We start from the raw sequence: 72,089 nt of genomic DNA on the forward strand, positions 1-72,089 counted from the left end.
ATCGAACCTGGGACCCTTCAGTTCACAGGCTGATGTTCTATTCACTGAGCCAAATCAGCTAGGGCAACATGTTCATTTATAAAGATAAGAACATAAACGAGTTTTAGTGACTTGCCCAGGGTCATTTTATAGTTTACAGTATAGACCAAAGCACAAGTCTAATCATTCTTGGCAATAAATAGAACCAGGGTATTTTGCCCCCTAAGGGACATTTGGCACTGTCTGGAGACATGTTTGTCACAGATTGAGGGTGTGGTGCTGACACCTATTTGGTAACAGTTGGTTATGCTGCTAAACATCCTATAATGCACAGGAAATCCCCCAACACCATTACACACATACATCCACACCTCAAAAATGACCCAGCCCCCCAGGTGTCAAAGTGCTGGACTCTGGATTCAGGCCGGATGAGCCTAGATCTCAGTTTGTAGGTTTTAGGGAGTTGATAATAGGGAGTTGATTTGTCCCATATACTGTACCTTTTGCAATTCCAAGGAAATAATGTCCTTGTAGATATGGAAATGGGCCACTTAGCTACATGAGGAAGTAGTAGAAAATGTTTATAGCTGTTCCCATATTCCAGGAGAAATGTGGGGAGTTATTATACTGCTTTACCTGTCCACCGATTACCGAAGTGGTTACCTTCAGACCTCTCCATAGTCCTTTCCCCTCAAAATACATCTCCTTATCTTGTCACTGCCCTCAAATTTCAAACTCCTTTAAGGTAGAGCAGCTATCTTTTTCACTTTTATATTCCCAGTTTGTCATAAACATAATGTAATGTAGGCAGTCTATAAAATTTGGTTGAAATGATGAACATGAAAGCCCAGGGCAAGCTCTGGACAAGGCTGGAGACTTCCTTTACTCCTCCTAGGAGAATGAGTGTGCAGGAATATTCTTCTGAGAATGAAAGCGGTGAGCACTTTCAGGAAAACATTTCTGTCTTTCTATGAAAGACAGAACACAAGCAGCTGCTCTTGCTCACCAAAAGGGCTGCACACTTTGAGAAGTGATGTCCATAAAGCGAGGCTGGGAAATATGAATGATAAGGCATCTGTCTTTGGAAAGCTCCTCTTTGACAGTGCCTTATGTACTGCCTGCTCAGATAAATCCATTTTCTCTTTGTGTAGAATCACCCTATCTATGAAAATACTACACCCCCCCCCCCCATTTTACCCCTGTGAAACACCACCTCTGCACATGGTTTTTGAGCTTTAGGAATAGGCTCACCTGTCCTGGATGAAACTTTATAGGTAGTTGGGGAGCTGGGCTTACAGAGTTGCCATTTGTCACACATCCTGTTAGGTAGTGCTTTGGGTTATTTTTCTGTACTTGAGACACCCTGTAGAGCAATACAATTTAGTATATTTAAATGAGATTACAATGAATTTTAAATGACATATTTAAGACTTGGAGAAATCATAGGCAACCCAAACTCTAGTGAACCTTCATGGGCCAATGGAGACGAGTCAAAGCAATTAGAAAGGGATCTAGCTTCCTTAAGAGCAGGGGCAGTCAGAAGCCATAACTGCTTTCACATGCTCCCATATCTGCAAAGCCAAACTAAATTCCCCCTCAAGCTAGATCTTGAAAATGGCAATACAATCACCATAATAAAAAAAGTGGGTAGAGTGAGCCAAATGCAGTGACCAGGTGAGCAAAAAGTGCTCCCCTATTTAATATAAACCTGCTCATGATCAAGCAGCACATCTGGCCCTTCATTGGGCTTTGTAACAGACACTCATAGTTGCTTCCCAATATGATCTCTGAATGCATAATAATCTGGCCACTCAGTGTATATTCCATATAATAAAAGGCTAATATGCAAATTGTCCCTTCGACCAGGAGTTCGACCAGCAGGCAGGCCAGCCAACCGCCCATGTCCCCTCCCCCTGGCCAGGCTGGTGAATTTATGCACCGGGCCTCTAATGCCTGTAAAATATATATATACACACTGAGTGGCCAGATTATTATGCGTTCAGAGATCATAATAATCTGGCCACTCAGTATATATTCTCTCTTTCTTCCTTGTTAATAGATTTTTGATTAAATTCAGAGAGACAGGTTTCCTGGGTAAGCAGTCATTTTCCCAACCTCCCTTGCTTGTAGCAGTGCCCATGAAACAATCCTACCAATGAGACAAATGTGTAAGATTATAGTGTTTTACTACAAAAGGTTTTGATCTCTTGATAAAGGGGTATTTACACATACAGCTTTCATACCTCCTATCTTCAAACAAGCTCCTCTGACCAACCCCCTTTCCCTGAAGATAATACATAGTCTGTCCAACTCCTTTCTAAATAATCTGCTCAGTAATTATTTATATTTCTTTTTCCAATTTCTTTACTCTCACAGTATTTTAAACACATTCCAATCAATCTTTCACTCTGCCATTCTACCAAAACCCTTCTCACAATCACTAATGCTCTCCATTTGCCAGTACAATGATTACTTCTCAGCCCTCTTAGTCTGGATCACATCATCCTTCTTTAAAAACATCTTTAATTTTCTTCTTTTGGGACACCACTTTCTCTTCAGTTGTCCTACACATTTTCTCTTATTTTGTTCTCTGCACTGGATCCTCCTCATATTTCTGAACTCTCTAAGTTAGAGTTGCTGAGAACTAGGGCCTTGGAACTCCTCTCTCTTCACACAGCCCTTCATCTCCAGCACCAGTCTTTAACTCACTGTCTGTTCACTCCCAAAGTTTCACCTTTGGCCCAGATTACTTCACTGAGATCCAAATTCGAAAACTCTTGATATTTCCATTTAAATCTCAAGTGCTCATCTAACAAGTTCAAATCCAAACTGATAGTTTCCCTTAATCCTGCTACTTCTCTGTCTTAGGCAACTCCCTAGTTTTATTTGTTCATGCCAAAATCTTCAACATCATGCTTTATAATTCTCTTTTACTCACACCCTACATTGCCCAGTCACTGAATCCTGTCAGTTCTACAAGCAGACTGGATGCAGAATTTGACCACACTGGTTCAAGCCACCATCATCTCTTACCAAGTTATTGTAGTACTTTTTTACATGCTTTTCTGTTTTCACTCTTGCCCTCCTTATGGTCTGCCCTCTACAGAGAAGCCAGGGTAACATTTCACAATGTAAGTCTTGTCACATCATTTCTCTGTTGAAACCCTCCAAATACTATTCTTCACCTAAGATAAAAGCCCAAATCTTTACATGGTCTCTGCAGCCCTATATCACCTGCTCTTCTCCTATTCTGGCTTTCTCTTCTCCCCTCCCTATTGGCTCCCTCCATCCTACCAGCACTTCACACAAGGTGCTGCCTCAGCATTTGCAGTAACTCTTGTCCTCCTCTTTCCCTTCATACCCTGCTCCATGGCCCTGCTGCCTAACACATAGTGTATAGGCATATTTGTTTATTGTCTGTGGATCTTCAGTAAAAGATAAACTTTAAGAGAGCAGGACCATTTTTTGCTTACCTGAAGTAGTGTTTGGGACCTTGCAGAGTCTCAATGAGTACTTGTTTAGAGAACAAACAAGGGAATCGATGAAAAAATGAATAATTATGGCTGGCTTCTATGCACTAATTAGAAGAATGGGCATCCCAAAACTTGAGAAACCATGAGAAAATCCTTAATATGCTATGTTAAGATACCAAAACAGGCAAAGCACTGCTTTGAAAAAAAAGCCCCACTTTTCATAACGTATAATCACACACACACACACACACACACACACACACACACGTGGGCAAAAGTAGGCTTATAGTTGTGAGTACACAATAGTTTATTCTTATATTATTATTCATTCATTTTATATCATTTATTGTATTACAACTGTCTTTCTGAAAAAGGACCATGACTTCTGAAGCTTAGAAGAAAACTAGAATGGACCCATGTTTCACTAACCTTTCTATTTTGAGTCTTTTATTCCCAAAACACTGTTATAAGGCATTAATTCTCCCCCTCCACCACCATAAAACATGCTTTTTTCATTACCTTTTACTCCTATTGGCAAGCATTCTGCATTGATTACTCAGAAACTTCTTAATCAGAAAGTTTCTTTGAGTAATACCATTTTTTTTTTTTTTTTGCAACAGATAGTCCTTACTAGAAAATAAATTTGGGAGTGAGGAAGGAGATATAGTTTGAAGACAATGAAGAAAGATTTCAAGTACAGAAAACTAATACATTTTAACATAGGTAAACACATATATGTTTGAACATCAGGTATCTTCAGGCCTTTTCAAAATTTATCTAAGATATTTTTATACTCTTAAGGTTTACGTTAGTATGTGTATTTTATTACTGTTATTTTATAAATGGCTATCTATGTAAAGTAATTTTCTAAATAATTAGCTTTTCAATATGTAAGAAATTTGAAAGAAAATAGCAGCTTTTTATGGTAATCAGATAAAATTTGCTTTAAAATCCATTAAGGGCACACTGCTCTCTTGAGCCAGAGTATACATCACAGTACTGATTTGGAGTCTTGAACCAATAAGTGACACATAAGAAGGTCTTAGTTATAATTTCTCTTTGATTTGGAGGGTCATATTTATTTTCATTATATTTGAGGGAACTTTCATTTACAGAGTATCTATGCTCACTGTACTCATTTCTTTTAAGTAAACAAAACCCCATTCAAATTGTTGACATAGTTTCCTCTTATTTGCAGAATTTCTGCCTTAAAATCCATTTTTTAGTGAGGAAAGTATTAGCTTTTCTGATCATAAGGTACTGTAGAAGTTGTTAAGTCCATTTTCATTCAAGCTTGTGGAGAGGTAAGCTATGGCAGAAGCTCCAGACATAACAGCTGAAGTCTTGCGTTCATAGTCTACTCCACTAGATTCCAGTTGGAAAGTCTCGTTTCAAGGTCTTGATCTCAGTGTTCTAATAATTAGGGCCATAATACTACTACTTCATAAGATTAAGAGAATTAAATAAAGTTACATATAAGAAAGTAGTCAACACAGGGTCTGGAACTTTGCAGAGTCTCCACAAATACTATCATTTTTCTTCCAACAGAGATGAAAGTTATCGTGTTTATTAAAATGTTATTACTTTTAAATGAGCAAACAAAGGCTTAATTTGTACCATATGTAGGCTACTTACAAGACTAATACCAATAGTCAAGTCAATTTAATAATTTAGAATGGGGTTACATATATATGTATATATACATATATATACATATATACATACACACATACACATATGACAATTACATTCATACTAAACACTTTCACTTTAAGTTTTTCACCCAAAGATTTTCAGCAATTTGTTTGATGTTCTGTAATTTTATTCTCTTTAAGAGGTTCAGAAACTGAAACAATATATTTACTTCTCTGAGAATACTTATAATAAGTGATAAACTCAATGATATAATCCAAGGCTAAAACATACTTAGATTTATGTAAGGTCACATGTTATTTCGGTAAACTGATGAAAGAAGATATATTTTCCCTCTGAAATATGGCTTCTTAAGATAATGCATTTAGTTCTCTACTTCAGATTTACTAGGGTGAATAAAAGGAACTTCAAGAAAATATAATTTGTCTTACAGTTATACAAGGTTATACCTGGAAAATAGCATATTTCAAAGACTTACTGAAATCTGGGTTTTTATTTTTAATCTTAGATTTTAATCAGAGTTTTATGGCATAAAATCATCAAATAAAAAGCGAATTCAGACGTGTGCAAGGAGAGACTGCTCAAAATGTGCATTACCATAGAGAGAAAAGAACAGTTACAGTACTGCGAGTGCTCTGGCCACGGCAACTGCAATCCTCTCTAAGGTCAGACAGGGAAGGGCTTGTCTCAAACAGGAGGGAGTAAACCAGGCTGCAAAGAACAGGTATCAGGCAGTGATCAGAAAATGTCTTTCTCTCTCGTCTGTGGTTTTAGGGAAGGGTGGTTAAGGAGGGGCTGCTTCTCATTCTGGTGCTGCCTATGGCTGGGTGGGTTTCTTAAGTTCAGGAGATTATGTGCAGGAGAAAAGTTTAACTAAGGTTTGGTCAAGTCCCTTTCAGCACCATTTTGTTTAGATTGGTGCAGGGACAAATAGTTTAGCTAATCCTAAACAAAGCAAAAAATTGAATTTAGAAGGTATGTGTCTGGCCTTGAGATAACAAGGGGGCTTCCAAAGACTTATCCAAGTCATGGGGGGAAGGTAGTTATTTTGTTTCTGGGAACACAAAAGGATGCGGGCGGGGGTGGGGGGTGGGGGTGGGCGTGGATTTCTTTAAACATCTCTGTTTTTCAGGATCACAGGTTAAAGTTGGACATTTTCATAATCTAGCCAAATGTCTGAATGACTAGATTCTCAGCCTTTGGTAGTCAAATAACAATAGAAAGCCAACAGTTTCTGACTCATTTGTATCAGAATTCACCCCGTTTCATGTAGAAAGCTAACATGAAAGTTTCATGGCTCTAGCCTTGCTACCAGATTCAAACAATAAACTCTTACATAAATAAGTAATAGTGGCCTCCTGCAGTTTCTGAAAGGAAGTATCTTAGCCACTTCCTTAATTAGTGTCCTTTAATATACAGAACATTGTCCAATAGATGCAGTCATTGCTATGCTGATTGAATTGCATTGACTCATATGTACTTGATTATTATTAAGAAAGGAACGTTATACTCACTACTAAATTTCTTGGTTGTACTAATATGCTATGTTGTAAATACTACCTATAATGTCCTTTTTAAATTTTACAAAAGACCTTGATGTTTAAAGTGAATACATCCTTGTTCCAAGTAGGAGCATTATAGTGTGGTAGAGAGAACATGATTTTAATTCAAACAGGTCAGAGTTCAAATTCTGCCCACCAGAAACTAACTCTGTGACCAGGAGCAAATGATATACATCATTTTGCCTCAGATTTTTTTCAGTATGGTGTTACATTGAAGAATTCTTTAGAGGATTAGAGATAGTGTATACAGTGGATCCTCATTGTATGTGGATTTTGCATTGTAAATTTGCCTACTGACTGAAATGTATTTGTAACCTCAGAATGAATACTTTGGCACTTTCGTGGTCATGCATGGGTATGCACAGATCAGCAAAAATCTGAGTCCTCCAATGTGCACCTTGGCACATTGAAGTTCAAACAAGGCTATGTTTTGCCTTCTTATTTCAGCTCTCATACTGTAAAGAGTATGGGCTATGTAGTCCCACATTTGTGGCATTTTTATGCTTTATGTTGGTGATTTTGCCTTTGAAAATGGCCCCCAAGTGGTATAGAAGTGCGGTCTAGTGTTCTTTAATGCAACTAGGCTGTGATGTGCATTATAAAGAAAATATATGTGTTAACGTAAGTTTTGTTCAGGCATGAGTTACAATGCTGTTGGCTCAGAGTTCAATATTAATAAATCAACAATAGATATTAAATAAGGCATCTTTAATCAGAACTACACATGAGACAAGGTTATGTATTGATTGGTTCACAAATGTGACTAGTGACTAATAGGAATCTAATGCTGTATTTCCCATAGGAGTGATGCCTCAGTATATTTAGTTAAATGTTCATACTGACTTTGTGAATATTCACTAATAATGAAAACTGACTCTGTATATATATTTCTGCAATAAGTTTAATGCTTGACACATTATAGCGAGAAGGAGAAAAGCACCCCCTGCCTGACATCCAGGAGCTGGCCTGGCACTGATGGCAGCTTGGTATGGATATCCTCCTGCTGAGCATTAACAATGTCACAGGACATCCACATCAGACAAGGTGACTCTGTGACCAGGTTGAATCTCATCTCTCACAGTTAATATGAATGGCCAGTGCTGCTATAACTATTTGCCTATTAACCTCCCTCTATTCTGCCCTATCCGCAGGCAACATTATTGAGATACTAGAGGCCCTGGCCTGCAGAAATCAGGCCAAAATAGGCTCTCCAACATCCCCCAAGGGGTCCCGGATTGAGAGAAGGTGCAGGCCAACCCGAGGGACCCCACTGGTGCACGAATCCGTGCACTGAGCCTCTAGTATGCATATAAGATCTTTGGTTAATCTCTTCCTACCCTCCCCACAGCAGCAACCTAACCCAAGGCCTATTCCGTGAGGAATCAGGCTCCCTCCTCCCTCCTCTCTGGGTCCAGGGTGCGGGTGAACCAGATTCAGGGCCAACAGTGCCCCAGCAGCAACCTAACCCATGGCCAATTCAGCAAGGAATTGGCTCCTTCCTCTACTGGTCGGAGCATCTGTCCCCTGGTGGTCATTGCACATCATAGCTACTGAGCGAATGGTTGAACGGTCAGATGGTCGCTTAGGCTTTTATATATATAGATACCCAATTATAGAATTTTCTTCACTTCCTGACAGCTCTCAATCCAAACAAAGCTCCCACTGTTCTAGACTCTCTCCCACATCACCCAATTAACCCAAATCTAAATCCTTCCTAATATTCTCTTACAAAGACACCCCACAGGTCCCCATGCGATGCAGTCTCCTCACTGCAATGAAATATAAACCCATCTTTTCAACTTCATGTGTGTTCCTTGGATGGAGGACATTGGCAATAGACATAACTAGCAGGTAGTACTATTGTGTTTTTTAAAATAGATATACTAGAATTTGTCAAGCTAACCCAAGCTAATTATCCCAGATGGATTAAAAAAGTAAACCAAAAAAAATAAATAAACAAACAAACCATAAAATGCAGTGTATAATGCCCTCATACACAATTACTTTCATTGTTGCAAGGGTGTTTGTTTGTTAATTATTTTGCATAGCAGTATAAAGAGTTAAAATGGAGAAAACTTAGTGTATTGGCCATGGCTTTTATTTTCTGATGCTTTGACATGTTGGGACCTTGCTGACTTTGGAGGGACTGCTTCTCCCAAGATTAGCTAATTCTTAGCAAAAAGCTCATTCATACCTTCCATATGAACGCCAATCAATCCAGAGCCCATAGTGCTGACACCTCCTCTATAATATCCTAGTCACTGTTCTCCTGTCCAGGGCCAAGCACCAGGCAACTAGAGATAGCGTCTGTGTCCCAAAACCTGCTGAAATTATTCAAACTACTCAACCCTAGGCCTGCTTCCCCAGACTTGCCTATTCTTTTCTATGGAAACCTCACTGAAAGCCCTTGCCTATATTTCCCTCTGCTCCCTCTTCCTCCTGACTGACCTGTGCTTCCCTGCTTGGTCCCCATGGCATAGCGTGCCCTCTTCTCTTGGGATGTATAACAAACTACCTTTTTAATGGCAGTCTTCTCCTAATCTGTAGGCCTTTCTATACCTAAACAATAATAAAACCTATACTTCAAAACACTTAGTCTTTGTCATAAAGATTTTTATTTAGAGTATAACATTGGAGACTGGATAATTTACACAAGAGAACAAAAAGAAAACAATCAAACATAATATGTAAGTAGTACAAATCTATGCAAACCTACTGCTAAGGCCTGTTGGCCACAAATGTGAAAGGCTTTGTGGGAGATTAAAGAAAACAATGTTTGGAGAAATGTGGTCTGCTTGTTAGATAAGAAACGGTTCAGGGTCTTTTTGGAGAAGGTTATGAATGAAGCAGTGAATTTGGAAGTAAGTGGTTCCCCTGCAAAATTAATTGACCGAGATGTAGCATTGTAGTTTTTTAGATTTAAGTTTAATACTTGATATATTTGATCAAGTAATGAATTAAAAAATTGGTCTGTATGATGCTCGTCCTAAAAAATAAGCATCTTTCTGATATTTTTTTCCAGAGGCAGAATGGAATCCAATCTTTTATTTTGATTTTTTAAAGGAAATATTTTAAAGAACATATGATTCTTATGGACATAAACATCTGTATCCAGGCAACATTGCTTTGAAAAAGGGGGTAGATTATTGACATTTTATAGCTGGGGTTTCAAAAACACCAAAAGAAAAGCCAGTTATGGAAGCAGAAATAGCCCACAGGCCAGGACTCTTAGAAAATTGGGATAATTACTGAAATCAATTCTGGCTTACAAAGAACATAAAAGCTGAACACACACTGTTAAATTGCATTCTGCTCACCTGTGGTTTACCATAATTTTTTTTCTCTTTTTATAATGCTCAGAGTTTGTAAAGGCCAAGTAGAGTTTCTAACAGACCATCAATGTAGCAATAATAGGAACACCAACTTATCACAGCTCTTAAAAATCTATAACTTATATAACTTGGAAATTCATAAAAGTGGAATAAAAACTATAAAGTCAATTCCAACAAATGACATTTATAGATAACGTGTATATGGAAGTTTAAAGCTTTTAACACTTAGATGATTCAATTTATTTATGATGTGGTTAATACTGCTTAGATTTGAGAAGTCATATGTATATGAATAATTCCATGAATCTTTGCTAATTATTCATTCATAGTGCACTCTACCCAATCTATGCATAATTCATGAATCATGTGGTTGATTTTTCAGGATCACAGATCATTGTAATCATAAGTTCTAGGGAATAAATGGTTGCCTCAGCAAGGAGAAGGAGTGATCTACAATGTGCTGTCTTCATGCCCAGGGAATAGGAGACCGTATTTATATGATACCACTGCCTGGGAGAAGGAAAAAATGCCTAAATCAAAGGAATGATATTAATAGGGCTTCAAGTCTATTTAGACCGTAGGAAATACAAGCAAATTCAGCACAACTCTGCCGAGGCCTTGTAAATGGGTTCCATAATGAATTCTTTAAGCATATTGCTAGAATGTATCAGTACTAGTGAAATTCACATTTTATTCCTCAGTTAATATAATTCATACTTACGCCAGCTGTTTGAAGAATTATAGGTAGCATATAAAGAATACGTTTTTTGAGACAGAAAGACAGATCTAGTGTTGATTCTGAATATTGCATTTTTATAAAAGAAAAACTGAACGTAAATGATTGAACCTTTTGGAGCTTTCATTTTGCTCATTTGTATAAGTACACCACCTATATGTTAAAGACATTAAAATCAGAGCAAAATGTAAAAGAACAAGGCTGGGACATAGCAGGTACTCAAATTATAGATCAGATTTCAAAGAATAAATTCCAAAACAAATTGGGATTTATTTTTTGAAGAAAAGACTTGAAGTCACCCTTGATTTTACTCAAAGCTGAGAAGTGAGTGGTTTATGTTGTCATCATCCTATTTCCCTTTCTGAACCCTTTTATTTTTGTGTGGTGGCTTAGTGCTTGTCATTATTCATGTTCAATGCCTCTTCTAAGGAGTTCTGCTATTCATTCACATTGTGCTTTAATATTAATTGAATTATCTCTGCAAAGGAGTGACATGTTTTTGAAGACTAACTATAGAATTGGAGGCTTCATCTAGTGAATGTGTATTTTTGGCCTAGATGTGGATGTGTGTTGGGGGCGGGTTGGGAGAGAAGGAGGGAGTTCAGGAATTGGGAGCACCATGGAGGTAGCTGGGATGTTGATTTGCTAAATTTACACATTACCCAGGAAAACAACTTTAATTTCTGAAGGAAAGATTTCTGCTCTTTTTTAAGGAACAATATGTTATTAATTATATTCAGAATATTTTCTAGGTACAGACTGCTATGCAAAGTGTCTTTAAGTAGTTTTTTATTCTACTGAACTTTTAAATGGTTTTCTATTCAAAAGTAATCCATACAAAAAATCAATAAGGAGAAAGTTGTATAATATACAGTTGATCCTTGAACAACATAGATACAGTTATATGAGGATTTTTCCCCAATAAAAACATGTACAGTTTTTTATCCATGGTTGGGAATCCATGGAGGGCAGACTATATGCATTAATCTAAGCCATTTTATGTGGGGCACTTGAGCATTGCCGATTTTGGTATTCTTGGGGTGTGGGGGCTTCTTAGAACCAATCCCCAAAGGATACTAAGGGACAACTAAATTTTTAGAGAGTCAAAAATATATGCAGATTTTCCATTTCATAGAGTGAAGTTTTTCAAAGGTCAACATTATTAAACAGTACAAAAACAATATTCTTATAAGACTTTAAGAAAATGGTTCTTTGCATTGTCTTTGACATTTAATTTTATTGCCTTGCTCTTACCATTTCCAGGGTAAATGTGCTTCCTTACTTTTTACTCAGTGCTGACTATAAGTATTAGAAAAACATGATTGAAACTCTGGAGCCCTAATATTGAGAGGCTAAATTACTAAATGCAGAATTAATTTTGAAATCACATATTCTGGTATTCATTTCTTCAATGCAGTATTTCTGTCATCATTCAGAGGACATTTTTATTAAGATTTCCTTTCCATTCATCAAATATTTATATCCTCTTTCCCCATTGAACAAAGGATATCAGTAATGGTACTCTCATTCAATCCTTTAGCTTGATGATAATAAAAACACATAGTTAGTTTCTTTATTGTTTTCTTTATTGTTTTCTATTATTTGCTTGGGGAACTAAGTTTCTTCAGAGATCATCTTAGCTATCATATCATCTACTCTCAGCGTGTGTGTGTGTGTGTGTGTGTGTGTGTGTGTGTGTGGTTATCTTCATGGGATTTAAAAATTATAGCACATCTCTCTGAAAGTAATCCTACCCATATTTTTGTACAAGAAGATCCAGTGCTCTCAAACTGGATTTCAAATGCAAAAAGAAGAAAATACAAACTAATTTCATTCTCTTTAAAACAAGAGATAAAAACAAAACATTAGAGGAGATAGGGATAAAAGAAATCAGGACTTCTTTATATCTTCTCTCTAAAATATCTTCTCTAGATTGAACCAGATTTTGAGAAAATCAATTTAGTCTTTCTTTCATTTTCAACTTTTATCCTAATTGACTAATTTTATCAATCAACAGCTGACAATGCTTTTTCCTAATCCAGGAATTGGATTTTACATCTTGGATAATGGGAAGGAAGTAGCTAAATATATTACTCTTGATGTGTTCATATTACCTAATTCAACTAGCAATGTTTGTAGCAACTTTAAATTTGGGATAATTAAGCCTTTGAAACACTTATTTGCTGATCATTATTCATCTTTATGTTCATTTAGACAGATGGTCTCCAGTGATCACTGTCTCTTGGTATTGATGACTTCTGTTGAGTATGGGCTTCACCTAATGGCTGGCTTCTAACAAATAATGGACTCTAGTAATGTGAAGTAACTCTAGTAATTAGGCTAGAAAAATACTGGTGTGGTTTTTTTCCCCTTGGGCTTCCATCTCTTACTTCCTGGCTCACTTGCTCTGTGAGAATACAGCTGACATATCTTGAGCTGCAGAGAGCCACACAGCAAGAAACGAATGTTACTAGCCAATAGCCAATGAAGACCTGGGGCCTGTCAGCAGATATGTGAGTGAGGTCCAGGGCAGATATATCACGGGCTGGGCTCACAGGTAAGCCTTGTGATGACTACAGCTCTGACCAAACACCTTGAATGTAGCATTGTTAGGGCACTCTAAATGAGAGGCACCCAGATAAATGCTTCAACTTATGAACCATGAAGTCTTGAAGTAATAAATGTTTGTTACTTTAAGCTGCTAAGTTTTTGGTATTTGCTACTTAGCAATAAATGATTATAGAATCAGATTCTCTGTCTTTCTGATAGATCTCTTATCAATTTCTAATTTTTTTCAAATTCTATTCTGTTCTGTCAATGACTATTTATACCCAAAAGTTTAGAGAAAAGAGCTATCATAATACTTTTTCCCCATTTATGTTCCAAGTAATATATTTCTTAAATATTATACAAGATTGAGGATTTCAAACTAGCCTTTCTTATTTTACCAAGCTAAATTTTTCTTTAGAAACACTCACTTTTCTCAATAGATAACAAGCCAGTAAGAGAATATATTTCTTTTAAGTAGATTAGTAGAGATATCTTCAAATTATATAAAATAATCAATAATGAAGTCAAACAATTTAAATCATATGGACAGCCCTAAGTTAAAAAACCACTTCAATTAAGATTTTCATTCAGTAATAACAAGGCTCTTAATAGATAAAGAAACAAGAAATTAACCTGTGTTTAAAAGAATATTGGATAAACTCTGAGTCATGCTGTGAACTTCTTTCCATAAGATAAAAAGCCTTATGGAGAAGATGTGACTATATTTTATTAGGACATACAGTTTCTAGAAGAATTTAGAAAATTGAAGATAAGCCATTTTGATTGACTCTCCAATCTTGCCCCCCATAGGATGCAATAGAAATTATTCACAACAGTGGTTATATTTTTTAAAAGATCAGGTTGTAGTATACTAAAATTAACTAGCAACATTTGATTATGTGGTGGGAAACTATCAGAAAAATATTTATCTACTTATATGTAGTGTCAAATAATTATATTTACAGTTTCTAGAGTATTTGCTTTTTTTAAAAAAAAAATCATAATATACAGACTCTTTAGTTACTATGAACTACTCTCATAAAATGGAGATCCCAGGCAAAATAAATGCCACATAACAAAGAGTTGGGTTGGCATTGTACAGAAATTAACAGCCATATTGGTCTAGAAACATTCAACACAATTTTTTCCATTTGTACAGGGTTAATGCACTGTATTAAATATGTAAGGTCTTAATGTGCATGGGTTTGATTACAGAAACTAATAAAGTATTCTCTAAAAAAAAAGTTACAGGACAAGAAGTCCCCTAAGGAACCTCAGAAAGGATCTGTTAGATGCCCTCTTGGTTCCATAGTCTCAATATAGACGTTCCCCCTATGGTTATATTCTCTGTTGTAAGACAAGAAAAGTATTTTGCTAAATGTTTCCTGGTAATCAAGAAGAGGTGAAAGAAGTTCAGAAGTAGAACTGTTATAATAAAGTATATTTTTGTCCATTCTGTCCCTCAATATTTTCCAACAAGGAGGATAACATTACTCTTCTAAAATGGGATTTAATAAAAGTTGAATACAGTTTTAAGCAAGTTTCCCATTGCAAAATATTTCTTGGTTGACAAAAGTGTTTATGTAGCTAATATTAACATGCAAATCAAGTGGGTTTGCCATTCCTGTCCTATTAAATTTGACTTTTAAAAAATTGCTGTTCTTTCTTATAAAGACATGTGGAGGAGGAAAAAATGAATTTCCTCCTACATTTCTAAATTCTTTTGGCTGGACTAATGAAATTAACATGAGACAGAGTAACAGAAGAAAATGACAAAATTTATTACGTATGTGCATATGGGCTTCCATAAAAATATGAGACCCAGGACAGATTGAGCAGCTAAGCCTTGGTTATATGGCAACTTGCACTAGGGAGATTAGGGGGATTATGCCTTGAGACTTTAAAGTAAAGGAAGGCAATTCACAGGGAGCCAGAAAAGCAAATGTTTGGTAAATAAATGTTTACTGGGCCATCTTCAACAATGGGCCACCTTTGAACAAAGGGCCCTGTGCTAGGTTCCTCCCTTTCTGCCACACACTAGTTCATATCTACACTAATAAAAGAGAAACATGCAAATTACCATCACTCCGCTACGCCCAACAGCCAATCAGAGTGAGTATGCAAATTAAACTGAAAAGATGGCGGCAGCTCTGCTCCCCAGCCACTCTGGGCCTGTGGGAGTCTGAGAAGTCAGGCGCCAGCGCCTGAGGCTGGCTGCAGCCAGGGAGACCAAGAAGCCGCCTGCCCCATGATCCCAGGCTATAGCCAGCTGGAGAAGCCACCCACCCCACGTCCTGGGGGAGACAAGAAACCGGGTGCCAGTGCCTGAGGCTGGCTGCAGCCCGGGAGATGAAGAAGCCGCCTGCCCTGTGATCCCAGGCCACAGCCAGTGGGAGAAGTTGCCCCCACTGCATCCAAGGGAAGATGGAGAAGCCTGCACCTGCAGCTGGCTACAGCCTGGTAGACGGAGAAGCCGCCCACCCCACAGTCCCGGGCACCAGTACCTGTGGCTGGCTGTGGCCCAGGAGACGGAGAAGCCGCCCACCCCGCGGTCCCGGGCACCAGCATTTGCAGCTGCAGCCCAGGCGAAGCCACCTGCCCACCATCCCCTGAGGCTGCAGCCAGCCTAGGCGTCTATGGCTGACCAGAGGGAGGGAAACCTGGATCCAGGGTGCCTGTGGTCGGCTGGAGGAGGGAGTCCTGGGTCCCGGGTGCGGGGCCGAGGCAGAGGTGGTTAGGGGCAATCAAGCCAGCAGGGAAGCAGTTAGAGACTATCAGGCTGGCAGGCAGAAGCAGTTAGGGACAATCAGGCAGGCAGGCAAGCGGTTAGGAGCCAGCAGTTCTGGATTGTAAGGGGGATGTCCGACTGCCGGTTATCCCACGAGGGGTCCCAGATTGTAGAGGGTGCAGGCTGGGCTGAGGGACACCCTCCCCGCCGTGCCCCATGCACAAATTTCGTGCACTGGGCCTCTAGTTAAACTATAATTGTCTGTCATGATGCTTCCTTCCTGGAGCAGGTCCTCTAAATTCTTTTAGGCAGGTAGGGGGAAGAGCAAAGGTTTTTCCTTAGTCTTTCATTTCTTGAAAATAACCAGCTTAAAATAATCAATATCTCACAGAGGCATATTTGGGGGTAGCAAACTCTGCTCCCTTCAGATGTTTACTGTGGGAAGTTTGGAATCATTATAGGAATAGATAGATAAGTAGATAGGTAAGAGATATACCTATATATGTATTTTTTGCTCAATCTTCGTCATTTATCTAAAAGTATTTTAATCTTAAAATATATTTATAGACCTTGTACTTATGCTGATAACAGCAATTTTATTAATCATTTTAGCATTTTTCTAAGATTTTCCAATGGATTCTTTATTGTAATAATAGATTTGATAGTATTTTCTAATGTCTGGGAAATACTCTCAAGAAATTGAATCTTGTGGAAAAGAGTTTTGTTAGAACTGTTGCAATGAAAAGTAGAATGGTAATAAATTCTTCAGAATATTCAGTGTATTAAAAAATAATATTTCCTTAAAACTTGAGACAATTTGGTTTTTCTTGGCAATGTAATATTCAAAAAGTTGCAAGGATATATATTTATTGTTATTGAAAATAAAAACAAAATGAAAAAGAATCCAAATTTTATCTGATTTACAATTACTGTAGCCTACATTACTTTTGTTGTGTGTGTTTTTTTCCCAAAAAAAATCTTGTTCCTAGTTCAATACTATTGGCAAAGTTTAATTTTTACTTGAGGTTTAAATGTCAGAATGAACTTTTCTTTAAACTTGTCTGTTTTCAATCTGAAGGCTTTTTCTTCTTCTGAATGGTTGTGATTGCAAATTCAATTGCTATAAAAAACATCTAGCAGTTATAAAACAGAAATAGGGAACAACCAAGACATTTGATAACAAATAATTTGCTATAATGTGTTTAAAGGAACAACTACTCAGTCCTTGAAGGAAAGTGCTTAATGGATAAAATGCCCCAAGAGAGACTAAAATAATCTATAAAGCTGCAGGAAAGTCTGTAGTTTTGGAAAATATGACAGAAAGAACATCACTTGAAAGGAATTATTTTTAACCTTATCCACACTGTTAGTTTTTACTTCTTCAGAGAAAAATCTTCTAATTTCAACATAGAGTTCTCACTTTATTTTGAATTACAAATTATTTATCTAGATCAGCTAATGAAAAAGTTTAAGTATTTTTTATTTTAAAAAAGGGTATAGCATTTTGAAGAAGTATTATGTTATTTCAAAACATGCTGTGTAAAGCAAATAACCTTACATAAGCTACTTAATGTTTTTGAAAATAACAGTGGAAGCAAAGTTATTCACATTCGATCATGACACCCCAAATCATTTTTAGTGATGTTAAACAGAAAATTAAATCAAACTGATATATTTATAATATTTCATTCAATGCATCTTTTGATAGACCAGGTTCATAGGAAGCTATCTCATCCTTTCCAATTCCTTACCAATATGAAATTTTGAAACAAAAAATCATATTGAAAACTTAAAAAACAGTAATAAATTGGCGCCCTGGAAGAATGTATGCCTTGGTTAAGGTCTGATAATATAGTAATTCAGGTAGAAAAAAATATAACTTCAAGAACAGGGATTAAACTAATCAAAACAGATAAATTAGAAGTTGTATAATACAGATAGAGCTGTGGTATGGACAAGTAATAGGGTTGAGAAGGAAATAGAAAAAGCATGCATCTCTGTGTCTAAATGACATGTTGAAGCATTTTATTAAGCACATTTTATAATTTTATGATAGCAATAGTAATAAAGTAGATAGCATATTCATTTTACAGTTGAGCAAACTGTGGACAAATGACATTCCTTAGCCAAAGTGACACAGTTTACCATATAAGTTTCAGATCCAGTTATTTGAAGTATCTTGGATACAAGACTTATATGAAGATTACTTGAGAAATTTAGAGAAATTTGTCATTGAACAAACTCACACGTGTGACCAAGACTTACTATACCGATAGTATTGTATGAGCAAAGCACAATGAGATGTGAAGTATCATAATGCATGTATATGGCCAATGGGGGTGTGGCGGGAGCTTGGGTTATGAGGTACTTAAGGGGCTTGTAAGCCAAAAGGCAGCTTATAATTTAACTTTCCAAGTTAAAGAAAACCGTAAGCGCCAATGTAAGAAATGTGGACTTCATTCTGCACTCAACAGAGAACCACCAAAGATTCTGACCAGATGGCAACCAAATCAAAATCGTGGTCTAGTATTTGCATTTCCTCAACTTGTTCTCGGAAGAAGAACACATTCTCTAACATAACATCATTTCTGAAAAACGTTCAACTGAAATGCATTATGCGGCAGTTATTTTAATTTAGAAGTAAGTTTAATTTAAAATTAAAATGTTATTTAATTTAGACTTAAAGTATAACATAGCTTCATAACAATTGTATTTTCATCAAATTTTGGTACCTTAATTTTCATTTAAAACTAAATTATTAAATTTCTTTTTAATGATTAAATGTAAAATCTTTCTTACAGTGAACAATTGTCAGTCCCCAAAGGAAAAATTACAAGACTATAGGTGGACAATATTTATTTAAAAAGTCAAAATTCACAGTAAAATGTATTAGAAAACATATGGGAAGTGGAAAGAAAACATGGAGTTTTTCCCAACCAAACAAATTTACAGAATGCCTTCTACAAGCCAGAAACTCTTACAGTTTTGCTCAGTATTTAGAGCCTGAGCTCGGGACTGAAGGGTCCCAGGTACGATTCCAGTCAAGGGCATGTACCTCGGTTACAGACATGTACCTCGGTTACAGATTGGGAGCCAACCAATCAACATGTCTCTCTCACATTGACATGACTTTCAGTCTCTTCCCTTCCACTCTCTCTAAAAATCAATGGAAAAATATCCTCAGATGAGGATTAAAAAAAAAAAAAAAGAAACTCTTACAGGTCCCAGGGTTACATACTAGTAAAGCAGTGAAGGTAATCCAGGCCCTCAGTGACCTTTTATTTCAGCAAGAGGGAGACATTCAATAGACAAATAAGGAAATAAAACTCTGATAAATACAATAAAATGGGCCAAGGGAAAAGAGAGTTGGGGGGTCAGTGGGGTACACTGCAAATAGAATACTTAAGTGGAGATCTGAAAAGTGTGAGGAAATGAACTTCAAGCTTATCTGCAGGTCAGCATTTCAGACAAAAGGAAGAACCGGTGCAAATGATTTAGTAAAAAAAAAATGTGCCTGCAGTATTTCAGCCTCCAAGTGTGCTTAGAGTATGTGACAGAATGGAGTTTGAGAAAATGGACAAGAAGTTACAGCAGATTAGTAGCAAGGAGGTAGCTGGGGAGGCCAGGATATTGTGAGACATTATTTGAATTTTGATATTTAATCTCAGAAGGGAATTTATTAAAGAATTTTTCTATGAGTAGGAAGCAAGGGCAAAAACAGAGATATTAGTAATAAACTACTGCAATAATCCAGATAAAAGACAATGATTTAGAGTTTGCTATAGAATTAAAATTCTCAAGTAGTGAAATTCCTGATCTATTTTGAAGCTTCAGTCAACAGATTTACTGATAGATTGGGTGTGGTATATGAAAAAAACAGAGGAAATATAGAATACTCCAAATGAGAGAGGGAGAATGAAGAAGGGAAGATGTTAGAGCTAAGGAATCAAGAAGTTAGTTTTATTTATGTTAAGTTTGAGATGCATGTTACTAGTAGATATCTACCTGTAGATGTTGACTATTTAGTTGTGCATGAAAGTCTAGAATTCAGAGGAATGGTCTGATTTAGAGATATAATATGGGTAATACTAAGAATATAAATAATATTTACTACCATAAGATTGAATGAGGTCTCTATGGAGTAAGTGTAAGTAAAGAAAAGTCTGAGACTTAAGTCCTGGGACTTTCCAAAAATTACAGGTTAGAGAGAAAAGGCAAGACCAGCAAAGGAAGTAGCAGCAATGAGGTAGCAGTAGTAGGAGTACCAAAGGAGATTGGTATATGGAAAGCCAGGTGAAGAAAGAGTTTATGATGGAATAAGTGATCAATTGTCTGGATAACTAAAACCAGTGAATTTAGCAATGTGTTGGTCACTGCTGATAATGACAGTAGCTGTTCCTTGGAGTGGTACTGGAGACGGTCTAATTATACTGGCTTAAAAAATAAATGAAGGATAACAAATGGAGGCTGTATTTTCAAGGAGTTTTATTGCATAAAAGTGAAAAGAAATTAACTTGCGCAGAATGTGGGCACAAATACATTTTTTTTCTTAAGACTTTTTATTGATTTTTGGAGAGAGAGAAAGGGAGAGGTAGAGAGAGAAAGAAACACCCATGTGAGAATGGAACATCCATCAGCTGCCTCCTGAATGCCTCCTACTATGGTTTAAGCCCACAATCCAGGCATGTGCTCTGACTGGGAATTGAACCAGCAACCTTTTGGTGCATGGGATGACGCTCAACCAACTGAGCCTCATGGCCATGGCCATAGGTACATATTTATAATGGCATGTATTAGATCAGTTTTTAATTCTAATTGAAATGATTCAGCAGAGATGAAAAATCAATAATGTAGCAGAGGGATGGGAAATTGAGTAGATGAGAAAGGATTAAATATAGTGTATATAAATATGAATATTTCCTCCATCTATTCTAATAATAGAGAAATATGCAAATTATCCATACCGGATCAGCAGGCTGCGTCCCCGCCCTCTGCTCAGGCAGCTACAAGGCCCAGGGTAGGATAGGATACGATAGGAGGGGATAAGAAAGGAGAGGGAGAGGAAGGCAGGCCTGCATGCAGACAGGCCGAGAGGAGAAACAGAAATACAGAAAGCGAACAAGAAAAAGATGCAGGAATGGAAAAGGGAAGGAAATATAGGGCTGCTCGTGGGAGGAGGTAGTGACTGCGGGGGTGGGGGAGCAGGTGCTACTGGCGAGAGCAGGAGGAGTGCGATGGCCCCTGGGCCAATGGCTGGGAGGCGCCCATGGGTTTGGGATGGAGTGGTGGACAGTCCAAGGCCTTCTGGGCAAAGGCACTCCTGCTTCGCGGCAGCAGCAGCGCCCAGGCCAAGCAGGCCTTGGCCACCCTTGCTGGGCTGGGCATCCCTGACAGGGAATGGGAGCAGGACAGCAGCGGGGAGGTTAGGGAGGGGCGCGTGGTCAACACCTGGCCGGGGCTGAGCCCTGGGCTGGGGGTTAAAGCCCCCACCACCCCAAACGGAAGCTTTAAGAAGGGAGGAAGGGAGGGAAGAACTTTATAAAGGAGTCAGTAGAGAGCAAAGTTAAAGAAGGAAAGAGGATGCATGAGTGAACTGTAGGAGCTATAATGAAAATCAAGCACACTGAGTGACCAGATTATTATGATCTCTGAACACATAATAATCTGGCCACTCATTGTGTATCCTATATAATAAAAGGCTAATATGCAAATTGTCCCCTTGACCTGGAGTTTGACCAGCAGGCAGGCTGGCCAACCGCCCATGTCCCCTCCCCCTGGCCAGGATGGCCGGACCCCACCCATGCACAGATTCATGCACCGGGCACTCTAATACTGAGTGGCCAGATTATTATGTGTTCAGAGATCATAATAATCTGGCCACTCAGTGTATAGTTGTGTACTGGGGACAGATTTTAAAAGTAGGAGTCAGAAAAGGAAAAAGATAAATGATAGTGAATAATTAGGCTGGTAGATAGATATTAAAACAGTGGAAGTAAGTAGAGAAGAATGTATGGAAAAGGTAGGATGAGAGAGAAAGAGGGAGGGAAGAAAAGTTTTAAAGGGGGAGCTGGTAGAGCTTAAAAGGAGAATGGGAAGAAGGAAGAAATGGGGGAGGGAGCAAAGCAGGTCCAAGGGTAGAAGTGAAGAAAAAAATTAAGGTGGGAAGGAAGGAAAAGGGGAGGGAAGGATGGGTAAAGATAAAGGAAAGAAGGAATGTGGGGAGGGAGGGAAGGTAGGAGAAAGATGGGAAGAAGGATGATGGAACAGAAGTAGGAAATAAGAAGGAAAGAAAAGGTTATAAATGATGAGTCAGTAGGAAAAAGTGTTACATAAAGGAGAGAGAAAAATTGTGTGAGAGGGAGAAGCCAATAAGGAAGTCAAATACAATTGTGTGTGAAGGGGATAAGATTAAAAAAAAAGTTAATAGGGGCGACCAGGCTGGCAAGGGAGGGCAGTTAGGGGGATCAGGTAGGCAAGCAGAGTGGTTAGGGCAGGCAGGCAGGTGAGCAGTTAGGAGCCAGAGGTCCCGGATTCTGAGAGGAATGTCCAGCTGCCAGTTGGACATCCCCTGAGGGCTCCTGGATTGGAGAGGGTACAGGTTGGGCTGAGAGTCCCCCCAACCCATGCATGAGTTTTGTGCACCAGGCCTCTAGTAATAATAGAGATATGGATAAGTTGGTAGGTTTGATCTTAGGAATGTCTACAAGTTTTCTTTAAATACTTTTATTTGGGTTCATATTATATCCCTGTTTTCTTTTTAAAAAGATATTGCAATCCACATTTTTATTTATTTATTTATTTTGTTGAAAACATAATGGTTTTAGATTAATGAAAAATGTTCAGGTACTTTTGCTCTGGAGTAAGTGGGTTTTTTAAAAAATATTTTAAATAATTAACAAATTAGCTTCATAAAAGGCTTGATAAATGTAAACATTATTTTAATGAATTCCTCTTTTCTGATTTGTTTTCCATTTGGTGAGTAATATCAGTAATTTTCTAATGTTCTCTTTTTATTTTCTAACTGGAGTATGCTAATTTCTTTATAAATATAGAGATTTTTGGGAAAACAAAATGGGATGTAATTTCTTGGTTGACATCACTTTATGACACTTGATACTCCAGACATCCTTTGTTTCTAGACCAGGGGTGGGCAAACTTTTTGACTCGAGGGCCACAATGGGTTCTTAAATTGGACCAGAGGGCCGGAACAAAAGCATGGATTGAGTGTTTGTGTGAACTAATATAAATTCAAAGTAAAGGAGCGGAGGGGAGAGCAAGAGAACCAGATAGAACAGCCGGATCCGGCCCGCGGGCCATAGTTTGCCCAAGGCTGTATCTAGACAAATCAACTTCAAAATTTTGTTCAATGGTAGAAAAAGTATTTTACTGCACATGAAAAATGAGAGGAGCCAACTTTATTCTTGAATAATAGTCCCCTAAAAAATGTACTCAGCCCAGCCAGCATGACTCAATGGTTGAGCTTGGACCTATGAACCAGGAGGTCACAGTTTGATTCCAGGTCAGGGCACATGCCTGGGTTGTGGGCTCAGTCCCCAGTGTGGGGTATGCAAGAGGTGGCCAATCAATAATTCTCTCTCATCATTGATGTTTCTTTTTCTCTCTCCCTCTCCCTTCCTCTCTGAAATCAATAAAAATATATTTTGAAATAACACAAAAAATGCCACAAATTCAGCAAGATAGTCACAAATGTTTATTATTGAATAATTTTATATTAATTTTCTGGTGCATTCATCTAAATGAGCCAGCAGTATCTCCAAAGACTTGGTTTATTTCCTAGTAAAATTATTTAAACTCAAATCATGATATATGCACTACTATGATGCATGGTTATTATTCCACTCTAAATCTGCTAGTTTTTGGAAGGAAACAACCAACAGAACACTTGAAATTTGCATTACATTGGAAAAATTGAGAGCACAAAATACTTTCAATAGTCAAACAAGACCTGCAGTTCCAGGTACAACTTTATGCTTTGACATCGTGTCAACTCTGAGATGCTATTTAAGTAACAGAGGGAAGTGTGAAGACCAAAACCAAAGAGGATTATATCACCAAACATTTCTAAATCACTTCAAAAGCAGAGTTATAATTTTAAAAATATTTTTCATTGACTTTTATAGAGAGACGAAGGGAGAGGGAGAGAGAGGAAGAAACATCGATGTGACATTGATTGGCTGCCTCCTGCAATCCCCCTCCTAGGGATCAAGCCTGAAACTCAGGCATGTGCCTTGACTAGGAATCGAATCAGCAACCTTTCAGTTCATGGGTCAATGCCCCACCACCAAAGCCACACCAGACAGGGCTAGACTTATAATTTAATAATTTTTGAACCTCTGTGTGTTTTGATATTTGGTAATGTTCCTTTACCTCTGGGGACCCACTGTTATCTGAGGATACTGATACATTGCCCCACTCTCTAAAATAAGATATATTCAGAAATATTGAAGATTGGAAGGAGAATCAAGATTGTAAGAAATAGCAGAAACTTTAATATCTAAATATAAATTTTAGGTGGACAAGTATTATTTACATTTCTATAATTTATTACAGAGCAAGACAATGTGATTTCACAAATATCTTGAACCATATTCAAACAAATAATTTTAAAAAATTAGAGCAGGGAAGACTACATGCATGTATTTCATTATTTTATCGCCACTTTTTAAGGACATGCTTTTAATTAGGAAGAGAATATATGGAAAACATGACAAGGATAGCAATAAGAGTTAGCATATTTTATATAATTTTAGTTCTAACCTTTTCTAGATTATAGAAAATTTGCCAGTGTAACACTGAAAGAATTTCTGTTCTTTACATTAATACTTATCAGTGAAACTTTGCTTTCATTTATCTGAAATGAATCCTGGAAGATATAATTGTGGGTACAGATACCGACATGTTTTCCATTTGTAAAAATGTAATTTAAAAGCACTTTGGGCCCTAGCCAGTTTGGCCCAGTGGATAGAGTGTCGGCCTGTGGACTGAAGGGTCCCAGGTTCGATTCTGGCCAAGGGCACATGCCTGGGTTGCGGGCTCGATCCCCAGTAGGGGACGTGCAGGAGGCAGCCAATCAATGATTCTCTCTCATCATTGATGTTTCTATCTCTCTCTCCCTCTTCCTTCCTCTCTGAAATCAATAAAGAAATATATTTTAAATAAATAAATAAATAAATAAATAAATAAATAAATAAATAAATAAATAAAAGCACTTTGGATATTTATAAATTAAACATCCATTGAAATAGAAAGGAAAATTGTTATCACTTTTTGTTACCAATTGGTTGACAACAATATTGGTAAATTCATCTGCATTCAACATGTTAGATTTTGACCTTCTAAATTTTAGATTCTAGGTATATGTCTTTAACAATCATCAATCAATAGAAAACTAAGTGAATTTATATAAGATATTTCTTATAAGTCATTTTTTAGAGTTGATAGTCTTCTAAGAAGATCACTTAAATTCGCTGATTATTTTATCATTGCCATTTTATGTTGAGATTCATAGTTTCTTCCATGATTGAAGAATAATAGAAATGCAAAAGAAAAGTATCTGTTGCCCTGACAAGTGACAGATAATATTTTTTTCTTTGGGGAAAAATAATTTTAGCCATATTTTTAAACAACTAGAAAAATAAAATTGAGCTATTAGATAAATCACCCCAGAAATAATAGCTCTAGGTTTTAATGTGTCACATTTTTTTTCATCTTTTCTGCTTTATAGAACCAAAGTATTGTATACTGAAATTATACCAAGCAAGAAAAAGTGCCAGGAAAATATTTTATTTAGTCAGATTCTTGGTTATACTTATATATACTTATTAAGGAAAGGCTATTATATTACATGTACATTTTCTCTTATATAAGAAAGGGGAGATGTAATTAAAATTGTTGGAAATAAAAGAGAATACAGCTCTAGAGAGAGGACTTAAGATGACTGACTTCTGGGAGAAAGTAGTACATTTCCTTTAGAGCAGAATTTGAAAGAATTAACATTTACTAAATGCCTTCCTCTCTATTTTGACTTCCTACCCATGGAGTATTAGAAATAGCAATGTTTTCTTCTCCCCATATGAAAAGAAGTGAACCAAAGTCCAATTTTTGTTTGTATTTATTTTAATTTCTCTATTTTACAGAATTTTAGAATGATCTCCTACAATCTTATAAGAGAATGATCTTATAAGTCCCTCTGTGGTCTTTATATAGGATGAATATAGAAAATTATGAGAAAGAAAAATACAAAAGTCTGGAAACACTGTAGTATTATACAAAATAATTTTTATCATATTCTACTGAAACTGCATTTGGTTTTAGCTGTTCTAGCATATTTACCACAGACTAGTTGATGAGTAATAAATCTGTTAATGGGCTTAGCAAACTAATAAGGATTTGGGGATGTGAGAATAGGAGTCTCCCTGACCCTTTTTCATTCCCATAGAACTGAATTATTTTTTTTCTTTTAAAAAATCATCTGAACTAAAGCTGTTGTGAATTTGAATAACCTGTGATTTTTATCAAAAAGGCAAAGAATGCTTGAGACAGTTCATAATATATAAATATGATTTACATAATATAAACTACAATATAGAAATACTCAAATAACTATTTGAAAAATATCTTGCCTGATCCTTCCACATGCTTTATGTCACTCATCCAACCATTAGCATGACCTATGCTGCAAAAGCATTATCTTTGAGCCTGGCGGTGAATTAAATTAATTGCAAAGTGAGTGCTTTGTTCAGCATTTTAATATCTTGTTTGTTTGATTAAACTTGAGTTGAGTTTTTACTTAAATCTATATAGGACAACCTTAAGAATACTTATTTGAACTTAGAAAATGCAAACTAACTCAACTTGACAAACACTTACTTAATACAGAGTGTATGTATTTTTTTTAATAAGGCAACTGTCCAATACTGAATTATTTACCAAATGCAGAGAGAATCTGTCTTAATTTTGGTCATTACCTAACCATAGGAAAAATTTGATGCACACATACACACATACACATTCACAGAGGCAGTCCTTGTTTTGCACAGCTCCTACATGCATGCATTTTAGTTACTGTGTTTTAGTTAAATTACATCACTCCCAGGAACACAGTTCAAATTTTAATTACAATATATTAACTGTGAGTAAATGTATAAAGCACAAACTTTACTACTACTCCCTTGGCCCACAGACCACTACATAAATAATAGAAGTGCCACCCGATCGATGACCAATCATGTCACTTCCTTCAAGTCTGTCCATGAATGGTCACTGCTCCTCTGTTATTCAGTTCATGAACTGACAAGGCCCCGAGCATGTAATGCTAGTAAAATACTCCACATTCAAAAAACGCTCAAAGGTATTTCACAACATTGAAAGCACAAAGACTAAAATGTTGGAAGCTAATCTCAACTTAGAAGTATGACCATTTGCTAAAGCATAGAAAAGTTGCTTGCTTAATATTTTAAGTTACACAATGAGAAGAATGAGGCAAGCACTGTTTAAGCTATCTTAAGTTTATTACCAAGAAGAAAAACACCTTAATTCTCGATGGTTCTAGCATTATAAATTGCAGTGTACTAAATAAATATTGATTTTACTGTGTTTTCATTTTCTTACACATTTATAACTGACAGTAAAGAGCTTTGAATGTTTTGACAAAAATGTTAAAGATCATGGAACAATAATAATTTTCCTAACCAATTATTGGGATGACTTTGGATAGATTCAGGTTTCACAGTCATTATACAGTTCTGCACTACCATACAAAGTGAGGACTGCATCCATACAGCGAGATCAGGGTTTTAACCTCCAATCTGGAACAAATGTGTGCATCTTCATCTGAGAGATCTCATTATTGGAGACCTTAATTGTTCAATAACAAAGAGAAAAATATTCCAGGTGAGAGTTTATTTTTTCTTCCTCAAGTGTAAAGAAAACTTTTCATTATTCTGATCATAGTCTGAATTGCAAGAAAGGCATCTATAATAACAAAAGGGAAGTGCTTTCTCAAAGGCAGAATTGATGTAGAAAAAAATCCCCCATGCCATCTGATGACTTAGCAAGATGAAAAGGAAAGGTTGCTGTGGGCCTGACTCTGTTAACACTGCAGTTAATGGTCTGTTAACAACCTCAGAACCCTGTGTCTCTAGGATATTTGCCAATGAACCATTCATCAAAAATAAAGATTCTCAAGCTCTACTGCTATTAGATAGACAGTAGAAATCAATCACAGAGATTCAAACTATATAACAAAGAGAAACAAATTTATGACATACATGACAGCATAGAGGAAACACAAAATCAGTGTTCTTAGTGAAAGGAGTCAGACATAAAATAGTCCATCTTGAATTATTTCACTTGTATAAAATGCTAGAAAATGTAAACTAATCCACAGTGATAGGAAGCAGATCAATAGTTGTCTGGGACATGGGGCGAGCGGGAGAGATGGACTGCCAAGGGGCATGACAGAAAACATTTCAGTTCCAGTTAATAGAAACGTTTGCATCTTGACTGGGTGGTGGTGGTTTCTCAGGCATATACATCTATCGATACTTATTGAAAAGTACTCTTTAAATGGGTGTAGTGTGTTGCATATAAATTATGTCACAATAAAGTTATTAAAAAATCATAGCAATTCAGGATTTCAGAACATTAGACTAGACTGCATCAACCCGTAGAGGAGCAAACATGTACTCTTAGGATTTTATAAGTTTCCACAGTAATTTTTAAATTCTGTTTGCTCAATCACAATGAAAACTTTAGAAAGAATGATTTAAGCAATTTTACACAAGTGACAACTTTCTTGCTATGCACTGATGAGTACTATTCAAACACATGTCCATTTGTGTGTATAATCTTTTGGTGCTACATAGTAGTGCTATGGTCCTTTAATCATTGTGCTATGACCAGAAAAGAGGTGATGTAGGTTTTATATGTAAACTAGAGGCCCAGCGCACAAATTTGGGCATGGGTGGGGACTCTTGGCCTGGCCAGCGATGCTGGCCGATCGGGGCAGGCTGGCCTGGGGGAGAGACCATGGGAGTTTGGCCAGCCGCGGGAGGTTGGTCGTCGGGAGTGCACTGACCACCAGGGGTCAGCTCCTGCATTGAGTGTCTGCCCCTGGTGGTCAGTGCACATCATAGCGACTAGTCGACCAGTCGTTCGTTCATTTGGTCATAATGGTTGCTTAGGCTTTTATATAGAGAGATTATACACTCTCTTTAAGTGCATATTAATTTACATCAACCAACTAAAGATTTGTAGAACTCAGAAAAAAAAAAAGAAAAAATATATTATTAAATCTCCACAAAACAGGTACACTATACAGTAATTTTTATATTTCAACTCAGCAGTGCTTCCCATGTTCATGTAATGAGAGGGGAAAAAATATCTTTCAGAGTTTTAATTTTACTTTTTGGTTTTGTAGCTTTTCTTATAGACATATAACAAGTATAAGAGCCTTGTGTCATATACACACAGTTTATATGCCATACAGGTCAAATATGATAATGAGAAGAGCTAAAAGTCATTTTTATTTGAAAATTTTTTTAATTATTCAAGTTTGAGAAAAACCTAAATATAACTTTGGAAATGTTGACAATTGTATTATAATTCTCTATCTGCTAATGATATTCCTATAAAAAACAATGTCATTAAAATTTAACATAGAAGTATCCTTTTAAGTCATAATATTAACTCCAGTCATTCACTGTAAATATCCAGTGTTTTAGTGACATGATAAAGTAGCAAGACTTGTCGGCTTGCCTTGTTAAATAGCTATGACTTCAGACACAAACAAACTTATTTATGGCAAAATGGCAGCCTCCACAACCTGGCCCTGTGCAAGATGGCGACCTCTGCAGGGGGAACTGGCCTGAGCATGCGCAGTGGGCTCGCGCTCAGTGCCTATGGGTTGCGCAAGAGGCTGGTGACTCGTACCCCATCCTCCCTGAGACTCAGACCAGGATTGGAAGCCGCTCCAGCACAAAGGCCCAGGCCCAGGGGTCACAGCAGCAGCGGGACATGGAGGGTTCCAGCTACGCCAAAAAGTTGTACTCTGGCTTGCTGGGCTGCTTGGGGTTGTGGAAGTGTGAATGTCGTCTATATCTTCAGAAACAACTCTGTGGATGAAACTGGTGCCAAGATTGCGCATGAATTCAACAATGATCCAATTCAGAAAAGCAGTTGCACTGGACATATAAATGTTTCTGATTATAGACAGACTAGAGGCCCAGTGCACGGATTCGTGCACCAGTGGGGTCCCTCAGCCTGGCCTGTGGGGATCAGGCTGAAATCAGCTCTCTGACATACCCCAAGGTGTCCCGGATTGCGAGAGGGTGGTTCTCAGGTGACACAATCCAGAATCGGGCTCCTTCCTCTCTGGTTCCATGAGCGTCACCCGAGAAATGCAGCTGCCAAGTCACTGCAGCTCAGCAGCTCCTGCATTGAGCGTCTTCCCCCTGGTGATCAGTGCACTTCCACAGCGGGAGCACTGCTTAGCTGACCACAAGGCACCAGACGCAGGGCTCACAGCTGGCAAGTGCTGCTGTGGCTGCTCAAGCCTCTCCCAATCAGGACTGGCTGGGCGTGAGCCCGTGGCAGGCACAACAGGGCCGGGATGAGTGGGAGCGGCAGGTGGCATTGGACTGCCAGTTTCAGCCCAATCCCTGCAGGCCACACTGAGGGACCCCACCGGTGCATGAATCCGTGCATCAGGCCTCTAGTATATATATATATATAGATGGTCATCGAGCCACCAGGCCCCACTTCTCCCAGACCCCCTGGGAGTGCTGCCCTATCAGCTGCCCTACACACTGGTCTCAGAGCTCACCAGTGTCCTCTTGCACCCTGAGTGGTCCCCAGCCACTGGCTGAAGGTTAAGAAGCTTCCAGGCATCAAGACCTTATTCCAACAGCTTGCCCCTTTGTATGAAATCACTGTCTTTACATCAGAGACTGGCATGACTGCATTTCCACTCATGGGCAGTGTGGACCCCCACGGATTCATCTCCTGCCACCTCTTCCGAGATAGTACGTGATGCATGGATGGGCACCATGTTAAGGACCTTCCCTGCCTGAATGGGGACCCAGCCGTGTGGTTGTGGACTACAAGAAAGAAACTTTCCGACTACAGCCCTACAGTGGTGTCGCACTGTGGCCCTGGGACAGCAACTCTGATGGCCGGGTCTTGTTGAACTTGTCTGCCTTCCTCAAGACTATTGCATTGATACTTGGAGGATGTCCAGACTGGACCATGCTGGAACACTATGCCCTGGAGGATGACCTGCTGGAGGTTTTCAAACAGCGGCAAAGCCAGCTAGAGCAGAAAAAGCCAGCAGTGCCTGGCCAAGCTCTCCAGATCCAGCAAGCAGACCCTCTTTTTCAGCTCTCTTACCAGCTGCCTGTGGCCTGGCTCCAAATATCCCTGACCTCTGGGCCTCCTCAAACTCAGTGCCTGGGTCCCAGACCCCAGCCCAAGGCTTGGACAGCCACATGTCCAATAAAGTCCATCCCAGACACCATCCAGAGAGTCTCCAGATGGGGGCATCAGGGTGAGGTCTGAGTGGCTGGTCATCTGCCAAGCATAGAGTGGGTGCTTTGGTGGATCAGGGCTGGTTTTTAAGCCAGGCCCGGAAATCTGAAAACCTGGGTCCCTGTTCTGGCTGAGTCTTCCTGTGACCTGTGTGATCTGCAAAAAGTGCAGTTCCCTTTCTGGTCACAGATTCCCCATCTGTGGAAAAGAGAAGAGAGGACTTCCCTGATGGTTTGAAGACAGGTAGCTGCTAGGCTGCTGTGTAAATATGTGAAGTGTGGGCTCAGTGGACTCTGGTGGACAGAGATTGCCCCATCTCAAGAGGGAAGCTGCTGCTCAGCTCTGCCGGCTGTGGTCCCAGGGAAAGGTGGGTATAGAGTTGCTCGATCTTCTGATTTTCAATGGAAACCAGAAATTGGGATTTTTATATTAAATCTCCCAACATTAAAAAAAAGAAAACTCATTTCTTTGTAAATTACAATTCATCAAATGTGTTAAAACATAAGCAATCCACAAATTGGGATTACTGATATGTATGGCATGATTTTTGAAGAGCTGGCAACATCAATATGTTTTTAAAAAAAAAAAAAAAACTGCATTTTTATTTTTTTTTTCTTTTTTTTTTTTTTTTTTAAATAAATCTTTATTCAGATTATTACAATTATTTCTCCTTTTTTCCCCCATAGTTCCCCTCCAGCCATTTCCCACCCCACCTTCTGCCCTTACCCACCCCCCACTGTCCTCATCCATAGGTGTATGATTTTTGTCCAGTCTCTTTATGAACCACCCCATACCCCTTTCCCCCTGAGAATTATCAGTCCACTCCCTTTCTATGCCCCTGATTCTATTGTATTCACCAGATTATTCTGTTCCTCAGGTTTTTAATTCACTTGATTTTTAGGTTCACTTGTTGATAGATATGTATTTGTTGTTCATAATTTTTATCTTTCCTTTTTTCTTCTTCCTCTTCTTTAAGAATACCTTTCAGCATTTCATATAATACTGGTTTGGTGGTGATGAACTCCTTTAGCTTTTTCTTGTCTGTGAAACTCTTTATCTGCCCTTCAATTCTGAATGATAGCTTTGCTGGGTAGAGTAATCTTGGTTGTAGGTTCTTGCTATTCATCACATTGAAAATTTCTTGCCACTCCCGTCTGGCCTGCATAGTTTCCGTTGAAAAGTCAGCTGACAGTCGTATGGGTGCTCCCCTGTAGGTAACTAACTGTTTTTCTCTTGCTGCTTTTAATATTCTCTCTTTGTCTTTTGCTCTTGGCATTTTAATTATGATGTGTCTTGGTGTAGTCCTCTTTGGATTCCTTTTGTTTGGGGTTCTGTGGGCTTCCTGGACTTGTAAGTCTATTTCTTTCACCAGGTGGGGGAAGTTTTCGGTCATTATTTCTTCAAATAGGTTTTCAGTATTTTGCTCTCTCTCTTCTTCTGGCACCCCCATAATTCTGATGTTGGTACGCTTGAAGTTGTCCCAGAGTCTTCTTACATTATCTTCAACTTTTTGGATTTTTTTTTTTGCTTTTTGCTTTTTCGGTTGAGTGTTTTTTGCTTCTTTGTATTTCAATTCTTTGACTTGATTTTTGTGTTCCTCTTGTCTGTTTTTGGGTCTCTGTATAATATTTTTTATTTCAGTCAGTGTATGTTTAATTTCTAGTTGGTCCTTTTTCATCTCTTCGAGGGTCTCGTTATATTTATCGGCCTTTTCTAGGATATTCTTAAAAAGCCTTATAACCGTGGTTTTGAATTCTATATCCAGTCGTTTGTTTTCCTCCATTTCTTTCGTTTGTGATCTGATTCTTAGACGCCGCATTTTCACTGCTTCCCTGAGTTGGTAGATTTGTGTGCTAGGTTTCCAATTTGGCCCAGTGGGTCTGCCTCCCCAGTTAACCTGAGGTGGACACTCTTGGTGCACCCCTTTGTGGACTGTGTGTTCAGCCTTGTTGTAATTAAGTCTTTATTGTTGTTGGTATCACTGGGAAGAATTGACCTCCAGGCCAGTTGGCTGTAAGGATCAGCTGTGTCTATGCTGGGAGAAGTCCGGTGCTGGAGACAGCCTTATAGGATTAGACTTGCCAAATTGCAATAGCCTCTGTGCTCAGCTTGGATGGGGTGGAGTCTCAGTCTTGGCTTCCCGTCAGCCTTGCCCTTGCTAGCACGTGTGTGCCTTCAGTTCTCTGCCTTCCCGGCTCCCGATTCTCCGCCCGAGAGTCCAGACTCCCCCCACAAGAGCGTGGGTCCCCGGGGGCTCGCCTGGAACTGGGGTTCACTGCAGTCAGAACTGGGGGTCACTTCAGTCAGAACTGGGGTTTTGTGCCGTCAGGAGCCTCTCACTCCCTTCCGCTAGGGAAAGCCTGTGGCAGCCTCCCGCAGCCTTTGTGCGCACTGGCGCGAGCGGACTTTCAGTCTTCCGCCTTCCCCGGCTCCCGAGTCTCCGCCCGAGAGTCCAGGCTCCCCCCACAAGAGCGTGGGTCCCCGGGGGCTCGCCTGGAACTGGGGTTCACTGCAGTCAGAACTGGGGCTCACTTCAGTCAGAACTGGGGTTCTGTGCCGTCAGGAGCCTCTCACTCCCTTCCGCTAGGGAAAGCCTGTGGCAGCCTCCCGCAGCCTTTGTGCGCACTGGCGCGAGCGGACTTTCAGTCTTCCGCCTTCCCCGGCTCCCGAGTCTCCGCCCGAGAGTCCAGACTCCCCCCACAAGAGCGTGGGTCCCCGGGGGTTCGCCTGGAACTGGGGTTCACTGCAGTCAGAACTGGGGCTCACTTCAGTCAGAACTGGGGTTTTGTGCCGTCAGGAGCCTCTCACTCCCTTCCGCTAGGGAAAGCCTGTGGCAGCCTCCCGCAGCCTTTGTGCGCACTGGCGCGAGCGGACTTTCAGTCTTCCGCCTTCCCCGGCTCCCGAGTCTCCGCCCGAGAGTCCAGACTCCCCCCACAAGAGCGTGGGTCCCCAGGGGCTCGCCCGGAATAGGTGTTCAGTGCAGTCAGAACTGGGGTTCAATGCGGTCGGGGGCTCCCTTCCCCCTTCCGCCAGAGAAAGCCAGCCAGGCACTTCGCCGCCCTTCCTCTCTGCGCGCACAAAGACCCTTTGCCGTACCTCCAATTCTCTGTGAGCTTTTCTCCTTCCTTCTAGTTGTAGAATTTTCACTCAGTCAGCTTTCCTGCGGTTCTGGATGGTGTCCGTTCTGTCTTTTAGTTGTAGTTTTGAAATTGTTGTGCGAGGCAGCAGTTTAGGTGTTTACCTATGCCGCCATCTTGGTTTCTCTCCCAAAACTGCATTTTTAAAAGAAATTCCTGATAATTTTCCTGTTGGTTATGTTAAATACAAGTATGTTCTCTTTAGCAACTAGGGTACATAATGAGAAAAGTGAAGATTGATAAAATCTTTTTAGTTCATTTGTTATGGCTAATGCTAAACCAGTATAAAGGCATTTCTTGACCATTTTTTTTTCATTCATCTCAATTTTAATAAATCTGGAAGACAAAGCACATACCTCCAATGGAAGCAAGCCAGCCAGCTGGGAATTTGTCCAACCTCCCAAAACAGGAACAACAATAGCAAAAGAATACCTATTAGCAAAATCCAAAATTTGTAATGAAAAACCAAAAGCATTAGAATTAGAAGCTCTACCTTCTCTTGCTTCCCCTTTTGCTCCTACCCAACAGCCAACTGGACAGTGAGCCTTGGAATCTTGGAATACTTCTTTCCTACAGGCAACACAAAGATGGCATTTCTTTGATTTTAGTAGAACTTTTCCAAAGTGAATCCTCGTAATGATGGATATAGAGAAGGCTATTTTATGGCTATTAAAAGCTATTTAGGACTTAAAATGAAAATATTCAATGATACCTTTTATGTGGCCAGTTATTTTTACACACTGAAATTTCCCTAATATCAGTGTTTACCAATTTTTCAGAAGGAGAACAGGAAAAGACTCATCATATACTATATATAAACAAGCCACTGGAACTTCGTTTTTTTCACTTAACTATTTAAATAGTGTATAAGCCAACACTATCCAAGCAAGATAGCTTCATGATTCAGGAGCTGAGACTCACATCTTTATTTTCACTGACCCACGTGTTGACTTCTGCAAGTTATTTCTCCATTCTGAGTCTGTCTTCTATCTTCAAATGAAGTGGGTAGACTAGATCCGACATCCTATCTAATAAAGAGGGAATATGCAAATTGACCATCATGCTGTCACAAAGCTGGCAGTGCCCATAGCCACAAGATGGTGGCACCCAGTCCCCTCAGCCCCGCCAGAGTCCCCCAGTCCTTTTAGCACCACTGGAGGGGGGGTGGCAGGAACGCGGTGCGGCTGGACCCGCCCTCAGCCCCCCAGCCGCCCAGGGCGGGCCCGAGGTGCAGGCAAGCCTTGGATGGCGGCTGCCTAGCCTCCCAGGGCCACCCAAGGCTCAAGTAACCAGGGCTGGCCAAGGCTTGCGCTGCTGGCAGTGGCAGCAGCAGAGGTGTGATGGGGTGTCACCTTCCCCTGATCGCCAGGTTGCCTCCCACCCCTGAGGGCTCCCGGACTGTGAGAGGGGGCAGGCCGGGCTGAGGGACCCCCCTCCAGTGCATGAATTTTCATGCACCGGGCCTCTAGTTTTAAATAAAAGCTTAAGAGTATCTCAAAGGCCCCTAGGGATTGAAGCGGAGAGTGATTGAGTAGATGTCTATCAACTCATCCCTCATTGCCAACTTCACCATCTTTCAACGAGAAATATACTATTTTGTATTTATATACTGGATTTGGTGGATTTTTAAAGAGAAAATTGATGTAGAAATATGTTTTAAATGCTGGTAACTATTAGAATGGATTATCTCTATGGTATCTTCTAAGATCTGTATGTAAACCTACAAGTAATGGAAGGTGGAATGCAGAACTAGTTATTACTGTTAATAATGACACCAGCAGCCAAAACCGGTTTGGCTCAGTGGATAGAGCATCGGCCTGCGGACTCAAGGGTCCCAGGTTCGATTCTGGTTAAGGGCACGTAACTTGGTTGCGGGCACATCCCCAGTAGGAGGTGTGCAGGAGGCAGCTGATCGATGTTTCTCTCTCATCGATGTTTCTAACTCTCTATCCCTCTTCCTTCCTCTCTGTAAAAAAATCAATAAAATATATTAAAAAAAAATAATGACACCAGCATATCACTAAAAGTCAGACTTATTAATATAACAAGTTGTCCATTTAAAATGAGGCACATATTTGTTCAGAGTTGGTTATTTAGGAGATGGAAAGCATTTTTTCCCCATAGAAGCATTTTTTTCCATAGAAACAGTTTTTAAGGTGAAATGATTAGGCAGTGGTCGGCAAACTGCGGCTCTTTGGCCCCTTGAGAGTGGCTCTTCCACAAAATACCACGGTCTGAGCAAGTCTATTTTGAAGAAGTGGCATTAGAAGAAGTTTAAGTTTAAAAAGTTTGGCTCTCAAAAGAAATTTCAGTCTTTGTACTGTTGACATTTGGCTCTGCTGATTAATGAGTTTGCCGACCACTGGGTTAGGCTAGCTGGAAAAAAAAAAAAAAAAAGAAAGCTAATTTAACTGCCAAAATAGGAATGATCCATTTTATTTATTTATTTTTATTTTTTTATTTTATAATTTATTGATTTTTCACAGAGAGGAAGGGATAAAGGGATAGAGGGTTAGAAACACCGATCAGCTGTCCCCTGCACATTCCCTACTGGGTATGTGCCCGCAACCAAGGTATATGCCCTTCCTTGACCGGAATCGAACCTGGGACCCTTGAGTCTGCAGGCCGATGCTCTATCCACTGAGCCAAACCGGTTAGGGCTAGGAATGATCCATTTTAAATAAATAAAAAAAAAAAGCGAGAGTGCCAAAACCGGTTTGGCTCAGTGGATAGAGCGTCGGCCTGCGGACTGAAAGGTCCCAGGTTCGATTCCGGTCAAGGGCACGTAACTTGGTTGCGGGCACATCCCCAGTAGGAGGTGTGCAAGAGGCAGCTGATCGATGTTTCTCTCTCATCGATGTTTCTAACTCTCTATCCCTCTTCCTTCCTCTCTGTAAAAAGTCAATAAAATATATATATAAAAAAAAAAAGCGAGAGCCCTGGCTGGTGTGGCTCAGGTGGTTGGAGGGTCCTACCATACACTAAAAGGTGGTGGGTTCAGTTCCCCGTTAGGACACATACCAGGTTGCAGGTTTGATCCCAGGTCCTTGGGACACTCCTGGAGGCAACTAATCTATATTTCTCTCTTGCATCGATGTTTCTCTCTCTCTCTCTTCTCTCTCTCTAAAATCAATTTTTAAAAAAGAAGAGTGGGAGAACTACTCTCACAAAAACTGCAGTTAAATTCAGGAAGAAAAAGTATCATAGATGGCCTTTTTCAATTTTTATTATTTCATGACAAATTACTTGAGATATTTAATCTATTTCACTATTTTCTTTGTTTTTGAAACGTTATACAGAGACATGATTTGAGAGAGCCTCTTTACTCATGTTGGCATGATGACTATGAAATTAACAACAAAAAAAGAGACATGGATTATTTAACTTTATTCAGAATGAGAGATTTGCTCAACCACATTTATATCCTGATATCCCTCTTGAAGCGAAAGCAAATTCTAAAAATTGGTGTTGCAAGTACAGGGAAAAGCAGTGACAATAGCTTTCACTATCAAACATTTTCCACCTTGTTCAAATATATAGATTTCTAATCAAAAGATGCTGATAATTCAGGGAGTAGCTCAATTAACTGCTGGAGTGTTCATATGATTTCAAAATCTATCCTGAGATTAAAAGTGTGTTAAAATGACCAGTAATGCTCTGACTGGTTTGGCTCAGTAGATAGAGCATCGGGCTGCGGACTGAAGGTCCCAGGTTTGATTCTGGTCAAGGGCATGTACCTTGGTTGCGGGCACATCCCCAGTAGGGGGTGTGTAGGAGGCAGCTGATCGATGTTTCGAACTCTCTATGCCTTTCCCTTCCTCTCTGTAAAAAAATAAATAATATATATATATATTTTTTTTTAAATGACCAGTAAATGCGATCCAGAAAAAACAATTTAAGAGTCTAATATCTAGATAATTTAGCCAATGTAATGCAAATATTTATTTTAATATTATTAATTCTACTTAAGTAAAAATATCATATTTGAAAATGTTCCCAATACCCTATAAAAAAAGTCTATTTTGCTTATGTTTGAATATTTTCCATCTGAATATTATAATGGGAGGAGATGGTTCAGAATCCATGGCTTATTAGTATGTTGTTTAACATTCTGAATAAATGGGACAAACTTCAAAAATAATCATAATAATTTCCATGTTCTCCGACCTCATTTCTTAGATGTTTATATGGTTTGTTATTCTTGACCTTCCAGCAGTGGGGTAATTGGGCATCCCACAAAGATCTTGGTTTCCATGGGCCTGATTGTGGGAAATAGAAATTCCATATTATTATATCCCAAGATTATAGTTATCATGAATAGAGTTACATGATCATTCTGACCTAAAGGTTAATGTGCATTGGATACTCTGCATATATTCTGAAATCTTTAAATTATGAAGGAAAATTGTTAATAGTCCATCTGTATTGTTTCATCATTAAAGAAGAATAATCACATCTTTATTTTAAGCACTAACATAGGACCTCTTTCTTTAATGAATCACAAATACACAAACTTCTTTCCATCACTTTTATGATAGGAATGCATTAGTGTGTTTTCACATAAAACAAACAAACACATCTTTCCAATTCCCCACTTCCCTTATTACAGCACAAATGTAACTGAACAAGAAATTTGAAGTTTGAGTATATTCCCACAGGATTTTAAACATTTGAAGGAATGTGCTTCTTAGGCAACTATTTTTAGGAAGGTAGTATGTGTGTTTCCAGGCAGAGCCTCCATTTTGATATGAGCATGAATGATACATCATGTATATATAGTAATTCTATGTCATTTGTGGGAGATAGGCATCACCAAAAACACACACATGCATCATGTGGTGGATGAAAATTACGGCTCAATTAAACTTTTGTTTAATTCCAGGAAATACTATAGATTCTTGAAAACTTAAATTTTAGAAGAAAAGAGATGATTCCTCTTTCTGGGAAAGCAAAATGAAGGGGCCAAGTACAACATTTTATTGAATAAAATATTCATCCAACAATGTCAGCATACTGTTGTATGTTGTCTTCCTTCTGTCTTTCTTTTTCTCTCTGTGAAAGCCAAAAGTGACTGGATGGGAGAAAGAGACATCCTATACATTATAGGGTTCTTCAGTAGCCATCTGAATCTTCTTGCTATTTGGTTCATTATCTGTATCCCCCACATATAAATAATTACATACCTAACTTAAAAAATTACTATAAATTAAAATTTTATTACAATTTAAAAAAAATTATACTTAATGTAACAAAATATTACTATTCATTTCTCATCAAATAGTATAATATAAGACATACTGTACTCTGTTTCTCCATTCTAAATCATGATTTCCCCAACCATCTAAAAAGACAAGGGCTTCTATACTGTTGATTATAACATTAATTAATTCTTTCTCACTAAGTAGTAGGCCAAGTATTTACAGTACTAATTATTTATATGAGTATGCTACTGGTAATGGGCAGTCTAAGCATCTCATTCTCTCTACACAGGTTATTCAAGCATTCCTACCATAGTCCATTTGTCACCTCTTATCTCCAAAGGAGAGGAACAGTGGTTAACTAAAAGTGGAAGATCCTGCCTTTCATAGGGTAAGATGATATGTTATTTCTTTTCCTCTACATTTTAATTATGTAAACCACTGAGTTCAGAATTCAAAAGCCACAGAGAGCCACTCTCTTCCATCCTTAATTGATGTCAGGACTCAATGGCAGATAAACAGGAATCACCTCTGATATTTGTGGGCAAAAGAGTAGGAAGAAGAAGGAGATTTGGTGTTAACAGATAGTTTAGTCATTCATCAAGTGAACAGGGCACATGTGTTTGGGATCATGCAAGCTGACAGTCACATATTAATGGACATGATTTGAGAAGGCAATTATGAAGAGTGTTTGAGTTGATGCAGGTGAGAACTCTTAATTTCAGGTTCAAAAGTTCCTCTTGTTCAGTAGATCTTAATACATCATTAGATCTAAAAACATGTTTTTAACTCTTCCCAACAATTCAAATAATTTCCCAAACTAAACTTGTGAAGCACATTATAGTAATTAACTTCTTATATTTTACTAGAGGTCTGGTGCACAAAATTCGTGCACAGGTGTGTGTCGGGGGGGTGGGGGGTTGTCCCTCAGCCCAGCCTGCACTATCTCCAATCTGGAACCCCTCGAGGAATGTTCCCTCTCACAATCCAGCAATCCTGCCAACCTGATTGCCCCTAACTGCCCTCCCCTGCCAGCCTGGTCACCCCTAACTGCCCTCCCTTCTCTGCAGGCCTGGTTCCCCCCTAACTACTGCCCTGACAGTTGGTTCCCCCAGCTGCCCTCCCCTGCAGGCCTGGTCCCCCCCAACTGCCCTCCCCTACAGGCTTGGTCACCCCCAACTGCCCTCCCCTGCAGGCCTGGTCTCCCCCAACTGCTCTCCCTTGCAGGCCTGGTCCTTCCTAACTGCCCTCCCCTGCTGGCCTGATCGCCCACAACTGCCCTCCCCTGCTGGCCATCTTGTGGCAGCCATCTTGTGTCCACTTGGGGGCAGCCATCTTTGACCACATGGGGGCAGCCATCTTGTGTTGGAGTGATGGTATAATTTGCATATTACTCTTTTATTAGATAGAATTTCCTGATATCTGAGTACCTATAGATGTCTCCTTTGCTAGGGATCTAGATGACGGCCCTTTCATTCTTAAGTATGGTTTGTATCTCAGCAAATACAATCCTATATTATGCAAGACTAGGGTCATTCTTGAGGTAGTTCATGTTTTCTGCAACAATTAATCTTTTTTTATTATAACAGGTTTTACAAACCTCAAAAACTTATTCCTTAAAGTTTTGTTTCTGTGTGCTTTTATATTTCTAAAATGGGGAGAAATTTTCTCAATGCAACATGTTGATTTTAAAATAAATAAAAGACATTTTCCTATTGTGTTCCAATTTACTTCATACTTTCTCTTATTTATTGTATTATTTATCCTTATTTTACTTGCATTATAGCCTAAAATTTAAACTACACTCTCTTAACTTACCATTTTCAATTATAGAAATGCTTTAACATGTATAGATAAATCAGTTGTTCAGAGTAAATCCATATGTCATAAATTATATATTATTTAAAATAATAAGGAATCTATAATTTATGCATATGATCATTTTTAGCTGTTTATAAATGTTATTTTTCTTACTATCTGTGCTATTAAAATAAAACATTTGATTTGGTCAATACTCCATAGTACTTTTTTTTCTACATTTTTTATTGTATTCATTCACCCATTCACACAAGAAAAATATTCATTTTTGAAAAAAATACCATAAAATCATGGTGCTTAATTTTGTATAAATAATTCAATATCCAGTATTTATATAAGGATTATGTGTTGCAGTGTTTGTTATAGAATATCTTCACCCTCCCATTGAAAGACCGACAACAAGCTCTCATTGTACCAAAGTGAGTCGATTTTTCTCATTCTTCTTAAAATGCTTGTTTATATGTCATAGAGCATATTTGTTGCTTTAAAAACCAATTTCTGTAGAAAAATCCACTTTAAAAGATAAAATTCTTACACTATAAACTATCCTAATATTTTAAAGCATACACTTATTATGGAGTAATATATTATGCATTGGTGATCTCTTTTCAAATATTATTTTAAATTGGTGCTATTCTACAATTACCAATTAAAAATTAGAACAGGAAAAATCAATAATTGGATGCTAATTGCTTATACTGTGGTAAGTATCATTTTGTCCAAACTAACCTTATGTTCTGTGGTGACAGGATTAGCGAATTGCATGCTGTTGATAAATTAAATCCTTAATTTTATTTGGGCACTACCAAAATATCTCATGGCATATCTTCTAAAACATTGGGGAGATACACATTGTATGACACAGCAATGCACTACACTGATATACTCTAAAGAGTGTTGTATAATGGATTCATAGCAACATGAGGGAAGGTCTTTAATTGGCTGATATTGAACTGTCAACAGCATTATCAACAACTTGGAAGAAGAGAGAGAAGGCATGGTTACCAAATTTATAAATGACTACAAACCCAAAATATTAATTAATGTAAGAAATAGCATGCAAGAAAATATTTATGACTATGATAGATTAAGTCAACAGATGAAGTTTGACAGGTAAAAATGTAGAATATGGATTACACACTAAAAGATATGTAAAAGTAGCAGTGGAAATGGGCTTGATAATGAATATGGTGGTTGTGTATGTGTGTGCATATCCATAAGTATGGTTGTAAGATACTTAGTTGTTTTATGTATAAATAAATTTAGTCTTAATTAAAAATATCAGATGGCAATTAGAAGTGGCTAGAAGGTTGTGTTGCATTAGAAGAAAAATGGTGTCTTGACTAAGAGAAATACCACCTCCACTGTGCTTTCTCGGTTGTACCACAGCAGCATTATGTGCAAGTTTAGGAACCACAATTTAGATGAACAGTGACAAACTGGATAACTTTTCTATCAGTGATAATTGATCTTCAGGAGATCACAGATAATATCCCATTGGGAATCTAAAAGAAGCTACAGCTATCTCCCCAGGAAAAGGTGCTTAATGCATATATAATTTTATATACAATTTCAGAAAGTTTATAGCAGTCTTTGAAATCCAGCTATAAATTCCCTAGAATCTCTGATTCAGCTTAAGAATCTCTGATCTAAGACCAAGTAGTGAGTTGGTGAGGATTGTTGATTTTCTAACATATGAAAACAGTTAAAGGAATCAGAGATGTTTAGTCTGGAGTAAAGAACACCAAGAGGTAGGAACAAAATAGCTGCCATCAAATATTTGAAGAATTTTCATGTTCAAGAGTTATTACATTTATTTCATGTATTTCCAATGAGAAGAGTAGAAACACCAGAGAAGTATATTTTGTGTAAGTAGAAATAAAAAGAATGGGACAAATTTAATTCAATTTAATATTAAATCAATGCTTTCCACATGGTATGCTTGACTAGGAGGATGAATGCAAATATCAAATGAAAAACTTAGTCTATTTCCTTGCGATGTTTAGAGAAAATGTTCCAGCACAAAAAGCAAAGTTCCTTTAAGGAGAAATCTTAAAATATATGTATATGCCAGCTCTTTTCTGACTATATGACATAGATATTTTGACAACCTAGAGTAGATTTCATTCTTAGAAAAGTAATGACTTGAATGGTCAAACTTAGTAATACAAATGGATACTATTTTAATAGGGCCCATTGCCCTGTATAAAGGATGTGACAGAAGCCACCCATAGTTTTTATTCTGAAATTTCCTTGGTATACTGAGGTAATAGCTGGAATGTGGGTAAAAAAATATGTGTAGGGCATTTGGAAACATAGTGCTTCTCTAAGCTAAGGACGTGGCTGGGGAGGATCTATTCCAGAACAGATGTCAACAGATCCCTTCTCTCACGTGCCCTATGCCTGCCAGGGCACAGACTCTAGAGCATAGAGACAATTAGCTGGCCTTCTGGGGTACTCTCACACTGCAAACAAATTCACTAGATTGTGGGTATGTTGAAAATTTTACTCTCATTCTACTTTTGGTATCTCTAATACATAGAACAATAAGTGCTCAATTCAAGTCTTCTTGAACTGACTCTCTGTGTCCCAGAAGACTATCCAAGAATACGTGGCTGGTAGTGGCTGTGGTTGCAGACAAATTGCACTGAGCACTCACCTGCCTAGCTGAGTCCCTTCTCCAAGTCTCCTGCTATTGTTCAAGAGACTCTTCTTCTCTCATTATCATTGGTCTCCTCCCACTTCTCTGTTAATTGATCTGGCTCTCACACAAACATGACTCAATAATATATCCTATAAGTGCATCAATGACTTTGAATTAAAAGCAATATATGGTATATTGGTTAAGAGTGAACCCTCGAGTAGTACTATCTGAGGTTCTATCTCTGTTCAACTACTTATTAGCTGAATGATGTTAGGCAGGTAATTTAGTCTCTCTGTATCTTAGTTTCCTTGTGTGTAAAATAAAGATGTAAAAGTAAAAAAAATAATAATAATGGCATGTGTAGGGGCTAAGGAGCATCTTGAGAAAATGGAATATAGACTTGTTTTCTCTTTTAGGATCCACTGTATTAGAACCTCTGTCTTAGACTGAAGTGTTCCAGATGGTTCTTGTATCAAAAGAACCTCAGACAAAAGTTCCTCCTGAAAGGTCACAACAGGCCCTACATATTCTTGGGCGAGAGTTCTGGTTCTAGCAGAGCATGCTGTTTAGGCTAAAAGCCCGGTATGACCCAGTCACATTGACAGAGCAGTTCCACATTAAGTAAACAGTGTACCAGTGTAATCCAGAAGTATAGCGAGATCCTCCTGTAGTCTTTGTGGGTACCTGGATCGGCAAGTCCTCTGTGAGCCAGTAACTGCAGGCATGTTAGGGTTATATCAGTTTTGAACAGTGACAGTCTTTGGGTTGCATCAGAAAGAATAACATCTGCAAAGTGGTCACAGTAGGCTATCCAGCCCTCCTCCCTCCTAGTGAGTGAATGGAATATACTCCTTTAAAATAAATAAATTTGGAAGAATTTGAAAATAATAGGTTGAGGGGTTAGAAAAACAAAAGGGAGCCCTGGCCAGTGGCATGGTTAGAACATGGGCCTGAGCACAGAAAGTTCTCCAATTCGATTTCCAGTCAAGGACACATACCTGGATTATAGGTTTATCCCCTGTCAAGTGTGGGAGGCAACCAATTGCTGTGTCTCTCTCACATGGACGTTTCTCCTCTCCCACACCACCCCCATTTCCACTCTCTGAAAATCAATGGAAAAAATATCTTTGTATGAGGATTTAAAAAAATCAACTTGGAATTATTAATTTAAAAAAGAAAGAAAAAAACATTTGCTCAAAAGATCATTGAATCCCAAAGGGATTAGATCTAAATTTGTATTTTCCTTTCTAATCGGGTCCATTACAAATTAGAGTACTGGTGGGAACTGAAAAGAAGGTAATGCTCTAGTTTATTTCTTCAAATTAAAGTCCAAAAATTATGCTAGAAGGAAACAAGATCTATTGACTGATACAATGCATTGGTCATTGCAAATAACCTGCTCATCTTGAACAGTATTTCTGTGTTCAATTAGTTTACTATGAAAATTCTAACTCTGGGTACTAATAGAACAGTCACTGTTCAGTAAATAGACGTTATTATCAAATTGACTATGTCCTACCCCACACTAATGTAAATTTATGTGTTTGGTGCCAAATCATCAATACATATTTTCAATTAATAAAAATTTGGATGATTTTAATGTGTAGCCAGGGTTGAGAACTATTATCACAGAACAGTGCCTCTCAAAGTGTGATGTAGTCACATTAGCATCACCTGGGAACTTGTCATAAATGCAAATTATCTGCTCCAATCCAGACCTTCTGAATTGGAAACTCAGGAATGGAGCTCAGTAATCAACATTTTAACTGCCCTCCAGGTAGGCATTTTAACATGCCTACTTTGTGAATAGTGTCATAAAGCTATATAAAGTATTATTGATTTTCTACTCATTAATTAATACAAATAGAACTTGTTCATTAACCAATTACAACCAAGAGGTCATTTGGAAGTAAGAACCATATCTAATGCTTCTTCTGTATCCACCCAAAATCTAGATAAATGTGTAAAACACACATTGAATTCTCAACAAATATCTGCTGATTAACTTTCTCCTGTGTATTTCAAGGTGATTTTTTTATGCCTGAAATGGTAGAATACTGATCATGTTCATCCTTGCCTCTTATGTGTTTTGTTTACTTCTGTAGTGGAGGTGAACAGGGACAGAGAAATACTTGTCACTTAATTATTCAACAACTATTCATTGTGTACTATGTGCCAAATACTATTCTAGGTTGGTAGGATATCTAGTGAACAAAATAGAGACAGATCCTTGCTCTGGAATGGATAACCTTCTGGTGGAGGAATCATAAAATAAGCAATAAACATAAAATTGCAAATCATCTACACTAATAAAAGAGTAAGATGCAAATGGACTGTACCTTCGTGACACCCACCAGCCAATCAGGAGTGAGTATGCAAATTAACCCAATAAAGATGGTGGGTTAATTGGCATATGCAGGCACCAAGCAGCCAGGGCGGGGTGGGACGCTTGCATCATCGCCATGGTGACGACACAGGTGTTCCAAACCATCCCAGCTGCTCTGGGCCTCTGGGCAGCATGGGAAGGCAGAAAGGCGGCTCCAGGCCGGAGTGAAGGCGGTGCCAGCAGCTGGGTGAAGGAAGGCCCATCTTGCATGAATCTTCGTGCATCGGGCCTCTAGTATATTATATTTGAGAGTGATAAGTACTATAAAAACTAAAGAACAGACAGGGTAAAGAGTATCAGAATTGTGGAGGATGAGTGAAGTGCAGGAGGCCATTTGCTATGCTAAATAGAGTGGATAGTATAACCCCCAGAGAGAAAGTGAGATTTGAGCAATGAATGAAAGAGGGAGGTGAGAGAGTGAGCCAATCAGGTACCTCTTTGGAGAGCTGTCTGGAGGGTGGGGGAATGGGCAAGGAGAATAAAGCCTGTAAAGTAGAATCATGTCGGAGTGCTTGAAGATCACCATGTGGCCAGTGTGGCTGGATCAGTGTGAACAAGGGTGAGCAGAGAGGGGGTAAGGGAGAGAGCAGAGCGTCAGAGAATAGAGGGCATTGTAAGCCACATGGAAGGATATGGTTGGGTATTTACACCAAATCAAATGGGAAACTACTGCAGTGACATGGTTTGGCTTACCTTTTTTTTATTGTTTAAAGTATTACAAATAGTAGTACATATGTCTCCTTTTTTTTTTTTTCCCCAGTTGACCTTCCCCCAGCCTCCCCTACCTCCCGGCACATGCCCTCACCCCCCCTCCCAGTGTCTTGGGTCCATTGGTTATGCTTATATGCATGCATACAAGTCCTTCAGTTGATCTCTTACCTCCCACCACCCCAACCCTCCCCAACCTTTCTGCTGTAGTTTGACAGTCTGTTCACTGCTTCTCTGCCTCTGTATCTATTTTTGTTCATCAGTTTATAATGTTCTTTATTTTCCATAAATGAGTGAGATCATGTGGTATTTTTCTTTCACTGGCTGGCTTATTTCACTTAGCATAATGCTCTCCAGTTCCATCCATGCTGCTGCAAATGGTAAGAATTCCTTCTTTTTTATAGCAGTGTAGTATTCCATTGTGTAGATGTACCACAGTTTTCTAATCCATTCATCTGCTGAAGGGCATTTAGGCTGTTTCCAAATCTTAGCTATGGTGAATTGTGCTGCTATGAACATAGGGGTGCATATATCCTTTCTGATTGGTGTTTCTGTTTTCTTGGGATATAGTATGGCATTTCCTCCAAAAATTAAAAATGGGACTGCCATTTGACCCACTAACACCACTTCTTGGCTTACCTTTTAAATGAGTCACTCTACTTGTCAAGTGAAAATAGACTGGAGTGCAGCAAAGGTCATAGCAGGGGACTCAACCAGAAGGCTCTTGAAATGATCTTGAAAAGAAAGGATGATTGCTCAGATTAAGTGCCAGCAGAATATCCTGTGTTAAGATTCTAGGTATACACATGAACTCATGTGGAATCTAATAAACAAAATAAACTGATGATCAAGAGAGGTCCAGAGACATGGAAGCATGGGATAGCTGACAGATCTCAGTGGGGAGGGTGGTGATGGGGGGATAGGAAGAAATTTACCAAAGAACATATATGCATGTATGTGTAGCCCAAGGACACAGACAATAATGTGATGAAGGCCCGGGGTGGAGCAGAAGTTGGATGGGGGGGGGGGGGGCAAAAGGAGGAATGGGGGACACCTGTAATACTGTCAACAATAACAAAGAGATTTTGGATATATTTTGAAATTAGAGCCAATAGAATTTCTTTACGAATCAGGAGTAGATGGAGTGTGGGGGGAAGAGGAATCACAGGTCATTCTAAGGTTTTTGCTCAAACAACTAGAACATATTATTGAAAATACAAAATGAACACTAGCCCTTTATCCATCCTGTGCTTGTCTTTATGCCAAGTGATGGATGAATTTAAGAATCATGGTATCTATGTCCTTTGAATTGCTCACAGTGCTTTCCCTAAAGAATACATACCTAACAGATTTTATTCATTTATGTATATATGTAGCCAGTGTTGATCCAGCTCTAGCTGATGGGAAGGCACTGGTGATAAATTGCTAACAAGACAGGTGCTATTAATGTAGAGCTCACAGTAAACGAGATAATGTGATCATGCAGGACCCTCTGCTTCATCCTGACAACTCATTTTATTACTCTGCCTTTCCTGTACTGTCTTAATGATTCTTTAGAAAAGGTACTCTCCCTAATTTGGCTGCCAGATTGTGACTAATTCTGGGAAAGAACACCTATAGAATAACGTAAGTGTAGGCAGTGTGGTATTTCTCAGAATGGAACAACATAGAGAAAGGCATGACCAACATTCTGTGAAGCCATTAAGGATCATGGATAACATGAACCTTTCTGAAATGACTCAGGCAAATTACTTCATTCTTTTTTAATAAGTTCTATGCATATGAGATATAAATATGTCTTACATGCTATATAATATAGTTTACAAAGAGCTTTGACCTACAAAAACTTAAAAAAACCCAAAAACTAATGTCTTAGCCCCCAAAAGAAAGAACATAAGTTACATTTAGGAAAATAACAATGCTGCCTAAACACTGATTTATTAAAAAGACCATTTTTGCTTTTAAATCAGCTCTTGACATTAACAAAGTGATTTCCAGGAAAAGCCAAGGACTTTACTGACATATTTGTTTTCTAGATGATTGAAAATATTATATGCTGTAAAACACAACCACCAAAAACGTGATCATTAAAAATTTATTTTCTCTTTGGTACTAATCCAGTATGAAGCCCCATCCCAAGGTGGGTCATGAAATAAATTGATGAATTAGATGTAATTTATACAGCATTTGATGTGATTTTTCTGTTTGTTAGCTCAGAGGATCTTTTAGATGCAAAATGATAAAGTAAAAATATTACATTTTGAACTATCCTTTAGAGGAAAGTTACATGCCTAAGGGCTGTGCCCATAGAGAAGTGATGGGTTCCCAGAATATTGTTACAAAACATAGTTCTTCTTTATTCCCTCCCCACTCTCAGCACTAACAAAAACAAACAGAAAATATTGCAGGAAAAACACTTTCACAGGCAGGATTTGGCCAGTTCAAGTGCAATATGTATCATCCTATGGCACAAGAGGCATTCTTAGAAAAATGGTTTTATAGTATCAGTTCACAGCCATGCTTCCGCTCTGCGCACCACTGCCTGGGAAGCACAGCTAGCTGGCAGTGCCAGCCTGTCAGTCAGCCACCTTGGAGACCTGCCAAACATATGCAGAGCATTGTGGTTCTCTCTATGGGAACTCAAGGAAAATGTGTGCTTTTGTGTGAATGCATTTTCAGAGAATACAGAAATTTCAGGAAATTCTAATGAGTAGGATAGAGAAGATAGGTGGAAGAAGAGAAAGGTTTTCTAGGAGAGATTATTATATAAAGGCTGACCTAGGACACTTTGGAATAGAAGAATACAAAACTAGGTCTGACTGTCCTAGGAGATATCCATGTGGTCCACAACAATAACTTGTACATTATCAGCAATCCTATATAATAAAAACCTAATATGCTAAGTGTCCGTAAAGACCAATCAAAGTGTAACGTGCTAATGATATGCTAAGGCCGCTCCACTGCTCACTATGACGTGCACTGACCACCAGAGGTAGATGCTCTGACCGGTAGGTTAACTTGCTGCTTGGGTCTGGCCAATTGGGACTAAGTGAGATGGTCCAGACACGCCCTGGAGCCCTCCCACGTCCCTCCCCAGCCCTGATTGTGCACCAGTGGGGTCCCTCAGCCTGGCCTGCATCTTCTTGCAATCCAGGACCCCTTGGGGGATGTTGGAGAGCTGATTTGGGCCTGATCCCTCTCAGTGCAGGAGCTACCCCCTGGTGGTCAGTGCACTCCCATGGGGGAGCACTGCTTAGCCAGAAGCCGGGCTCATAGCTGGTGAGCTCAGTGGTAATGGCGGGAGCCTCTCCCACTTCTGTGGCAACGCTAACCATGTCTGACTGCTGGCTTAGGCCTGCTCCCCACTTGCCAGGTTAGTTGGACATCCCCTGAGGGTTCCCGGACTGCAAGAGGGTGCGGGCTAGGCTGAGGAACAAACCCCCACCCCCACCCCGAGTGCATGAATTTTGTGCACCAGGCCTCTAGTGCATATATATTACTTTATCAGCAATGCATACATGTTTCAATTTTTTAAAATATATTTTTATTGATTTCAGAGAGGAAGGGAAAGGGAGAGATAGAAACATCAATGCTGAGAGAGTGATTGGCTGCCTCCTGCACACCTCCCACTGGGGATCAAGCCCACAATCTGGGCATGTGTCCTTGACCTGAATCGAACCTGAGACCCTTCAGTTCACAGGCCGATGCTCTATCCCCTGAGCCAAACCAGCTAGGGCTCAATTGTTTTTTGAAATGTCCCAGGCAATTGTTTTATAACATGATGCATTTATGATTTATGTATGTATGTACATTGTCCATACAAACCAGTACAGAACAGACCTGCAGGGATCAACTGATAAGAGAACTCTGAAACCTCTTATATGGACAGATAAAACTGGGTCTTTTCTGGAAAGAAAATGACAAGTCCATTTTGCATGATTTATATCCTTATAAAACTGAAAATTCTTTCTGGATTCCTAAACTCAATTTCAAAGGACTATCTCTGCCTTGCTCTGGCACATTATGCTTATCACAGAATTATGTTTTCTTCAAAGTTATTACTTGAGAGAAGAACAGATGCCAAATATAAAAAAAATTAACATCTGAAAATCTGATTTTTCTTCACAGATCAAGTAATTTTTAAAACATTTTTGAATTGAGGTTTTGGATAACATTCAATGTTCTTCTCTTCAAATTTTAAGTCTTGGATATCTTGCCAAACATATAAACCAAATTTTATTGGAACTGTAACACTTTAATAAGAGGTCTCAGATACTGCTTCCCCCACCCACATGGCAGAACTCTTTCTTATTAGAGCCATCTTTTACCAAGCTGCCAACTTCCTTTTTGCTAACTGCTCATAAAACTTCATCTTCTCATTGACTCTGTTCTTGAGTTCACATTTTGTTCTTCAAAGATTTATTTCCTCTGAATCTTGTAATTTTTCCCTTTTTATTTATTTATTTATATATTTAATTAATCAATTAATTTTTGCCATCACACATCCTATTCCTAATGTCACTTGAAAATCAGCTTTACCTCCTAGACACATTGCCATTCCCATCTCGAGGACAAGGGCTCTAGATGTAAGGCCTTTTCCTTAATTCAGGCAGCAAAAGCAGTGTTATTGATTCAGAATTCCAGCTCGCCATAGTGAACTTCAAAGCAAACACATATTTCATCCTATCTGTCCGTTCTCTCTGAAAAGAATTTCCATCTGTAAGTAGTGGTGACAGTTCTGGAGAAGATGAATTTCATAATATTATGGAAAAGAACAATAATAAAAGAAAGATATTTCTGTCCAATATTTTTCCTGAGTCTCCAGAGAATATATGAAGTTAAATGAGTTATTTAAATAAAGCACAGAATATTTTCCTCTGGATAGTATTATGCTAAGTGAAATAAGCCAGACAGGGAAAGACAAGTATCACATGATCTCACATAAATGTGGAAGCTGCTAGATCCTCCCTCCCCCCAACTGGTGGGCGGAGTTATGATGACTATGATGAGAGGTTTGTTCCCCCATTGAGAGTGCTGCTGTGGTTCTCTCTAAATGCCTCTGAAAGCTTATTCATTCCTTCAGCCTTTTTCAGCAATTGCCCAGAATGGATCATGAAGCAAATTTTTTCTTAAAATTGGTACTTAAATCTGTTCTTTTCAAACTAGGTCCTCCAAGGAAGAATTAACATAACCAGCTGTATGTCTCAGCCCTGTGGGGTTTCTTTTGTTTGTTTGTTTTATTTTTTTATGTTCACTCCTTACCTCATGTGCAGAGTAGAAAGAAAAGTTTTAAAAACAAAGGTACACAATGTATTGTGTCTTCAGTTTGAATGTCCCGGGGATGTCCCAGCGCAGACGCTGGTTATGTCATAACTCCACCCACCAGTTGGGGGGAGGGAGGATCTATCAGAAGCTAATGAACAAAATAAACTGATGAACAAAATAGAACCAGAGACACTGAAGCATGCAACAGACTGATGTATTTTAGGGGGGCGGGGGGAGGCGGATGGCAGGAAGAAATTAACCAAAGAACTGATATGCATATATGCATAACCCACAGACAGACAATAGTTCAGTGAAGGCCTGGGGAGGGGTCAGGAGCGGGGTGGAGGGGGTCAATGGGGGAAAAAAGGGTATCTGTAATATTTTCAACAATAAAGATAAATTAAAAATAAATAAAGCACAGTGGGTCTGGCTCAGTAGTTTAAAAAAAAACTTTGTAAAGCAGAAAAAGTAATGTTATTTTGTGTTGGTTTTTTTTGTTTGTTTGTTTGTTTTTACTTTTTAAGGTATAACTACTGTTTATTTGAAAGAATTCTTAAGTAGAAGACCAATGTAAATGGTCTCAGCTTTCCAAGTCAAAAATATACAGGGGATGCTGGGGCCATCTCTCGCTCTCACAAGTCCCTCAATATTCCTCAAAGGCAGTTAGCTATGAAGGACTTTATTAAAAACACTGAGGATTCTCCGAGCACAATTTGAAAACAACAGTACTAAGTGATACCAAACTCTGAAAGGCAATGTTTATGATTTGGGAAAATCTCCTTATGATATATTGTTATCTGGTAATTGCTTAAAATTAGCACATGAATATACTAGTATGTACATTTCAAAAGAAGAAATATCTAAAAAGAAGAGCACTATAAACAGGTTTACCTCTCAGATTGTTATGCTAATATTTCAAAGGGAGGTTTAAAACTAACTAAAATGACTTTATCTCATTCACACATTGAACTATATTCTGCTTAAGCAGCATGGTAAAATGTAGTCAGATTCCAGAAGTATCACTTCAGCTGTTGTTCTCAAAGGACAAATGTAGAAGACCAATTACCAAACAATTTCTTTCTGATGGAAAGAAATTTTGCAACCGGTTTTATTTTAACACAGAGTAGTTATGGTAATTTCCATCACTCTCCCCATTGACATTTTCCTGGAGATTATTACTAGGGAGATAAAATTATGATGGTACTACTTATATGATTCAAATAGCATTACATAACTATTTTCCTTTATTTAGAAAAGGCTTGATTTTAAGTAAAAAACTTTATTCATTTAAGGTAGCTTTTTCTCTGATAGGACAACTAAGTTATTAGCAAAAGAAAAAATAGAATTGTTTGGGACAAGGTTACCTTTCCCTAAGGTAAAAGGTGGGCATCTTATCAGGCAGATTGCCTCAGCTTCCTTTGGGGGATTTAGAGGGCCCATGTGACACATTACCTCAATGTTACTTACCAGAAAATTCAAGACTAACCAATTAAGATTACATTCCTGGAGAAGATTCAGGCTGCAGTTGGATCAGGTAGTAAATCTAGGTTTGGTGCCTGTGTTAAAAAACAAACAAACATAAACAGCCTGGCCAGTGTTGCTCAGTGGTTGAGGGTCGACCTATGAACCAGGAGGTCATGGTTTGATTCCCAGTCAGGGCACATGCCCAGCTTGGGGGCTCAATCCCCAGTAGGAGGTGTGCAGGAGGCAGCATATCAATGATTATCTCTCATCAATGATGCTTCTATTTCTCTGTCCCTCTCCCTTCTTTTCTGAAATCAACAATATATATATATATATATATATATATATATATATATATATATATATATATATATTTAAACAAACAAAAAAGAACAGCAATAATAAAACTTCCACATTTAAAAGCTTTTCTGAAAGAAAGGATTTATTGAGCCGTATGCTAGCTAGGAAAAGACCAGGTTCAGGGCATGAAGCCTATACCACCAGCAGCAGGGCTAGGTGAGAGGACAAGAAGTCCGCCATCCTGGCGTTGACAGGCACTTTTCTACATTATGCTTTGGGGAAGAAAGACTATAAGCTGTTTTGAAAGAACTTACATTGACTACCGATAAGGGGGTGGGAAAACATGAAACAGGGCAGTTCTATGGCAGGTGCAGTCTTTAAGGAAGAAATATTTACTGCCTTTGATTGGTTGCAGGCAACAGTCCTGAAAGTTCATGCATGTGCAGGATGCAGTAGCTTCTAGAGGTCAACTGATAGATGCCTGGAGGGTGTTCTAACCTCCAACATGCATTCAGGAATGTGGTCAGTCTTTTATTCGTTGGCGCACAGCTATTAACTGGTGAACTACTCCTGTCCCTTTCTCTCACTGTTGGTCTCTGTAATTTAATTTAGAACATCTCAGAATTTTCTCTTGTCATGGGTTTTAGCACAAGCAACTCCACTGCGTTTTATTTTTGTTTTTAACACCTACCACAGCGTATTTATCTTTCTGTTCGTTGCCTGTTATCCTTTCTTTTAATCTTAGAAGAATGGGTTCTCATTGCAGTGATCTCTGCTAGCGGTTGCCATTTTCTCTCCACTGTCTTTGTCCTTGAGTCCCTACAATCTTGCTTTCCTCCCTAGCAATTTTCTACTCAAAAGACCTAATTATTAAAGCCAAAAATATGTTGGAAAACAATGGCTTAACCCTTCCCCTGTGCCTTATGGTCACATTCTTCACCGCTATTTACAGTACATGAATCATCTTTTTTACCTTTTTTAACTCACCCAACTCTTTCTACTCCCTCCCATCACTGATAATCTCCCCCAACCAATTCTCTAAATTGTAAGTATTCATGTCTGAAATATTCTTCATAATTTCATATTCTAAAGAGAATAGTCAAATTTTTCAGTTTTAAATAATAATTTAAAAAAAAAGACCAAGAAGGAACTAAATGTATGTAGGAAAGAAAACAAAGAAAAGCTTGCCGGTTAAATCTGGCCTTCTGTGCCAGCTGCCGCCCTGCATGGGCACAGTAAATGTGCCAGTGATTTTTACAGTCTTGTACATTTTGTTAAGAAAACTTTTATTTTCAGAATATTAAAGTAAGTATTAGTAATTACTGTTAAAAATTTTTTAAGTATACATGTCTAGCATCTCAAAGTTCTGGAGATACTAATATTTCTCGATACACATAGCAAAGTGAGCATGTAAGTGCCAGAAGGGGAAAAGCCAAGTAAAAAGCAATATGCCAAAGCTGAAATTCATAAAGTTTATAGAAATGTGAACTGAGTCTAAGCCAGCCGTGGGCAAACTACGGCCCGCGGGCCGGATCCGGCCCATTCGGCTGTTCTATCCGGCCCGTGGAGCCGAAAGAGCGGAGGGTTCTCTTGCTCTCCCCTCCGCTCCTTTACTTTGAATTTATATTAGTTCACACAAACACTCCATCCATGCTTTTGTTCCGGCCCTCCGGTCCAGTTTAAGAACCCATTGTGACCCTCGAGTCAAAAAGTTTGCCCACCCCTGACTCTAAGCTAAGTGAGGACATGAGAAAGCAAGTTCAACACTGACAGTTTTCAAACTGCAGAACAAATGAGATCTTTCAGTAAATATTAGAATACCTAACCAACGCTTGCTAATATATTTATAATTGGGAGAACTGCTCTGAAAAGCCAAAAGCAAATGTCTAATGGATGCATGGATATCATGGACTTCCTTCCAAAAAAGACATCACTACCCTGTAAGACTTGAATCCATCAGAGAGATAAAGAATCCAAACAGACTATGACTCTGGAAGAAGAGACAGACAACATCTAGGCAGGAACCCAAGACTATCACAATGGTGGATAGAAGAGAAAGTGGTGCAGTGAATGCTCTTGTGTGCCATCAAGATCTCCTCTTTTGGACAAAGACATTCATTCTCTCTAGCCACCAGATGTAATTCCTCTTGAAGGCTTACAGCCGAGCCCTTCCCCAGGATAAAGAGATATGCCTTGTCAAGGTTATATCTCTTCCCAAGTAGCCAACATCTAATAACTCTTGATGTGAGGTACAAAGATCCAGCCTCTTGCTTCAACGTGGGATAATTCTGAAAGGCCAATCAAGCTCCAGAGTTCACTGTGGAATGGGCTAAGACCTTCATTCCTTGCAACGGCATCATAGTTAAGGTTCTCCATGAACTTGATTCTGCTTTCTTCACTTCCGCCCTCACAAGTGTTGTCATCAAACACAGTCTTAATGGACTGAATGCTTGTGTCCCACCAAAATTCACACCTTGAAATCCTAATCCCCAGAGTGATGTTATTAGGAAATGAACTCTTTGGGAGGTGATTAGGTGATGATGGTGAAACCTTCTTGAACTAAGAAGTGGGCTCTCATCAGACACCAAATCTGCTAGGGTCTTGATCTTGGACTTCCCAACCTCCAGAGCTGTGAGAAACAAATTTCTTTTGTTTATAAGCCCCCCAGTCTGTGGTATACTTTTACAGCAGCCTGAATAGATAAAATAAACATTCTGGAATGAGCTTTCCCTATAGTAATCTGCCTCTGAATCTGTTTCCTGGGAAACCCACGCTAAGATATCCGGGTTAAGTTCCAGGTCCATGGTGGGTCAGAAGAATGTTAGAGATCACCTAATCAGTTTCCTTTTGCAGAATCTAGGCAGAAGTTTAATTTATGGGCAGGGTTGCTACCTAGGAATCTAAGACTTCCCCAGAGCTCCCATCTCAGAAGGGCTGGTATGAGGAGAACCAATAGGAAAAAGGAGAGCCCGTCAATCTTATTTTAAAAATGACTTTGCCTCATGTTAACTATTTGATAAAAAAGTGACTTCTGTGATGGTTGGTTTCCTCCTCTGTAACATGTGGAAGGAAAGGGTGATTTTGAGTTCTATACAGTAGTATTTGTGAAGTGCTTAGCACACTGCCTGGTACAGAAAATTAAAGAGGCGTGCCTACTTCCAATGTTTATGAAACTGGACAAAGTGGGTCTGAGGCTGCCTGTCACTACTTGAGCCAAATTCAGTCAGCAGAGACAGGGTTGAATCATATGTGAGTGTTTATTCCAATAATGCTGACAGAATGGAGAGAGCAGCAGGCCATCCTATAAATTCTGCTCTAACACCTTTTACTGGCTGGCTCATTATATAGGGATAAGGAACAAAGGCTGCATGCAAGGGGAAAGGAGGAATGCCTATAGGGTCCTCTGCTGTATGTCTCTTGAAGTCTAATACCAAGGTAGTTAATTTTCAATGGTGTTCGAAACAGCTCTACCTGTTATTAGGACCAAAGAATGGTCAGCATTCCTGAGGCAAACTCCTGGAGGGGGTCAGGGTCCAGGCACCACCACCAAAGCAAAGTGCCTCCTGTCCTTTGTTCTCAAAAAGTATTTTCTTTTTTTCTGAGCAATGGGCCCCTCCAGGTTCCAAGGTGTCTCTTACATTTTTACAGCTCTGTTTTTCTTCTTGCAGCAATCCTCCAGTTTCGCAGGGTATAGTTAGTAAACTGAATAATCATTGCACAGCTGTGGTCCTATTCTTATTGTGTGCCCTTCCCCCTACCATCCACAACTACTGCATCACTTAATTCTCCACATCGTCATGTAAGGTAGCATCTGTGTATGCAATGATAAGGAAGGAAGTAGCTTTAGAATTCTGGAAAGAAAGAAAGCAAAGGATCTGTAATAGTAAGTCATAGTTTGGAGGAAGGGGAGATCAAAGGGCCTAGGGACAAGTGGCTTTGAGGGACAGAGCAGGACTTACCACAGAGGTCTCTTGGGGATCTTACTCTGTGCTCTAGTGATTAATAAATACTTTATTCACTTAAAAATTGATCACATAAGGCAACAAGAAAAACTTTCCTCATGGGCAAAAGTTTAAATGAAATTGTTTAACAGAAATGGAATAAAAACTCCTAAAGAAAATCGTTTGGATAATTGGGGATTAGGAACTTCTGGAACTGTGTTCATAATTCCATACTTAAAAGAAACCTATTGGTCAATATACTCATACTTTGAAAAATGTGAGACTGTGTGCGAAGTGTTTTTTTTTTTTTTTTTTTAAATGAAATATTCTCTTTGCTTGAGTGGTCATTAACAGAAGAAGACTTAGAGGCTGTTATCAATTTTTGTTTGCATAGTAATTAAGAAGAAGAGAATTCAACTTTTTCATTTTTTTAATGAGAGGTGCCTTGCTTGGTAGTTTATTAACAGTGCATTTCATGATTGTTTTGTATTACTGGAATAGGAGATAGTATTTTCTCTTTTTTTAAAAAATATCCCTTGATAGCTAATTTTTCTAGGGAACACATAACTTTTTATACATTTTCATGCTGCTAACATTGTAAAAATTGAGACATAGTGGGTGATAACTCAGTCTACCTCATTCTTCCCATCCTCTTTTCCTCTAACAAATAACCTTTGTTTTTATCATTGTAGGAGGAGGAGTCCAATAATATAAAGTGACATCAGTAATGCCTTCTGGCAGCGCCTTGTCAATCTGATATGAATTCTAAACCTAGCCTTCAGTTTCATGGGCTTGGAGCATTTGTTAGTATTCCTAACATGATAAAAGTCAGGGAGATGGACTTGCATTTAACCAAAATCTCAAAAGAACAAAGTGTACATGTATGACTTCCTTTGAAAAATATAATCTGGTAGGATGAAATATTTTTATTTATTTTTTTGTCTAAAGTTTTACATATGTCTCCTTTTTCCCCAGTTGACTCCCCCTCCCCAGCCATTCCCACCCCGGGCAAGCCCCCACCGCCCCAGTGTCTGTGTCCATTGGTTATGCTAATATACATGCATACAAGTTTTTTGGTTGCTCTCTAACCGCCTCCCCACCCCCACCATTTGTCTCTAGATTGATCTATTCTTGTTCAGGATGAAATATTTAAACGAGTCTTATCTTTTTACTCACTCTCAGAAAGCTGCATCTGATAATATAGAAAGTTCTTTTTAATTGAAATACAGTGATGGAGTGAGATACTTTCAATGGATTTTGACATCAGTCTTTAATAACCTTAGTCTTTTGCATCCATCTTCACAGTGCGTACATATGCTAAGCAGACCATAAGCTAAGGACCATTGTCCAGAGGACCCACCCTGGGGCAGAGGAATGAGCTGCTACCATAGCTTCTCTTTCTGATTCTGGCATTTCTATGTTTCTAATCTACCTTCTCACTTCAGTGGATAGCTTTTCCCTTTTAATGTATTAATAAGAGTGTCTTAGTCACAATTTAACCATGCTAATAGAGTCTTAGTTTGATAGAAATGACACCCTCATCTCTAATTCTGAAGAAAACTTGTGTCCTCATCACTCCTTAGGATGTGATTGAGATTTTAATATTTTTATCTATACCTCTCTTGTAGTTTATTGTAAATACTAGCTTGCAGTAATTTTAAATTCAGCCTATGTATTTAGGCTGATGATAAATAAGTCTTAAAAATAATCCAGTTAATGACAATTTCATCCTTCCAGTTGCTCAGGCAGAAAACATGGATAATAATTTATTTCTTTATTTCCCTTACATTACACATCTAATTCTTCAGGAAGTCCTGTTTGCTATATCTTCAAATATATCCAGAATGGGACTCCCACCCTGGACTGGGCTGCCCTCATCTCTGATAAGATTGCTGCAATCAGCTTCTAAGCAGTCTTTCTGCCTCCACTTTAGTTCCTTATGCTTTAAGCTTAATAGCAACCAGAGGAACCCTTTAAAAATATGTCAGATCATACCCCTCTTTTGCTCAGTTCCTCAGTGGCTTTCCATTACATCCAGGATAAAAGCCAAAGTTATGTATGTTGTGTACAAAGCCCAGTCATTCTGGCTTCTCGTTATCTCTCTGACAACTTGTCTCCCTCCAAATTTGCTTCCATTACACTTGTGTTCCTCCAAATGCCAGAGATTCTCCCATCTTGGGGATTTGGCATTGGTTGTTCCTTCTATCTGGAACTCATTTCCCCCACATATCTGCTTAGCTCACTCTCATCTTCAACTTTTTTGTCCAAATGTCACTCTATCAATAAAGCATATCTCAACTATCATTCTCCCTTCTATTATTCTAGTACTAGAGGCCCGATGCACGAAGTTTGTGCAAGAGTAGGCCTTCCTTCCTCCAGCTGCCGGCACCAGCTTCCCTCTGGCACCTGGGACCTGGACTTCCCTTACAGCCCCGGCTTTGTCCAAAAGGTCGTCTGGAAGGATGTCCGGTCTAATTAGCATATTACACTTTTATTGTTATAGATTATTCTATTTTATATTTCTTCATAACAATTATCTAATATTTCATAATTACTATACATATATGATTATATGTATAATCTAATACACATATATGAATTTTTCAAGTCAGTTTACTTTTATATTTCCATCACCTAGAACAGTGGTCGGCAAACTCATTAGTCAACAGAGCCAAATATCAACAGTACAACGATTGAAATTTCTTTTGAGAGCCAAATTTTTTAAACTTAAACTTCTTCTAATGCCACTTCTTCAAAATAGACTCGCCCAGGCCGTGGTATTTTGTGGAAGAGCCACACTCAAGGGGCCAAAGAGCCGCATGTGGCTTGCGAGCCGCAGTTTGCCAACCATGGACCTAGAATAATGCTGGCACATAGTAGCTACTGAATAAATATTTGTGCAGTGACTACATTTAATTCTATTCCTAATCTTACAGGTAAAGATAAATTAAAATTTCAAGGAGATGCCATTTTCACTGAACAAATTGGCAAAACAACAGAGATTATGTTTCAGTTTTAGAATAATTTTAAGTGCAACAGTGATAGTTTAATCTTTTCATTTTCTAATTTATGTCTAATTTATTAGCTAACATTTTCAGTAAAATAATAAAACAATATTTGTGAGAGTGAGTAGCCCATGTTATCTTACCCTTTTGTTCCAGGTTATAGAAGCCTATAAATTAGATGGGGCATTATGCACTTCTGTGGCATGGAGGAGTATTCTCTCAGAAATTCAGCACAGTAGTAATTAATTCTTCACTGTCAATATTTACTTACACTATGGGTTTCTTAAAGAATGCAGTTTGTCTACATTTTATGATTTCATCCCCAGGCACACAGTTCTCCCAATAAATATACATTAAGTAAATTATTAGGCAACTTAACAAAGATTATGTACCTCAGCTTAAATAACATATAGCAATATTTATACATCTTTCTTTTTTCTCTATATGTAACTGGTTCTTAGCTTGAGACAACTTTCTATAGTAGACAGAACAAAGGGTTCAGAGTCCAACAAATCTCATCCCTTCACCCTCTGGCTATGTGATTTGAGGAACACATATTATTCTTTCTAATATCAATTTGTGAAATGCAAATAATGTATCATCAAAGAGTTCCCATGAAGGACAAATGAGATGTTGTATGTGAAATGATCACCAAATTCTAATTACTCCCCTTCTCTTGGCACACATGCTCTGCAGGGGAATATTGACTATAGTGGTGGTACCATTGTTCTATTTCCCTGAAGGTTAATTAATTGCTGGCTTTTTAAGTCAGTGTTGAAGTCTTCCTCTTTCTTGTGGGGACAGCTTTTCCTTCCTCTTCTTCTGATTATGCAATTTAGAGTTCTTCTCTAATGCATCACTGTGCACCTGTCCGACTCAAATTTCTATATATCCACTCCTATTTATTGAGGACAAATAAATAATAAATCTCTCCTCAAAAAATAAAAGCCTATTTCATTCTGAGTAACTTAACCTGAATACTGCCATTTGGGGTTCAAAACGGAATCTCAAAACAATGCTCATTTCTTCCCATTGAGGGAAAGATGGGTACTTCGTAGGAAAAGAAAAGCAAAACAGAAAAGTGTCTTGACTTGCACATGGCGCTATCAGTGACCGGATGATTCAGTTCTTTGAGGCATTTCTGTTTCATTTCAATAAACTTTAAACCGAAATAAGGGAAAAGCATGATCATGAAATCCTATTTCCACAGGCTCACTTTGGGAAATGACATCTCAGCCTGCACAGCGTTGTCTCACCCAGCTTGTTATCCAGCTCTGATCCACAGGTTAACAGACATGATAATTAATTCTTCATAGGAGACATTTTTCTCGATTGCTACCAATTGCTCTCTGAGAATTAGAAATAACGGCCTTACAACCATCCCTCAAAGACTGAACTTAAAGCTGCTTTGATTTAAAATAAGCCTGACTACATGAAAGCCTGAGAAATACAACATGGTCATCGTTGCTCTCAACAAATTGCTGATTGCTCAGTAAAACTTGCAGGAGGTGAGGGTTGCTGTTTTCAAGCTACAATAATTAAGGCAGTGTGGTTTGGAGAAACTACTGGAAAGCTATGATGAAAGGCTGGGAGCATTGTGGCTTTATTAAGAAAATGCCAAACAGTGTCTGGAAAATAAGATTACCATTTTTATTCTGGGCTCTGGAGGAGGGAGAAAATAGCCAATTAAAACATTCAGTGCTAGGAGTACCATGCTGAGCATTTAGTTAAAAGATATGCTTCAATATTATTTTACCATTTAGCACATTGCCCTTCAACCAACCCAACATCCTAATAACCATAGTGTGGAGGCAGGGTGTGGGGAGGGGGGACAATTTTTTCTTTTGGAAAAAGGAACCACCCAGTGTTTGAATCAGAGTCCAGGATTTATATTTTAGTATTTTTTTATTTTAAGTATATTTTATATTAAAGTAAATCAGCAGAGAGGAAATTATTAAAATAAATAAAAGAGGGTTATAGAATGAATGGTACAAAAGAAGGAGGAATGAAGGAGGGAGGAAAGAAAGGAGACCAAAGGAATGCTTCAAGTAGATGGCATTTAGAAAATACATGTGGTGACTTTTCATCACTGTTCCTTTTGAGCAAGGCTAAGTGGTTTCTTGTTTGTGTGTGTGTGTGTGTGTGTGTGTGTGTGTGTGTGTGTGTGTGTGTCCCATATAATCATTTGTAAAAAGGTCGTACCTCTCCCTGTCATTATTTGACCTTTAAGGATGCTTAATGAGGACTTAACAGTTTCCTTTCTGTGTTATTTCTTTCTGTTTCTCTGCTTCCTATGTCAGACAGACTGCATTACATGAGAAGAGATAATAAAGGAAATTAAGAGAGTGGTTTCTGTCTCTGGCAAGTGAATAACCTTCCTGTTTTTGTTTCTTCATAAGAGACTTTCATTGATAACATTAGCCATGAGGGCTTGTCACAGTGGCTGTGTGGCCCTCTGCATCACTTGCACATGTGCACCCACTGTGCCTAAACTGCACGGGAGCTTTGGTTTTATTGTTCTTTGCCTTAACCCCTGCCATCCCAGTGACCTAATTCTGCTCCTACTCTCCCATGTTATAAATGCAATTAGCTGATGTGTTCTGCAGTTAACCCCACATACACTATATTAATTCCCATAATAAGGATGTATTCTGCAAATTCACTTATCAGGGTCATGAAATAAATTAGTATGAAGTGCATGATTTCAGATGAATTAATACACTTTCTCAGAGCTTCTATTTCACTATCAGATTGAAATTCCGGTCCTATTTAGTCCAAACCTCTTAGAAAACTATGAAACTATGTTTGATTTACATATAAGTTAAGAAGACAATTGATATAATGCAGCCTAAGCAGGTTGTGATTATTAATGCTTTGTTTAAAGTCTTCACTTGTATTGAAAGAAATTAAAGGATACTTACAAACAAGGATCAAAGTGACTGAAACAATGTATAGAAATAAGTGATGTAGATGTCTTGGAATATGCTGGGAAATCAACATACAGGTCAACAGCAAAACGAAATTAAGGGAGTTGTGAGTTCCCAGAGTATTTCAGGCTCCAGAAATGTCAACCTTCCTTTCCCTCCTCCTCATCGCTGTTAGCCTCCTGGATTTTGCACTTCCTCTCCTACTCCCCTTTCCCTCAGTTGTCTATGTTAAGACATATGTTTATGTCAACCAACAGAAATTACAAAATACTACCTTATATTTTCCAACCCTTCACTTTACACTGTTCATCATATTTTAATGAAATTTTTATGTGCATTAGAAAGCTCCTCAGCATATTTCCATGAATTAATTTTCATAAGGCTATGAAATTTCTAAGTAATATGGCACAAAATTAAATAATAGTATTTTAGGAACAAAAGATATGTTAGTCCAACCTTCAGCTGACTGTCCAATACCAGTCCCTTTTGTATGGTCTGAAAGATAGCTACCCATCCTCTGTTCGAATTCCTTTAGTGACCAGAATCTCTCTTTCTCACAGGACCACCTATTCAATCCTTAATTTTAGTATTAAATTGCTTCCTATGTCATTAAACTAAATGTTGCTTCTCTCTAGCTCTTATTCATTGGTTTATTCTCTTTACATATGATATTATTTTACATACTTGAAGAAAGCTACCAGGAATTTTAAGTATTTCTCTTTTTCAGGCTAAAGACACCAGATCTTCCCTTGTTCATATGTAATACATCATTATATCTGTTCTTCTCCAGTGTCCAACACTAATTCTAAAATATGGTCACTATAAATCAACACAAACTCCTAGTGTTGTCATTGCCAAGTGTAGTTGAATTCTTATTTCTCATGATCTGAGCACTAAGTCCCCGTAAATTCCACTTAAGACTTTGTAATAAAATTATCAGACACAATTACATATGATATAGGTTTATATTAAACCTGTATTCAATTAAAATTTAGCATTATAATATATAAATTCAATATTATATACAGGTTATAAAATTTATAATTATAAAAATATTTTCGGTAAGTGATCAGTTTTTTCCTTTTGATATTATATTTATCTGATAAAGCAGCTTTCCATCTAAAGACACTTCCTTAGATTGGAAGACTGTTTCACCATAAATATTATATTTAATTTTGCCTATTCATTTGCAGGAGGAAAAATAGGTTTGTTCCTTACTTCTCCTAATTTCAGAAACATAAATTGCTAATATGAAAGATATTTAAATATAAAATATGTTTATATTTTAGGGTAGGAAAGGGAGGATTTTTCAATGATAAAACAATAAACCATTAAAGAAGGAGTGAATGACTATAGCTACACCATATTTTTAAAGCTCATGTAACAAAAGACAATGAAATTTTAATAGTAAAAAATATATATATGTAATAGATGTATACAACAGACAATATTTAACATATAAAAAGAATTAATGTCAACAATATACAAGGAACTCCTATAAATCAATAAGGAAAAAGACAGTAGGAAAATGGACACATGAACAGGAGTTCACAGAGAAATAAATATAGGCAACAAACACATGATAAAGAAGTATCTCTGGTAATTAAGATGATACAAATTAATACAAATATTTGGTAGCGCATTATACTCCTCAGTGAGTGAAAACCAGAGTAAGGGGACACTTGCTTTTTTGTGGGTTGTGTAGTATGACTTGGGATAGTCATTTTCAATGTCAGATTAGCAATAAGTATTAAAATTAAAAATTTGTCATACCTCAATTTAATGTTGTCCTAACAGTTATCAATGAAAAAATTACTCCTGTGTACCAAGAGTTCTACATTACAATACTTTTGTGATAGCAAAGTAAAAAAGAGAGAGAGAAAGAAAGCAGGGTTGAAATAAGAAATAGGCAAAGATGATCTACCATAAATATAATTAGATGACCTGAAAAAGAAAAATAGAGTAATGGAACAGAAAAATATTTTAACCTATAATCAATGAAATGTTTGCAGAAATTAAAGAAGTCCAACATTTATATAGTGAGATAGTCAGGTGAATACCTTAGAAAATAAACCCCCAAACCAAGACATATGCTAGGATGATCAGAATATTCAATTCAGAAAAATGAGGCAGAAAGGCCATGCCAGATTCAGAGATGTGAATAAATATGATGGTATTAGTATGGATAATACCATCATATTTATTCACATCTCTGACAAAATAGGAAGTTGATTCTGAGGAAGAAAGTGTGGATATAATAGGTCAAGCATAAACAGAATTAAATGCACACATTTGCATGCTAAAAAGAGACAAAAATGAATTAAGACTATCAAAGCTTCTTCCTGCTTCTACTTCTGCTTCTACTCTTTGGAGATGCTCTTTCTCTCTCTGGGAGGAAATCAAATATATATGCAATGATCTGCTCTTTATTTTTCTCTGATGTGCAATGCAGTTGGTATATCCTCAAAGACAGTTTAAATTGACGTATAATTGTTTTAAAAAGTGGTTGAGTACATTGAAAATGCACACAGATTATTAAAGTTTGATGTAAGATGTTTTCTTCTTATACACTGTATATACACACATACATATAGTGTGACTTCATCAATATTTTAGCCAGCATAGCATATGTATTGCCTCTGTTATTCTTCAGCCTACTCCCAAGAAACCTATTTTATAGCTCTTGGTTAACAAATCTCTTAATATAGTTTAAGATAATTAAGATTTAAAATGTTTGTCCTTTTGGGGGCATTTGTATTTTAATAGGGAAATTTTAAAGGCCAAACTTTTAAGACCCAAATAATTATCCTAGAGAAATACTGAACAGAGAAATGAATGGGTGGAAAGGGAAGCATATTTTTAGTCAAAAGATGTTTCCCTTTTCTTTCTTCACACATAAGTCATTATTATATGTTTCTAAGATGCCTGGGTCCATTTAAAAGAGTCTATATTTGATTCTTGTTATTTTTAGTAAAAAGCCAATATCAGATAATGACAGTTTATGTTAAACTGGGCTCTTAATGTAAATCACTAAAATTAATGACCACTTGAGAGTCCTTTGAACACTGATAAATTTTTAATTACATTATTTTTTAATTACAATCCTTAATTAAGAATAGGTCCATGAACTTAAAGTCCTAAAGCCAAAAGTAAATAAATTTGAAATTAAGTGAAAAAAAAAAAAAAGCACAAAGGGTTATGAGAATATAACAAATGTTCACTTTTGGAGCTAATTGCTCTCACTAATATTTTCGCATTTCATCATTATAAAGTCTTAAAAGTATGCATTATTAGCCCTAGTTTCAGAGGTGTAAATTGTCATTTTAGTCATTTCAAAAGAAAATTAATCTGTTCCAACCTTCACGTTTAATGTGTTTGACAGGCAAAACTTTGACCATTAAGTGGGCTTTAGCTACTTACAGTAAGCTTTTAGAATTGAGACTTCTAAATTAAAGTGGGACCATCAAAATGTTCTACCTTTAGTGACTTAATTCTACTGCCTAGAAAACTAGTTTAAAAATAAAATAACAGAAATCTACCATTCCAGAACCATTTTAAACTGAAAGTTTGCTAAAAGTTTCAAGAGTAATAAACTAAAATTCTGGTCTCAACTCTCCATGTGGAAGTGAATTTGAGGTTAAGTAGTAGATTCTGGAATATATTTTTTGTATTCCCTCTCCCAAAGCCAATGTTGCGAATGAAACATATTCTCAGGTTATCTGAGATCCAGTTTTATTTTTTTTAATATATTTCTTTATTGATTTCAGAGAGGAAGGGAGAGGGAGAGAGAGATAGAAACATCAATGATAAGAGAAAATCATTGATTGGCTGCCTCCTGCAGGCTCTCTACTGGGGATTGAGCCCACAACCTGGGCATGTGCCCTTGGCTGGAATCGAACCTGGACCCTTCAGTCTGCAGGCCAATGCTCTATCCACTGAACCAAACCAGCTAGGGCTGAGTTCCAGTTTTATTTGTTTTACTGGTTAATTCACTATGGATGCTGCCTATCTGGAATCCCTTCCTCTTCCCGACTTTATATGGGGTTTCCTTATCAACTTTTTCACACCTTAGGTTATCTTTCTCCTTCAAGAATTTGGAAAGTTAAAACCAAATTCAAGGCCATCAGGGATTGACAGGTGCTTGCAGGGCATACTTCAAACTCAACTTTTTTTTTTTTTTTTCTGTTAGAATTTCTGTTTTCTTTTTATTTCTGGTCTATGGAGATTCCCCATTCTTTCTGCTGTCTCAGCCATATATTAAAATGTAAACACAAATCAGAAATATAAGAACATTTCCAGACACCTAGACTACCATGTAAGTGGAGATGTAAGACTACTTGAACTTTAATAAGCAACTATGTCTTGCAGTCAGCTTTATGCCTAAAATTCTAGGATTGAGCATCACTAATCTGCAGGCATTGTTCTGACACAAATGTTACACTATGGTAATAATCTTATTTTGAATAATTATTTTGGTTATGGTGATTAATTTCATCTACCTTCATTTATCCAGTAATCTTTAGTAACAATAGTAGAGCGATTTAAAAAAATCAAATTTATTCAGGTATGATTTACAAATAATAAAGTGTATATTCAGGTGTATTTAGACAAAGCATCTGATGTAAGCACTACTACTGCCCAAATTAAGGACATTTTCCTCACCACACCAAGATGCCAGGATGCCCAGTTAAATTTGAATTTCAAAAAATAAGCATGTCTTATGCAATATTTGAGATATGATCTAAAAAATACATTTTTATGTAAAATTCAAATTTAACTAGGAATCTTGTTGTTGTTTTCCTTTGTTTGTCTGTTTGTTTTGCTAAACCTTGCAATACTACTGTGTCCTCCTAATCTATCCCTTTCCACACACCACAAACCCAGGTAAACCCTAATCTGCTCTCTGCCAGTATAAATGAGACCTCTCTCTTCTTTTTTATTACATTTACTAGGGTAACGTTGGTTCATATAGGTTTCCAATGCACAATTCCATAATACATCATCTGCGTCTTGCATTTGAGTTTACCACCCAAAGTCAGAGTCACACCCATGGAGTCTCACAGCATGCTGTCTTTGTGTCTGGCTTCTTTCACTCAGGATGTCAATTATATTTCATTGTCCGAATATAGCATAATTGATGTATTCAGCTGTTGATGAATATTTGGATTGTTTCCAGGTTTTAGCTAATGAGTAAAGCTGCAATGAATATTCATGTACCAATACTGATTTTACTTTTCTTGAGAGCTTTATGGTAAGCTTATCTTTAAATTTATAAGAAACTTCCAAATTGTTTTCCAAAGTGGATATTTTATTTTACATTCCTACCATCAAGGTATAAGAGGGTCCATCAATCCACATCATTGCCAATAATTGGTATTGCCTGTTTCATGTCCATTTTAACCATCTTAATAGTTGTATGAACTAGATAGTAATCTCATTATTTTAATTTGCATTTTTTCAGGCAACTAAAATCTTTCTGTGAGCTTGTTAATCATTTGTATATCTTATTTGCTGAAGTGCCTGATTAAGCATTTCCCTTATTTTATGTCAGGTTGATTGTTTTTATACTGTTTAAGAGCTCTTATTTATTTTATATAAAGTTATATTGAAAATGATCAATATATATCAACATACATGTATATACCCATATTTCTGCCAGGTATTTATACATATATAGATAGATATAGATAGATATGAGAGATAGCTGGAAGAATGGAGTTTATATATATTATATATATTTCCAACATTTCTGTGTTTTCATTTTTCAATGATGTCTTTTGAAGTGCAAGTTTTTTCCATTTTGAAAAATTTCAATTCATTTGTTTTTAATGGTTTTGCTTTTTTGAGTCTGATTGAAGAAATTTTCACTTACCTCTAGATTGTAAAGATTTTTCTCTTCTTCTGAACGTCTTATTGTTTTAACTTGACATTTGTATTTATGATTCATTTTAAGTTAGTCATGGTGTATAGGGTAAGGATCAACACTCATTTTTTCCTCTTACATGAATATCTATTCATTAACAAAATTTTAGTTACCTCAGATCGGATGCAGTTTGTGCCAAAGGTATTAACTAAATTTGTTCAGTTCAGGAGGCAAAAAAAAGGAATGAGCTTATCCGAAGTAATATTGTCCCAAGTAGATTCCAGGAAAGGATCTGGGGTGTTTATCTAAGGCGTCCCTTTTGATAAACTTTAACCATCCAGGTGTTGGGACATTCAAGTAGTTGCTAGTGAAGAGGCTAATCTACGCAAGCAGGATCAAGGGCAGGCTTAGGACTGAAAAGACCAGAAGCTTTAATTTCAATTTTAAGCATATGCAAAATGATTCAACTAACTGCCGGAGGAATTACACCACATCAAACATATGCAGTTGCAAATCACACAGCACTTTATTACTCACACAAATTCCTGATGCTGCGGGTACATCCCGGTGGTGCTGTCCTCTGGGGTCCCGCAGCTGGGCTGGTCTGGTCCAGATGCAGGGGGCTGGTGTTCCTCACCCAAGAGCTTGGTCGCGTCTCGATCAGGAGGTACTAGCTGTTCATCTGTCAGGGAGAGAGGAGCGTGGAGCGGTGTCGCTTGTCGGACTGACAAAAGGACATGCCTTTGCGGCTGTCTTGACAGGTGAGCACTGTTGGCTGGCCAGGACCTATTTTTAAAGCCTGTTTCGTACCTGGAGCAGTTTCAGGTGGCTATCAATGAATTATGTCAATGCACACATGTTAATCTCAAACAGGGTGAGGGGCTACATGTGGTTATCTAGGGGGAGTACATCACTCACACAAATGGTTATCTTAACAAGTTACTCTGAATCAGTAACTGAAGTTCAAATCCTTATCTCTGGGGTACACATGCTTCAGGGCAGTGGGAATGTGTCCTTAATATCACACTTTAAGTTTCAAGAAAGTTAACTGAAACATTTTAAAACATTTTAGACATTTTTAAAACATTTTTAAACATTCCTATATATTACTACAACAAATATTAACTGAGTTTTTTGGCAATAAAAATGCCCAAGCATCAGGCACAATAAAGTATTTTCTATTATATTTGCAGTTATATTTAATCATCTTGTTATTAATGTGTAAATTAGAATGATCCTTGAGTTTTATTTTTATTTTATCACTCTCAAAATCCTTAATCCTTAATCTCTACACATCCCCTTCCATATCTCATTACTCTGACTTTTGTTCTGACTGGAATCCTAGCCTTCTTATTTACAATCTGTATTTAATGCAGCAGATGAAATGTACTTTAAACTTATTTTACCCCTTTGCTCAAAGCTTTCTGATGATTCCTCATCTCACTTCTGAGCAAAAGTAAACAAACAGAACAAAATAGAAAAAAAAAAAAGAGAAAAACTTACAAAAGCTTACAAATCCTTCCAAGGATTGGGTACTTCCATTGCTGTTCTGAACTCATCTTCTAGTACTCTATTCCTCACTCATATCCCTTCGATCACTTGGTTCCTTGATATTTTGCCAACATTTCAGGAATTATTTTACCTCAGAGCCTTTGGAATGGGTCTCCCGTTTGTTTCTGATGAAACTGGCATTTCTCCAGATATTTGAATGTTCCTCTCCCTCATCAGTTTTTGATCTTTATTCAAATACTAGAGGCCTGGTGCACAAAATTCATGCACTGGGGGAGGGGTCCCTCAGCCCAGTCTGCCCCTCTCACAGTCTGGGAGCCCTCAGGGGATGTCCTACTGATGGCTTAGGCTCACAGGGAATAGGC

At 38.1% G+C, this 72,089-nt stretch overlaps 1 pseudogene across 1 annotated transcript; it reads left to right on the plus strand.

The window, feature by feature from the left end:
* Nucleotides 1-29,834: 29,834 nt before the first annotated feature.
* Nucleotides 29,835-31,455, plus strand: LOC308256704 (mitochondrial import inner membrane translocase subunit TIM50-like; annotated as a pseudogene). The gene is made up of 2 exons: nt 29,835-30,249; nt 30,769-31,455. The product of its transcript is annotated as a mitochondrial import inner membrane translocase subunit TIM50-like (transcript).
* Nucleotides 31,456-72,089: the final 40,634 nt, after the last annotated feature.

This window comes from Plecotus auritus (assembly GCF_963455305.1).
Source record: "Plecotus auritus genome assembly, chromosome: 8".
NCBI lineage: Eukaryota > Metazoa > Chordata > Mammalia > Chiroptera > Vespertilionidae > Plecotus > Plecotus auritus.